This window comes from Phalangium opilio, unplaced genomic scaffold, assembly GCF_054372755.1.
Source record: "Phalangium opilio isolate 3A_F unplaced genomic scaffold, DU_Popi_V2 ptg000077l_1, whole genome shotgun sequence".
NCBI classification, from domain to species: domain Eukaryota; kingdom Metazoa; phylum Arthropoda; class Arachnida; order Opiliones; family Phalangiidae; genus Phalangium; species Phalangium opilio.
Genome location: NW_028324185.1, coordinates 2325753 through 2397841, shown reverse-complemented (window position 1 = coordinate 2397841; position 72089 = coordinate 2325753). Strand labels below are relative to the sequence as shown.

The following is a 72089-nucleotide window of genomic DNA, read 5'->3' as shown; positions in this document are numbered from 1 at the left end:
CCCCTTACATACCCCAGCAATAATCCGACTTACAGATAAATTGAGTCAAACTGGTAATTATGAGCTAAATAAATTGCCTAAAGGTGTCTGCGGACTGTCTAGTGCTAATGCGTGACTAAAATGCCAAATATTTTCATTGCCGATATACAGATAACTGCAATATAGCTGTTAAAAATCTCAGTATGGCCCAAATTGGAGGTTATATTTTAAGAGTCGCTGACGAAAATACCGAATGTTACGACTGTTTGGATAAGTTAATTCAAGTCTCTTCAAATTCGCCTCTGTAAACACTGATAAAATAATAGGACAATGGGGGACTTAAATACCCGTCAAGATTTTTAATATGAGTGCTAAGTTTGGTAGTTGACTTCATACTGAAATCTTTCTATCTTTTCCTTCGAAAAAATGTACTTGAATTGTACACAGAAGTATTACTACTTATTTCAAGAAACCGCTACACTGTTCATGCAACTCTTCTCTTCCCGAAATTTTGCTCAAAAAAATTTATTAAGCCACTTTTGACTAACCATGCCATTCAGACAACTGATGCAAATGAAAAGCCCAAAATATTAAATAAGAAACCATTATCTAGGAACGTTTTAAAAGTGAAAGTGGTATGTAGACTAAAGGAGAAGAGTGTGATATTTTTCATTGTGATCATTATACCGTTTTGTTGAAAAAAAGTATATTGTTCCTATTTTGGTAAAGAAGTTCCTGTTTGTGAAAAAAACAAATAAAAGATGATAATTCTAGTCAATGAAATGATTTTATAATTTTTGTCATTTATGTTAATTTCTAGGGTAAAAAAATGTGTCTTAACATCATTTAGTCGTATTTCCTCTAAATTTTAAAAATTATGCTACACACAGGAAAAAATTGCCATAAAAAAACAGCAACGTACTGGCAGCAGCAGATGCCATTACATTGCTGTTAATATGACAGTTTCGGTTAACTGTTTTTAAAACTGTTCATCACGCTGTCAATATAACTGCATGGTTTACTGTTTTAAACGGTATAGATTACTACTTACCTCACAGTAGACTATGCTTTAAAAGCAGTTGGGTGTAATGTTAATGTAACGGTAGAATATGTTTTTAAACAGTTCAGCTGACTTTTACTTAAACATTAAAACGAATTTTTAAAACGATTTAACGAATTGTTTTTGAAATTGTATCAGTTTTTAAAACCGTTCGGCTTGCTGTTAATGCAACAGTATGCAGAACGGGAGAACCGTTCGGTTTACTGTAAATTTAACAGTTTGCACACTTTTAAAAACGGATGGCTTACTGTTAGTGTAACAGTAATAAACTTTTTAAAACTGTTCGCCTCACTGTAAATTAAACATTCAACAAACTTTTTAAAAACCCTTCAGCTTACTGTTAATTCGACAATATTCACCCTTGTAGAATCAAATGAGCTTACTGTTAATGTGTCAATAATCAACCTTGTAAAATCAAATGAGCTTACTGTTAATTTGACAATATTAACCCTTGTAAAACCAGATGGGCTTACTGTTAATCCGACAATATTCACCCTTGTAAAATCAAATGAGCTTACTGTTAATTTGACAATATTGACTCTTTAAAACTGTACAGCTAACTGTCCGTTCAACAACATTCACACTTTATAAAATTCCTGTTAACTAAACGTGTTCCTCGAGGTGTAGCTTTAAGGGGCTGTTATACCACGGAACTAAACACAAACAATCTACAACGCTTAGTGCGAACACTAAATGCCTGCGCTAAAAAGACTTTAGCCGTTGCTCAAAGTCAGGGGAAAAATTCCAATGATAAATCCCCTTTAATGTAAATAATGTACACTTTAAAGTGAAAGGATAATATCAGACTATTTTATATAAGACTATATTTATTCACAATAAGAAAAATGCATATATACTTGCAAGGAAACATTTTTATTAACAATTTGAATCGTGCATTTAAAAGCCTTTAGTCAGCTTCGCGATTACAATACTTCATTTTTTTAAACATATTATTGTTTCTCGTCTGGTTTAGTAGTGAAAAAAAGAAGCTTATAAGATAATTTACTATGAAGTTAGAAATTGATAATTACCAGAATTTTGAAAAATGAAAAATCAAAGATGTCCTCGACAAGAATTCTACGGCAGAAAACATATTATAATTTTAGCATAATAATTCATCATAGTAAAATACACACCAATCTTTTGACCACTCATAGTTTGAAATTTTATTTATGAGTGACAGAACCTTAGGATGTATTGATGGGGTTTTTTTTTAATCCATTTCCCCCTTGTTTTGCATTCACTTTTGTTGCGTATCTGAAGTTTTCAAACCATGTTAGAAAAGGACATTAGTAGAAATATTGGTTTTAGCATAATTAACATAATATCAATAAGAATGACGAGGAATGTATAGATTTCCGCTACTTGGAATCTTTCACAGGCCATAGATCCATATTAATCAAAAATGTCTTGATTAGAATCAAGACCTAAAAAGTATCGATAAGACTGAGGTTATCACTTGTCTGAATGATCAGATATTAATTTTTCTTTTTAATTGAAACTTAAATGCATGCTTAAGAAAAAACAACGTTCCATTACCGTTTTCCGTTGAAATAAATTATTTTACTGGTAATCAATTTCAAAAATTTACTTATCTCGGCTTTTCGACCACAATTCCATTCCCCGAAAACATTTTATCATTACATTAATTACTTTTGGGAGAGTACGTGTATGGTTTTGCGTTTTAAAAGGTTCCTAAAGACGTTACATCCCCATTCGTGACCGGCACGCTTCGCAGTGGAACATTTTAATTATTCTAAAACCAATGGCGCCAAATTCAATAGGGACAGTTAGATTTTTACTCGCGGTTTTGCAAAATGATGTAATATCAAGTGTACTTTAGTCAACCGTCGTATTGTTCTTTCTCATAGTTCAGGGCATGATCAGTGTTACTGCCCAATTTCTCTCTCTAGTTTCTAACAATGGTTAGAGACTATTTCATATGGCACGGACAACGTTATATACATTTGTAAATTTTAAGTAGCACAAAAGGAAAAAAATCCAATTTTTTTATATTTTGGTTTGAAATAAATAAACTCATGATAGTAGTTATAACGAACAAAAAGTCAAGGGAATGGCACCGGTAATGAGCAGCAGAAAGAGAGGAAAGTTTGCTTCAAGTTAGCAGAGGGACATGGTAGTGAAAATGGTAATCTTGAATTTTGTTCGTTCAAACCTTAATATATCATGAAAAATTCAAGTGAGGAGGCGGCACTACCTAGAAAGATTGATTTTGGCAGATAACAGCGAAAAATTATGTTCTACACACACTGGGACTATGAGAGAGTTTCAAGGCCGAGGTCGCACATGATGAAATAGTTTGCTCAGGTCCTGTTAGTCTCGAAAGGGTTATATAGTGCTTGTAACTTTTAAAAGGTTCTTGTCATGGCTAAACAGACCGCTATTACAGTTTTTTATTGTTTTATAGGTTATTTTGACACGTTATCTCCCAAAAGTAATTAATGTAATGATAAAATGTTTTCGGGTAATGGAATTGTGGTCGAAAAGCCGAGATAAGTAAATTTTTGAAATTGATTACCAGTAAAATAATTTATTTCAACGGAAAACGGTAATGGAACGTTGTTTTTTCTTAAGCATGCATTTAAGTTTCAATTAAATAGAAAAATTAATATCTGATCCTTCAGACAAGTGATAACCTCAGACTTATCGATACTTTTTAGGTCTTGATTCTAATCAAGACATTTTTGATTAATATCTGTTCCTTCAGTCTTCATTTTAATTAAGAATGTTAAGAAACAGTTTTACATTTTCAAAATCTGCACTAAGCAGAAACATATATAAAGGGGACCATAAATTTAGCTCAATCAAACATTTATTTATAATAATACTTCAAAAAAAACGTAAATCAATAAAAGTTTGTATTCTTATTGTAATTAGCATAATACAATTTTTTACAATGACCAGTTTAAAAATTGCCTGGTCCAGTTCAAAAATTAAATCGGAGGGGGGTCAGTGGTCCACGAGACTACTGAGAAAGTTCAAGGGTACCATTAAAATTCTAATATTTTAATTATCCACTTCTTTGGTTTAGCAGACGACGTGCAGGAAAGTCGCTGGCCTAATGTCTAGTTTAAAAAATCCTTATTTGGTCACGGACCAGAAAACTCACGTAAACGCGAAGCGAATGTCGAAAACTACGTATTTTCCGACTGAGGAGAGGCGAAATAGCCCGGCCTCCTTTTACGTCCCCCCTAACCGAAAGGTTAGTGGTTCGAGCCCAGCCAGGAGCGGTGTTGTGAAGTCTCTAATGTAACGTAAAAAGTCAAAGTTTTGCCAAAATACGTGACGATTATTGTTCTTCATAGCTTCCGTGGTGCAATGGTTAGCGCGTTCGGCTGTTAATCGAAAGTTTGGTGGTTCAAGCCCAGCCAGAAGCGGTGTTGTGAAGTCTCTTATGTAACGAAAAAAGTCAAAGTTTTGCCAAAATACGTGACGATTGTCGTTCTTCAAAGCTTCCGTGGTGCAATGGTTAGCGCGTACAGCTGTTAACCGAAAGGTTGGTGGTTCGAGCCCAGCCAGGAGCGGTGTTGTGAAGTCTCTGATGTGACGTAAAAATCAAAGTTCTGCCAAAATACGTGACGATAATTGTTTTCAAAGCTTTTGTGCTGCAATGGTTAGCGCGTTCGGCTGTAAACCGAAGGGTTGTTGGTTTTAGTCCACCCTGGAGCGTTGTTGTGAAGTCTTATAAATAACGTAAAAATTCAAAGTTTTTCTACAATACCTGAAGATCATTTAATTTCAAAGCTTCCGTGGCGCAATGGTTAGCGCGTTCGGCTGTTAATCGAAAGTTTGGTGGTTCGAGCCCAGCCAGAAGCGGGGTTGTGAAGTCTCTGATGTAACGTAAAAAATCAAAGTTTCGCCAAAATATGTGACGATAATTGTTTTTCAAAGCTTCCGTGGCGCAATGGTTAGCGCGTTCGGGTTTTAACCGAAAGGTTGGTGGTTCGAGCCCAGCCAGGAGCGGTGTTGCGAAGTCTCTGATGTGACGTAAAAAGTCAAAGTTTTGCCAAAATACGTGACGATAATTGTTTTCAAAGCTTTTGTGCTGCAATGGTTAGCGCGTTCGGCTGTTAATCGAAAGTTTGGTGGTTCGAGCCCAGCCAGAAGCGGTGTTGTGAAGTCTCTTATGTAACGAAAAAAGTCAAAGTTTTGCCAAAATTCGCGACGATAATTGTTTTTCAAAGCTTCCGTGGTGCAATGATTAGCGCGTTCGGCTGTAAACCGAAGGGTTGTTGGTTTTAGTCCACCCGGGAGCGTTGTTGTGAAGTCTTATAAATAACGTAAAAATTCAAAGTTTTTCCACAATACCTGAAGATCATTTAATTTCAAAGCTTCCGTGGCGCAATGGTTAGCGCGTTCGGGTTTTAACCGAAAGGTTGGTGGTTCGAGCCCAGCCAGAAGCGGTGTTGTGAAGTCTCTTATGTAACGAAAAAAGTCAAAGTTTTGCCAAAATACGTGACGATTATCGTACTTCAAAGCTTCCGTGGTGCAATGGTTAGCGCGTACAGCTGTTAACCGAAAGGTTGGTGGTTCGAGCCCAGCCAGAAGCGGGGTTGTGAAGTCTCTTATGTAACGAAAAAAGTCAAAGTTTTGCCAAAATTCGCGACGATAATTGTTTTTCAAAGCTTCCGTAGTGCAATGGTTCAAGTACCTACAAGCACCCACAAGTACCTACAAACACTCACAAGTACCCACAAGTACCTACAAACACTCACAAGTACCCACAAGTACCTACAAGTACCAAAGGCAGTGTGGGGGACCTTTTCCAACTTAACTTGTTAGCTCACACAAAGCTAGGTCCCCTTGTTTTTCAACCACCACGAGATTTGAACCTAATAGATTTAAAAGTGCTAACATCATAAACTGACTCTTTACACTGCTTAAATATCGCAGATTGGAATGGTTTTGAAAATTTAAATTTAAACATACTTAGACTTAATTATAGTCAATGAAAATTGCTTAGCGGAATGTTAGGTGTTGTACCTTTCATTTAAAACCGTTTTCAAGTCTAACAAACGTATAGTTTTTCTAAAATCGGATTAAAGCTAGATTCCCACTTGACCGAAAAAAACCGGCGGAAACCACACAGCCGACGGTAGAAATTTTAACTTACGCCGGCGTCCGGCGGTAGACCGTTCACACTACGACTGAATTTTGAGTTTGGCGGTAGATATTTTTGGGTCACGTGACAGATTTGAGTTTTTTCCTCAATATCTCTTTCACACTCTGAATTGGTATCTTTGTCCCCTTGTCGCTTAGATCGTACAAGAAGGGATATTTTCTAACCTTCACAGTAAAGTCTTCCTTATTGACATCTAATCTGTTTGCTTTCATTATTTTCATTTTTATTTCTTGGTTGCATGTTTCCGATATCGATAAGCCTTGGTTAACCACAAAAAAATGGCGGCTATCAATCTATCTCGCGTATTCGTGCGCTCTTAAAATTTATGACGTAGTCAGTGGGGTAATTTCATTGGCTGAGACACCGGCGTAACGCCGAACACGACCGAAAAAATAGAACACAACTTACGCCCGGCCGAACGGAAATTCCGTTGGGCTCGGCGTAAAGATTTTTCGGTCGAAGCCCTTTCTGCCGGGTTTCCGTCGTGTTTTCCGTCGAGTGGGAATCTAGCTTAACCGGAATGTTTTTTTCCAAAAATTTCCCATGTTATTTCTATGGGAAAAATTCCAGTTTTTCAACAAAAGGTGTGATGAATTTTATGGAAATGAAAACCACCCTTAGCAACTTTATTTTTTATAAAATTAACTAATTAATGAATCTCTTTGAAATTTTAACCACATATTGTGGGCCAGAATTGTAGTTCTGTGCAATTTTTTCAAAACAATTTATGCAATACAAAAAAAAAACTACAGCCAAACAAAAAACCCTCCTTATACATTAAGAGCAGTATGAAGTCTTATCTAAGAGAGCTACCGCTCTCTCAGAATTATAATTTAATTAGTATCCATCTGGATTATGCTCTTTCCAGGAAATGGACGTTGAGGGTGAATTTCAAATTAAATATGCTCAGTAAAGCTAAAATTAATGCTGTAGTGTAGCGCAATAGTGTTAGTTCAATTTATAGTGTAGTTTAGTTTTCGCCGAACTACCTGAATTTTTAAACTTCGCGCCTTTTCATGAATTTAGATGACAATGTAAATTTATTTAAGTGCTAAGTGTGAAATAGGCAATTTGAGATTAGACGAACTACTCGTGTAGTTATCATTTTAGTCTTTTACCCTAATTAAAAGTTATCCTTGAATTTTACCCAAAAAATGTTCTTTTCTGTTCATTCCACTTTAATTACGCCAAATTAATATGAAATTGACACTTAAATGTGGTTCCGCAGTATTGTTTTAGCTTATAAAATGAGTTTCAATAAATAATTTTCCCTAATTATCTTTTGCCGAACATTCGCGCCTTAAATGTTTTTCTATGATAATGTAAATTTATTTAAGTTTTAAATGAAAAAATCGGTTGGACGAACAACTCGTGTAATTTTATTATGAATTATTTAGTTTCATTAAAAATTATTCCTGTCTATTCGGAAAATATGGTTGTTTTGCGTTAATATCTCATTAATTATACTTAATTAAGTTGATATTAACGCTGTACCTTGGTTTATCAATTACTTTACAATATGAGTTTGATTTCTTCTAAACTTAATAGGAGTTTTTGTCTTTGCCGACGCGCTTGTATTTTTGCTTTTAAGTATACCTTTAAAATATCTACCTTCGGAAACTGAAAAATGGGCAATGAAGCTGTTTTAAGAAAAGGGTTTCCGTCCACCGCGACGTCTCCTTCGACTTATGTTTTGTATAATCAGAACAGGGTTAAACAAGACGGCCCAAGGGCTCGTAATAGTAGCCACATCGTACGAGTGAATAGCCCCTCTATACCCTACCCTAATGAGTGGATAACATAAATTAAAAGAAAATAAATATAAAAACCCCAAACATACAAATTCATAAGTATCCGACCCCACAGATAAAAATTCAAAAGTATCCGACCCCACAGATTAAGAGGTACCCCACCCCACATCACCCCGACATTTTCGAGATAAAATTTAAGGATAAAGTCTCGAGAATTCTATCAAGTCTCTATGGCAAGAAAATGAATATAAAAAACTAAAAGAAAAATAGAAAATAAATATTAAAATCTAAAATAAAAAAAATCAGAAGTGTCCGACCCCACAGATAAAAATTCAAAAGTATCCGACCCCACAGATAGAGAGGTACCCTCCCCCTATCCCCGACACTTTAGAGATAAACTTAAGAATAACAAGGGTGCCACCCAGCCAGGAGCGGTGTTGTGAAGTCTCTGATGTGACGTAAAATGTCAAAGTTTTGCCAAAATACGTGACGATTATTGTTCTTCAAAGCTTCCGTGGTGCAATGGTTAGCGCGTACAGCTGTTAACCGAAAGGTTGGTGGTTCGAGCCCAGCCAGAAGCGGGGTTGTGAAGTCTCTTATGTAACGAAAAAAGTCAAAGTTTTGCCAAAATTCGCGACGATAATTGTTTTTCAAAGCTTCCGTAGTGCAATGGTTCAAGTACCTACAAGCACCCACAAGTACCTACAAACACTCACAAGTACCCACAAGTACCTACAAACACTCACAAGTACCCACAAGTACCTACAAGTACCAAAGGCAGTGTGGGGGACCTTTTCCAACTTAACTTGTTAGCTCACACAAAGCTAGGTCCCCTTGTTTTTCAACCACCACGAGATTTGAACCTAATAGATTTAAAAGTGCTAACATCATAAACTGACTCTTTACACTGCTTAAATATCGCAGATTGGAATGGTTTTGAAAATTTAAATTTAAACATACTTAGACTTAATTATAGTCAATGAAAATTGCTTAGCGGAATGTTAGGTGTTGTACCTTTCATTTAAAACCGTTTTCAAGTCTAACAAACGTATAGTTTTTCTAAAATCGGATTAACCGGAATGTTTTTTTCCAAAAATTTCCCATGTTATTTCTATGGGAAAAATTCCAGTTTTTCAACAAAAGGTGTGATGAATTTTATGGAAATGAAAACCACCCTTAGCAACTTTATTTTTTATAAAATTAACTAATTAATGAATCTCTTTGAAATTTTAACCACATATTGTGGGCCAGAATTGTAGTTCTGTGCAATTTTTTCAAAACAATTTATGCAATACAAAAAAAAAACTACAGCCAAACAAAAAACCCTCCTTATACATTAAGAGCAGTATGAAGTCTTATCTAAGAGAGCTACCGCTCTCTCAGAATTATAATTTAATTAGTATCCATCTGGATTATGCTCTTTCCAGGAAATGGACGTTGAGGGTGAATTTCAAATTAAATATGCTCAGTAAAGCTAAAATTAATGCTGTAGTGTAGCGCAATAGTGTTAGTTCAATTTATAGTGTAGTTTAGTTTTCGCCGAACTACCTGAATTTTTAAACTTCGCGCCTTTTCATGAATTTAGATGACAATGTAAATTTATTTAAGTGCTAAGTGTGAAATAGGCAATTTGAGATTAGACGAACTACTCGTGTAGTTATCATTTTAGTCTTTTACCCTAATTAAAAGTTATCCTTGAATTTTACCCAAAAAATGTTCTTTTCTGTTCATTCCACTTTAATTACGCCAAATTAATATGAAATTGACACTTAAATGTGGTTCCGCAGTATTGTTTTAGCTTATAAAATGAGTTTCAATAAATAATTTTCCCTAATTATCTTTTGCCGAACATTCGCGCCTTAAATGTTTTTCTATGATAATGTAAATTTATTTAAGTTTTAAATGAAAAAATCGGTTGGACGAACAACTCGTGTAATTTTATTATGAATTATTTAGTTTCATTAAAAATTATTCCTGTCTATTCGGAAAATATGGTTGTTTTGCGTTAATATCTCATTAATTATACTTAATTAAGTTGATATTAACGCTGTACCTTGGTTTATCAATTACTTTACAATATGAGTTTGATTTCTTCTAAACTTAATAGGAGTTTTTGTCTTTGCCGACGCGCTTGTATTTTTGCTTTTAAGTATACCTTTAAAATATCTACCTTCGGAAACTGAAAAATGGGCAATGAAGCTGTTTTAAGAAAAGGGTTTCCGTCCACCGCGACGTCTCCTTCGACTTATGTTTTGTATAATCAGAACAGGGTTAAACAAGACGGCCCAAGGGCTCGTAATAGTAGCCACATCGTACGAGTGAATAGCCCCTCTATACCCTACCCTAATGAGTGGATAACATAAATTAAAAGAAAATAAATATAAAAACCCCAAACATACAAATTCATAAGTATCCGACCCCACAGATAAAAATTCAAAAGTATCCGACCCCACAGATTAAGAGGTACCCCACCCCACATCACCCCGACATTTTCGAGATAAAATTTAAGGATAAAGTCTCGAGAATTCTATCAAGTCTCTATGGCAAGAAAATGAATATAAAAAACTAAAAGAAAAATAGAAAATAAATATAAAAATCTAAAATAAAAAAAATCAGAAGTGTCCGACCCCACAGATAAAAATTCAAAAGTATCCGACCCCACAGATAGAGAGGTACCCTCCCCCTATCCCCGACACTTTAGAGATAAACTTAAGAATAACAAGGGTGCCACCCAGCCAGGAGCGGTGTTGTGAAGTCTCTGATGTGACGTAAAATGTCAAAGTTTTGCCAAAATACGTGACGATTATTGTTCTTCGAAGCTTCCGTGGTGCAATGGTTAGCGCGTTCGGCTCTTAACCGAAAGGTTGGTGGTTCGAGCCCAGCCAGGAGCGGTGTTGTGAAGTCTCTGATGTGACATAAAATGTCAAAGTTTTGCCAAAATACGTGACGATTACATCAGAGACTTCACAACCCCGCTTCTGGCTGGGCTCGAACCACCAAACTTTCGATTAACAGCCGAACGCGCTAACCATTGCGCCACGGAAGCTTTGAAATTAAATGATCTTCAGGTATTGTGGAAAAACTTTGAATTTTTACGTTATTTATAAGACTTCACAACAACGCTCCAGGGTGGACTGAAACCAACAACCCTTCGGTTTACAGCCGAACGCGCTAACCATTGCAGCACAAAAGCTTTGAAAACAATTATCGTCACGTATTTTGGCAAAACTTTGATTTTTACGTCACATCAGAGACTTCACAACACCGCTCCTGGCTGGGCTCGAACCACCAACCTTTCGGTTAACAGCTGTACGCGCTAACCATTGCACCACGGAAGCTTTGAAGAACGATAATCGTCACGTATTTTGGCAAAACTTTGACTTTTTTCGTTACATAAGAGACTTCACAACACCGCTTCTGGCTGGGCTTGAACCACCAAACTTTCGATTAACAGCCGAACGCGCTAACCATTGCACCACGGAAGCTATGAAGAACAATAATCGTCACGTATTTTGGCAAAACTTTGACTTTTTTCGTTACATAAGAGACTTCACAACACCGCTTCTGGCTGGGCTTGAACCACCAAACTTTCGATTAACAGCCGAACGCGCTAACCATTGCACCACGGAAGCTTTGAAGAACGATAATCGTCACGTATTTTGGCAAAACTTTGACTTTTTACGTTACATCAGAGACTTCACAACACCGCTCCTGGCTGGGCTCGAACCACCAACCTTTCGGTTAGAGGCCGAACGCGCTAACCATTGCGCCACGGAAGGTTTGAAAAACTATTATCGTCACATATTTTGGCAAAACTTGATTTTTTACGTTACATCAGAGACTTCACAACACCGCTTCTGGCTGGGCTCGAACCACCAACCTTTCGGTTAACAGTTGTACGCGCTAACCATTCCGCCACGGAAGCTTTGTAGTTAAATTATCTTCAGGTATTGTAGAAAAACTTTGAATTTTTGCGTTATTTATAAGTCTTCACAACAACGCTCCCGGGTGGACTAAAACCAACAACCTTTCGGTTTACAGCCGAACGCGCTAACCATTGCACCACGGAAGCTTTGAAAAACAATTATCGTCGCGAATTTTCGCAAAACTTTGACTTTTTCGTTACTTAAGAGACTTCACAACACCGCTTCTGGCTGGGCTTGAACCACCAAACTTTCAATTAACAGCCGAACGCGCTAACCATTGCACCACGGAAGCTTTGAAAAACAATAATCGTCACGTATTTTGGCAAAACTTTGACATTTTACGTCACATCAGAGACTTCACAACACCGCTCCTGGCTGGGCTCGAACCACCAACCTTTCGGTTAAGAGCCGAACGCGCTAACCATTGCACCACGGAAGCTTCGAAGAACAATAATCGTCACGTATTTTGGCAAAACTTTGACATTTTACGTCACATCAGAGACTTCACAACACCGCTCCTGGCTGGGTGGCACCCTTGTTATTCTTAAGTTTATCTCTAAAGTGTCGGGGATAGGGGGAGGGTACCTCTCTATCTGTGGGGTCGGATACTTTTGAATTTTTATCTGTGGGGTCGGACACTTCTGATTTTTTTTATTTTAGATTTTAATATTTATTTTCTATTTTTCTTTTAGTTTTTTATATTCATTTTCTTGCCATAGAGACTTGATAGAATTCTCGAGACTTTATCCTTAAATTTTATCTCGAAAATGTCGGGGTGATGTGGGGTGGGGTACCTCTTAATCTGTGGGGTCGGATACTTTTGAATTTTTATCTGTGGGGTCGGATACTTATGAATTTGTATGTTTGGGGTTTTTATATTTATTTTCTTTTAATTTATGTTATCCACTCATTAGGGTAGGGTATAGAGGGGCTATTCACTCGTACGATGTGGCTACTATTACGAGCCCTTGGGCCGTCTTGTTTAACCCTGTTCTGATTATACAAAACATAAGTCGAAGGAGACGTCGCGGTGGACGGAAACCCTTTTCTTAAAACAGCTTCATTGCCCATTTTTCAGTTTCCGAAGGTAGATATTTTAAAGGTATACTTAAAAGCAAAAATACAAGCGCGTCGGCAAAGACAAAAACTCCTATTAAGTTTAGAAGAAATCAAACTCATATTGTAAAGTAATTGATAAACCAAGGTACAGCGTTAATATCAACTTAATTAAGTATAATTAATGAGATATTAACGCAAAACAACCATATTTTCCGAATAGACAGGAATAATTTTTAATGAAACTAAATAATTCATAATAAAATTACACGAGTTGTTCGTCCAACCGATTTTTTCATTTAAAACTTAAATAATTTTACATTATCATAGAAAAACATTTAAGGCGCGAATGTTCGGCAAAAGATAATTAGGGAAAATTATTTATTGAAACTCATTTTATAAGCTAAAACAATACTGCGGAACCACATTTAAGTGTCAATTTCATATTAATTTGGCGTAATTAAAGTGGAATGAACAGAAAAGAACATTTTTTGGGTAAAATTCAAGGATAACTTTTAATTAGGGTAAAAGACTAAAATGATAACTACACGAGTAGTTCGTCTAATCTCAAATTGCCTATTTCACACTTAGCACTTAAATAAATTTACATTGTCATCTAAATTCATGAAAAGGCGCGAAGTTTAAAAATGCAGGTAGTTCGGCGAAAACTAAACTACACTATAAATTGAACTAACACTATTGCGCTACACTACAGCATTAATTTTAGCTTTACTGAGCATATTTAATTTGAAATTCACCCTCAACGTCCATTTCCTGGAAAGAGCATAATCCAGATGGATACTAATTAAATTATAATTCTGAGAGAGCGGTAGCTCTCTTAGATAAGACTTCATACTGCTCTTAATGTATAAGGAGGGTTTTTTGTTTGGCTGTAGTTTTTTTTTTGTATTGCATAAATTGTTTTGAAAAAATTGCACAGAACTACAATTCTGGCCCACAATATGTGGTTAAAATTTCAAAGAGATTCATTAATTAGTTAATTTTATAAAAAATAAAGTTGCTAAGGGTGGTTTTCATTTCCATAAAATTCATCACACCTTTTGTTGAAAAACTGGAATTTTTCCCATAGAAATAACATGGGAAATTTTTGGAAAAAAACATTCCGGTTAATCCGATTTTAGAAAAACTATACGTTTGTTAGACTTGAAAACGGTTTTAAATGGAAGGTACAACACCTAACATTCCGCTAAGCAATTTTCATTGACTATAATTAAGTCTAAGAATGTTTAAATTTAAATTTTCAAAACCATTCCAATCTGCGATATTTAAGCAGTGTAAAGAGTCAGTTTATGATGTTAGCACTTTTAAATCTATTAGGTTCAAATCTCGTGGTGGTTGAAAAACAAGGGGACCTAGCTTTGTGTGAGCTAACAAGTTAAGTTGGAAAAGGTCCCCCACACTGCCTTTGGTACTTGTAGGTACTTGTGGGTACTTGTGAGTGTTTGTAGGTACTTGTGGGTGCTTGTAGGTACTTGAACCATTGCACTACGGAAGCTTTGAAAAACAATTATCGTCGCGAATTTTGGCAAAACTTTGACTTTTTTCGTTACATAAGAGACTTCACAACCCCGCTTCTGGCTGGGCTCGAACCACCAACCTTTCGGTTAACAGCTGTACGCGCTAACCATTGCACCACGGAAGCTTTGAAGTACGATAATCGTCACGTATTTTGGCAAAACTTTGACTTTTTTCGTTACATAAGAGACTTCACAACACCGCTTCTGGCTGGGCTCGAACCACCAACCTTTCGGTTAAAACCCGAACGCGCTAACCATTGCGCCACGGAAGCTTTGAAAAACAATTATCGTCACATATTTTGGCGAAACTTTGATTTTTTACGTTTAATCAGAGACTTCACAACCCCGCTTCTGGCTGGGCTCGAACCACCAACCTTTCGGTTAACAGCTGTACGCGCTAACCATTGCGCCACGGAAGCTTTGAAATTAAATGATCTTCAGGTATTGTGGAAAAACTTTGAATTTTTACGTTATTTATAAGACTTCACAACAACGCTCCCGGGTGGACTAAAACCAACAACCCTTCGGTTTACAGCCGAACGCGCTAATCATTGCACCACGGAAGCTTTGAAAAACAATTATCGTCGCGAATTTTGGCAAAACTTTGACTTTTTTCGTTACATAAGAGACTTCACAACACCGCTTCTGGCTGGGCTTGAACCACCAAACTTCCGATTAACAGCCGAACGCGCTAACCATTGCAGCACAAAAGCTTTGAAAACAATTATCGTCACGTATTTTGGCCAAACTTTGACTTTTTACGTCACATCAGAGACTTCACAACACCGCTCCTGGCTGGGCTCGAACCACCAACCTTTCGGTTAAAACCCGAACGCGCTAACCATTGCGCCACGGAAGCTTTGAAAAACAATTATCGTCACATATTTTGGCGAAACTTTGATTTTTTACGTTATATCAGAGACTTCACAACCCCGCTTCTGGCTGGGCTCGAACCACCAAACTTTCGATTAACAGCCGAACGCGCTAACCATTGCGCCACGGAAGCTTTGAAATTAAATGATCTTCAGGTATTGTAGAAAAACTTTGAATTTTTACGTTATTTATAAGACTTCACAACAACGCTCCAGGGTGGACTAAAACCAACAACCCTTCGGTTTACAGCCGAACGCGCTAACCATTGCAGCACAAAAGCTTTGAAAACAATTATCGTCACGTATTTTGGCAGAACTTTGATTTTTACGTCACATCAGAGACTTCACAACACCGCTCCTGGCTGGGCTCGAACCACCAACCTTTCGGTTAACAGCTGTACGCGCTAACCATTGCACCACGGAAGCTTTGAAGAACGACAATCGTCACGTATTTTGGCAAAACTTTGACTTTTTTCGTTACATAAGAGACTTCACAACACCGCTTCTGGCTGGGCTTGAACCACCAAACTTTCGATTAACAGCCGAACGCGCTAACCATTGCACCACGGAAGCTATGAAGAACAATAATCGTCACGTATTTTGGCAAAACTTTGACTTTTTACGTTACATCAGAGACTTCACAACACCGCTCCTGGCTGGGCTCGAACCACTAACCTTTCGGTTAGGGGGGACGTAAAAGGAGGCCGGGCTATTTCGCCTCTCCTCAGTCGGAAAATACGTAGTTTTCGACATTCGCTTCGCGTTTACGTGAGTTTTCTGGTCCGTGACCAAATAAGGATTTTTTAAACTAGACATTAGGCCAGCGACTTTCCTGCACGTCGTCTGCTAAACCAAAGAAGTGGATAATTAAAATATTAGAATTTTAATGGTACCCTTGAACTTTCTCAGTAGTCTCGTGGACCACTGACCCCCCTCCGATTTAATTTTTGAACTGGACCAGGCAATTTTTAAACTGGTCATTGTAAAAAATTGTATTATGTTAATTACAATAAGAGTACAAACTTTTATTGATTTACGTTTTTTTTGAAGTATTATTATAAATAAATGTTTGATTGAGCTAAATTTATGGTCCCCTTTATATATGTTTCTGCTTAGTGCAGATTTTGAAAATGTAAAACTGTTTCTTAACATTCTTAATTAAAATGAAGACTGAAGGAACAGATATTAATCAAAAATGTCTTGATTAGAATCAAGACCTAAAAAGTATCGATAAGTCTGAGGTTATCACTTGTCTGAAGGATCAGATATTAATTTTTCTATTTAATTGAAACTTAAATGCATGCTTAAGAAAAAACAACGTTCCATTACCGTTTTCCGTTGAAATAAATTATTTTACTGGTAATCAATTTCAAAAATTTACTTATCTCGGCTTTTCGACCACAATTCCATTACCCGAAAACATTTTATCATTACATTAATTACTTTTGGGAGATAACGTGTCAAAATAACCTATAAAACAATAAAAAACTGTAATAGCGGTCTGTTTAGCCATGACAAGAACCTTTTAAAAGTTACAAGCACTATATAACCCTTTCGAGACTAACAGGACCTGAGCAAACTATTTCATCATGTGCGACCTCGGCCTTGAAACTCTCTCATAGTCCCAGTGTGTGTAGAACATAATTTTTCGCTGTTATCTGCCAAAATCAATCTTTCTAGGTAGTGCCGCCTCCTCACTTGAATTTTTCATGATATATTAAGGTTTGAACGAACAAAATTCAAGATTACCATTTTCACTACCATGTCCCTCTGCTAACTTGAAGCAAACTTTCCTCTCTTTCTGCTGCTCATTACCGGTGCCATTCCCTTGACTTTTTGTTCGTTATAACTACTATCATGAGTTTATTTATTTCAAACCAAAATATAAAAAAATTGGATTTTTTTCCTTTTGTGCTACTTAAAATTTACAAATGTATATAACGTTGTCCGTGCCATATCAAATAGTCTCTAACCATTGTTAGAAACTAGAGAGAGAAATTGGGCAGTAACACTGATCATGCCCTGAACTATGAGAAAGAACAATACGACGGTTGACTAAAGTACACTTGATATTACATCATTTTGCAAAACCGCGAGTAAAAATCTAACTGTCCCTATTGAATTTGGCGCCATTGGTTTTAGAATAATTAAAATGTTCCACTGCGAAGCGTGCCGGTCACGAATGGGGATGTAACGTCTTTAGGAACCTTTTAAAACGCAAAACCATACACGTACTCTCCCAAAAGTAATTAATGTAATGATAAAATGTTTTCGGGGAATGGAATTGTGGTCGAAAAGCCGAGATAAGTAAATTTTTGAAATTGATTACCAGTAAAATAATTTATTTCAACGGAAAACGGTAATGGAACGTTGTTTTTTCTTAAGCATGCATTTAAGTTTCAATTAAATAGAAAAATTAATATCTGATCCTTCAGACAAGTGATAACCTCAGACTTATCGATACTTTTTAGGTCTTGATTCTAATCAAGACATTTTTGATTAATAAAAACTGTCTTTGCGACAAAGATGAGAAAAAGTAAGAGATAATTGCCGGAAGTAACAGAAATTCAAATTTTGACTTTTGTAGACATGATTATTAAACATTGAATATTTTAAAAAATTGCTTATCTTAGTTTTTTCACCAAAATACCTTTAGTAAAAGTATTTTATTGTGAAATATCTGCATAACATTACGCATATCTGGGAGCACCGCCGTGCTCCCAGCCAAGTCGAGCACTGACATCCTTTTCTCGAAGCAACTCGTGGCACTTTTAAACCCACTGTAACTTCGTGATGGTTAGAGGTAAAAGTCTGAAATTTTGCTTGCCGCGAGGACTGTCAATCCTAGCTCTAGTTTCCAAATTTCAAGTTCCTACCCTATATACTTTTCGAAATATCGCAGGTGAAATTTACCTTATTTTGTCACTCACTCACTCACTCACTCACCGATCATCAAAATTCTAAGGTACTTCTAGAGGAGATAGAAACTTAAAATTCAGGATTTAGTTTTCATTTATTTTATAAAGCACAGAAAAATTAAAACATCCCGAAATTTTTATAAAATTGTTCTTTAGTTCTTTATTTATAGGATATCGCGTACAATCTTTTAAGCATATTCTCTGCGGGTCGAAAGGGGTAATTCAGCGTAAATATGGACAAACGTTAGCGATTATATTGGCAAACGAAGTACCACGAGAGGGTCTTGTTTTAATATAACTACCGAAGTATAACGAGAGGGTCTACAAAAAGAAGTGAGATCCTATGAAAAACATTAACATGTACAAAAATGGGCCAAGCCTCGCCTCGTGCCCTTTCCGCTGTAAAACGTTCTGAGATCCCATGTAGAGCCAAGTCTGCCTTTTGATCTCATTCAATCGCCAATTGAACAATTATGTTATAAATTAAGTCCTTTTCCTAGTTAATAACCAATATTCTTTGACTCTATCATTATTATACATCTTTGTTCGTATCAAAAATATCGTGACTTGGCAAGCGCGTGTACATAAGGTTATGCATGACTCTTCTTATAAACTTGTACATATCCCCTCGACCATAAACGATTTAGTGAATATCCCTTCGATTATTTTAAAATCGGCAACGATTTAGTGAATTTCCCCTCGACTTCCTTTTAATATTACTTACCTGCGATTGCCAAGTCACGATATTTTTGATACGAACAAAGATTTATAATAATGATAGAGTCAAAGAATATTGGTTATTAACTAGGAAAAGGACTTAATTTATAACATAATTGTTCAATTGGCGATTGAATGAGATCAAAAGGCAGACTTGGCTCTACATGGGATCTCAGAACGTTTTACAGCGGAAAGGGCACGAGGCGAGGCTTGGCCCATTTTTGTACATGTTAATGTTTTTCATAGGATGCATTTTACTTTCTATTAAAAATATACAGTTAGGTTTGAGTATTCGGCTCTATAAGGAGAATAAAATATACTGAAAATCGATGATCGCTGATAAAATAAAACTAGTATTGAGACCTAACAAAATGTGTTAGTTAATTGACTATAACCCAAGGGATTGAGCATAGCACGAAGGGTCGGTCATTCGAAGAAATCATCATTCTCGAAATCGACATACATACACAAATATACACACAGACACGCCCAGTGTAATACCTCTCCATGACGTCATCGTCACTCGGAATGGTAAAGAGTGAGATAAAAAAATCTGTTTTATCAGGGTTTTTTTAAAGGCATAATGAAATGGTCAGACAGTTTTTTCATCGATTTATAATCACATAAAAATCAATAACGAAATTTAGTGAAACCTTTATAGATAAAAGCGATAAAAAAGGTCCCCCCTTTACCGAGTTGAAATGATAGGCGTTTCGTATGTTATCAAATTATTTTAGCTGCTAGGCCATTTAGAGAAGGTTGTTTAAGTTTTAACAGGAGCTAATATGGTTTTCGAAGCCGGACATAAGAAAATAGGAAATAAGATGATAGCAAGGTGCTTGTACCAACGGTACCTAAATTGACAAGTGCCCCTCGATCAGATTCACAAAATTGTTCATTTTCGAGAAATAGCGAAGGAATTGGGCGTTAGTTCAAGAAGTCAAGAAAATGCAGCAAAAATGTTTAGGGGAAGATTCATAAACGATTATAAGAGTAGTGACCCAACGGAAGAAGAAGGACTGAAAACGATTTTTATGAAATTAGTTAATTCAACAACTACCGAAGCTGACCCTTCTGAATCAACATCAAATGAAATTCAAACAAGATGGGGAGATTTATTGAAAGAAAATTATACGCCCAAGTCAGGCATGGCATCAAATACCGCATCTAGATTGTCAAATTTCAGTCCTAAGTTTGTATAAATTATTTAATTGTATTGAAAATCTGTTAAATCTATAAGTTAATTTTATTTTATTTTTCATTTAGTTGTCAGTCAACTCCCATTAAAGAACAAGATGCAAGGAACAATTGTGTAAGTTGGTTTTTTTTTAGCAGCTTAACAATGAAATTAGTAAAATTACACTGTATTTCCACCAATTAGGATGAAGAAGATTTAATGGCGGATAATTTAACCCTAACTGGTCCTGAAATCACAGTGTCAAATATGACAGGCTCTCATGTCCCATTGCCCAATCAGACTGTCTTGTCTGAATCTCTTATGTCTTTTCTTAAACAAGAAGAGGAGGCAAAAGCAACGCCATGATTTTAATTAAGAGAGGATGGTCCTAAATAGTGTTCCTGGCTTTTTGAAGTACAAAACTTGGGCCTAAATAGAAACAGCCTTTTATTAATGAAGTCTTAAGGCACCATCTCGATTAAATCCGCTACGTTTTTCAATATATTAAATAACTAAATCTAACAGAAGAGCATGTTTGCGCCATTCTTCAAAGGGTTCTAATTCTACATTAATAAAAACTGTCTTTGCAGACAAAGACTAGAAAAAGTAAGAGATAAGTTTATAAATTAATTGCCTGAAGTAACAGATATTAATTTCATGATAAAATGTTTTCGAAAATGTAATTGTTCTTGAAAAAGCGTAGATATGTAACTTTTTAAATAAATTTAGAGGGACTAGATCGATTAACAGTAAAGTCAGTTGATTGAATTAAATATTGATTAAGGATTGAGTGGATAAAAATAACTAGAAAAGAATTTCAATATCTGAAACTTCAGTCAATTGATAAACCTCACACATATCGTTTGTTTTTTCGGCCTTGGTCCAAACCAAGACGTTTTTATATAATATCTGTCACTTCAGTCTTAATGTAATTAAATTTTGAATAATTATGTTTGCTTTACCGTCATACATTAGCACTCTAAAATATAATGGTGCATTCAAACACCATATATGCTGTTTTTTCCAGTGCCAAAAAAGACATCATTTAGGGTGTACTTTAACCCCATTTCTATGATCAATTCACGCCATTTACTAATATTATTTGGAAGTATTAAGGAAATATTAGGCATTTAAGCACCATTTACAGTGGCTTTACACATCTTTGTTTTTGACAATCTGTTGAACTTCTAATATTACTTAGTTTAATGGTTTTAAAAGTAGGGAAAAAGTATGCTACCTATGTCACATTATTAAACCAAGTGAAGTGAAATAATTGTTAAATATTTATTATAAACACTACACCACAGACACGTGGTAAGTCTAAGTTTTCCAAGAGATCTAACTAATTATTATATCCAATCACGATGGTCAAAACATGTATCTACCAGGATTCGAACCTGGGACCTTCCGCGTGTGAAGCGGACGTGATAACCACCACACTACAGATACGTAATAACACTGAGTTTTCCAAGAGATCTAGCTAATTATTATGTCCAATCACGATGGTCAAAGCCGTACTTCTGTAATTAACTAAAATTAACATACTTAGACTTAATTGTTTTGATCAAACTGGCTGATAGCACACCCTGAATACTTAATTGTTAATTTAAGATAATTCCGAAAAGTATCTTCACTGTAGTTTTTAAGTTATCGGTGGGGAAAAATCACGAAAAACCCATGTTAATCTCCATAGGAAATTAGCAAAAGCGGGAGAATATTACTTTGGAAAGCAGTTCTTTTTCAAATTCTCAGCAAGCCCAAGGAATAGGTAAGTTTCCTAATAGTTAACCTAGGTTGTGCATATTTTAACAGGGTTCAAATTTTTCAAGTTGTTTGAAATTCAGCTTCAGGTGACCAAATCTATGGCCTAGGCCTGCTATTTGAGAAGAATATTGGAACACCGTTAAATATAACTGAGCCAATGGTAGAAAATGAAGAATCTTCTGAAAATAGTACAGTTTGGACTACAACTGCTACATTACCGCTGAGTGGAACAACTCCAGTTTTAGATCAACCATCAAATTTCACAAATACAGAAACTGCATCATTTTTGATAAATGAGCGCACCTCGGAATCAGAATGACTTACACTTAAATGGAAGTATATTCTCAGAAAAAACTAGCCCGAGAATTTTTAGGATATCAGATGGAAAACTTAGATGCATGTGATTGGTCCTTGGAAATGTTGCACGAATCTGAAGCCAATGTACATGGTTTAAAATGCCTAAGATTTAGAAGAAGTGGGAATAGTTTATTTGTAGTTGAATTATCGAAAAATCTTACACAAAAAATTTTTTTTTGCAATACAATAATTCCTGCCGATCAATAGGTTTTCTTGTCAAGTTCTGTAAAATTCAGCAACTCCATTAAGTGTTTCAAAGATCTGCTGGATGTGTTACTTTAAATTGATAATTGGAAAACTTGCCAAAGCATTGATGGAGAATTTTTTACGTATTTTAAAGACAAAAATCTATAGACTGCATATGTTTGCATGGTAACCCAATCAATTCGATCCTAAAATTGTGAGAAATTATTTCTTAGCCAATTTTCAACACTTTGCCGGTCTTGCCGAAAAACGAAGATTGTTTAGAGAATCGAAAACGAAAAGTAAAATTCTTTGGAAAACGTGCCAATTTTCGTAACATGCAGCCTTGCAAATATGATCTGCACTCAGGTAGAAAATGACCCATTCGCAAAACATCGCATCGATGCCTATATCAAATCCCTTTTGTCTTTTAGGGAATGGACAGTGCAGTTGACCGACGGATGTTTATCATTTTTGCAAAAGATGCAATAACCCGCTTTCTTTGTTTGTGTAAATAGTACGGATGCTGAAGAAACAGCGGCTCCGCGTCCGTTACGCGTATAGCCATACTTGTTATGTGTTTTATGACGGAAATCAGTCTTTGCTTTTACGGGGTATTTATCTCTCTCTGACCATTTGCTCCCTGAGGAGGAGGCTCCAAAGAGGTTGGTTCCCAAAATATTAGCCCTTTCTCGGCTTTCTACATCCTTTCTTAAAAAGTCTACCAGAGTTTCCGCGTTCCAATCATCGTCCGAAACGCGTGTACGACTGTACCCTAAACGAATTTCTTCCGGAATGCTTTGCAAAATCGAGGGGGCTAAACACGTGTTTTTGGAGGCCGCGTCAATACCCAACCCTTTTAAACTCCTTAAATTTACTTCACAAATTTCTAAAAGTTGGCGTAAGGCCTTTATATCTCTAGTTGATTTGACAGGTGTTAAGTTAATCAAATTGTTCATGTGAGTTAGCATTATTAAATCTGACTTGCCAAATCTGTTTTTTAAGTCTTTAACTATTTCATCATAAGCTTCATCTGAAGCGTTATTGTTTGTAATAGCACCCTTTTCTTCACCTTCTAGCTATGAAACTAAATAATTAAATTTCTCTATCTTTGGGATGGTTTCATCATCATCCACAGCAGCCTTAAATCTGCTCCAGAAAGAGTTGAATTGAGTTATGTCCCCTCCATATTTTGGCATGTCCAAGCGGGGCAATTTGGTATTTGTTCTTCTCGTGGCATTGGTAAAAAAGACAAATGATATTTTTCAAATCTAATGAGATAACGCCCACCTAGTTGAAAATTGCCCTTTTTTATATGCGGGAGCCATTCTTAATGAGAATTTCGATGCTAGTAGGTTGTCAAATAAACTACCGGTATATTGTTGTTGTTGGAAATTGGATATTAAGTCAAATTAAGTGGTTGTAAAGAGCCAGCAGGTTTTTGCCGCTTCTTTTGTGAGTATTTAATTTTTGTATGTAAAATGGAGGAAGATAAAGTTAAGAGTAAGGATGAAATGCGGAAGCGCAAAGCGCGGGAAAGGATGAGGGCAAAAAGGTCGACCTTTTTATTGGATACTTAAGGTTATATAATCTTCTCGACACGGAGAGGTAATATTTTGGTTTTCCCAACTTGTTATTCTTTTGACAACACTTTCAACCAAGATTTAGTCATTTAATAACACTTTCAACCTAGATTTAGTTATTTAACAAAACTTTCAGCCAAGATTAGTCATTTAACCACGCTTTTAACCTAGATTTAGTCATTTAACAACACTTTCAGCCAAGACGTAGTCATTTAACCACGCTTTTCACCAAGATTTAGTCCTTTAACAACACTTTCAGCCAAGATGTAGTCATTTAACCACGCTTTTAACCAAGATTTAGTCCTTTAACAACACGTTCGACAACGTTTTACAATTTTAGCAACTCTGTTTATTTGTTTTAAAGTAGTTTCAACTCTTCGCGTATTTTACGGTTTTTTTAATTTTTCTCAGCGTTGTTTATGCCTGGTCATCTTTTCCTAATTTTTTTATCGGCCAAAATTATTGTCAACCTTAACAGTGTCTTTCTACGTGTGTTTTCTAGGTTTTTAAGTTTTTACGTCGCAAATTCGCAATATAACACAGTATTACGGAATCCACATTGACGTCATCCATCTCACTTGGTTCAAACTTGGTGTAATACGATTGACAACTTCATCCCAATCCGGATTACTTTCTAGGTAGTGTAAACTCAACATGATTCCTCGACGTGTCAACTCCCTCTCTCAAAACTACGCTCTACTTTAAAAAAACCCAAGCTACCCCATCTTAAACCATAGTAATAGGTATGATTCTCTTAATACCTTGCCCATCGGCGGGCTACCACCTGATTTCCAAGCGTGATATGTGCCATAGATCAAGGATGTTTAACCTCTCGGTCGAGAAGTTAAATAGAAGTGGGAAGTCCAGCTGAACGATGGCGTACACGGCTTCGTCGCCAAGGTGGTTCGAAACGAGGGGTCGGATATGTACTATTTCATGTACCATTTCTTTTGAGTTATCAGTATAATCCGAACTAGTGAGTGACCACCCAGTGATTACACCTGAATTCTATAGAAATTCATTAGACTATTACACCGGAAACCCTACGCCACAGTTTAACGCCAGCGTTATGAATTGTGATGGGTTTAAGTAAATAAACAGGGTGTTATAATTGGTGTGATAAATAGTACTAATATAATTGCAATTTTAGAATAATTGCCTTCATAAGGAATTTGTTGTTAACAAGCATACTTGTAGAGGGTGTTGGTGACATCACCGCCGAACAGCTGCACCCCATGTATGAGTTTTTAATTATATAAATAGTATAGGGAATTGTATATTTATTTACATCTGTATTTAGCCCGGAGAGGAATGAGGATGATTTTAGATACACCCCGACTGGAGCCTACATAAACCCTAACTGAGACGGCTTTAGGTACTTTATTAATTAGTTTTCAACATAATTATGCATTGTCATTTAATAATTTGTTCGATTATTTCATTGTTTTAAGTGTCTTGGCTGCGATCTACGCGATATTCATTAGGAGGAGGGACGCCCGGACAATCAACCCCGGCGATGCCGAGATGGTCCCTCAATTGCTGAAATTTGACCGGACGGTCCTAAACCACATAAATCGTTTCATTTTAAGAGAAACTTTAGGAAATTTAGAGGATGCATACGTGTATAATTAAAAACATTTTATAGTTGTTATTTAATTCGACTTATTCGTCTCTTAAATGACTTTGTACAATTTCCCTGTGATTATAAATCCACTCGTAAAATAATATCCATTTAGATAGCGCTTAAATACTTCTTATCATTACGTACAGTTTTATGATTAAACATGCATGTAATCATCGGACCGTCATCATCGATTTCCTTAACTTTGGGACATCCTACTCCATTTAAGTCTATAACTTCCCGATTAATACGGTTCAACCAAAAGTGAGATTGTGATGATGGTTTAACTTGGGGTCCTGGTTATTTAAACTATTCAATAAGATCATCGTCCTAGCTTTGACTGTACATTAATGGTGTTTACGCCGTGGGATTTTTCGGGAAGATTATTGTCGACAATCTACAACTTTGACTGTGCATTTTACGTCATGGCCTTAAACAACGTTAACCTGGGTTTTACGGGGTATTTTTAATTTTCTGGAATGATCTAGAATATTCGGTAGAGCTGGGTTTTTTGGGGATTCTTTATTTTTCCCCAACGTTATCTGGAGATTCATACCCCCTTAACCATTTGATTAATACCGGAGAAATTAATGGTTCAAATTTTAATATAATTAACATATTAAAATACTGTTTATTTCTTAAATCATAATTCATCCTATCTTCATACTCCAATGTATGTACTTCTACATCCGAGAATCGAACACGCTTCATTGACCTGTCAATCAAAAACACCCCTTGCAGGTGCGGGGATGAGAGGGGTGAGTCAATCAAAAAAACGCCCACTAGTAGGTCTGAGAGAGGGGTGAGTCAATCAAAAAGGCATAAGTTTTCTCACCCGCCATCTTGCAATCCTCAATCCTCAATCATCATATCCTTAATCCTCATATCCTCAATCCTCAATCCTCCCTGCCTTCCACTGTACTCTTTTGGGATCGGCATTTATGTACTACTGATGTCAACAAGGCGTCCTAACGTGGCCAGAGCGGGCAGCCGGCAAGGGGAGAGGAACCGGGGAAGGTAACTTGACGTCACGCGCAAAGACCCTATAGTTCTTCGTATAAAATCTGCTTAGATAAGTTGAGAAAATGGCTACACAATGATTCCAATTAGCCGTATGTATTGTTTCGACCTCTATGAACACCCAAAAAAACCAACCCTAGAGACTCCCCAAAAATCGTAAAGCCGTACGATATAGTTTTCAAAGATTACCAGCTAGAAAAGCCAGCTTTGAAGACATTTTTCTTTTCTTTCGAAAGATGATTTTAGGTCCTATAGGAAGAGATGCGAATCCTATCCTATTTTCCCCTCAAACTTAAACCTCTCGTAGTGAGCGAGTTTTTGTATAAGACAAAGTCCCAAAGAGCAGAAGAGGAAAAGTTTATATTTAGATTTCCTCACCACCACCATCCATTCCACATGATCCCCCTTCCTTCAGTTCTGGCTGGGGCAAACTGTAAACCTTGGAGGCGCGGAGTAGTAAGATTCATCCCTCTAAAACTACAGACTCCAAGCGGTTTTTAGTCTGCGAGCTTAGGCCTAAAAGTTTTGCACCCTTCGTAAGTTTTTTTTCTTCTTTTTCAGAATCAGAACGTCCTCAAAATAACCAAAAAAAACCTTCCAGAAATTGTGGAAAAACCTCTGGCAAGAATTTCTCCAGTAGATAGCTAGCCCTCTTGAAAAAAAGAAGCCTTTAAGCCTAAGCTCCAAATTATTTTAAAAAGTTTAAATAATCGCGCGTCGCTTGTGGATTTAACCCTTTGAATTAATTCGATTAAATTAAATTAAATATGGCATCGGAAGAACGCGTAACTGTCAAACTCTTGGGCGGCAGTCCATGGGGTTTTCGTTTAACCGGTGGTGCTGGATCTGGACAACCTTTGGTCGTCAGCAAGGTAACTTTCAAAGTATTATCTTATCTATCTCGTAATTGCGAGAGCTAGCTAACTCTTTTTGGACTAATGCCCGGGAAAATGTTAGATTTGTATAATAGATTGGCCCAGCCAAATTTGTTAACATTTTATATATGTATTGCGCCTTATCCAGCTATACACGAATGGTTTATTCTCTACCATGAATATTTATCAACAAACTTTGTGTATACCCCTAAAACATAATATAATTTGCGTGACTGGCAAAGTTACATACGCTGCGTTTTGTTTTCGAATGATTCATGGTGTCTTTGCACTGGTTTTAAGCTACGATTCCATGTTATTGGTAGTATTTTAAAAATTCTTCAGGGTACTACTACTACAACTACTACCACCGAGTTTTAAAAAGTTGAAAGGCGGGTGAAATTGTGCCAATGTAAGCGTAATTCTTAATTTTCAAAAGATGGTGGCGCAAATACAGACTTTAAGGAGACTCGAGTCTTGCGTAATGTAGTTTTAAATCATACGCGACAGAGATGTCTCGAGTATAATTAGTTAGAATGAGGTTAATATTCAATTGATGATCTATTTTAATGTTTTTACCTCTCCGTGTGACGTAGTCCAGGAGAGGTTCTGTAACGGCCGTGTCTGTCTGTGTGTCTGTCTGTCCGTTGTTACACCCACGTGACCGCGTTCGCAGTTGTCGTATCGGAGCAAACGTGTTCCCAAAGTCCGGACCGCATTGACAGTTCACAGAAATTTGGAAAATTGTATTTCTCTCCGTTTTCGACTCTATACTTGAGTTCTCACACCACCATCTTCTATTCTTTGTCAATCCCACATTGACACGAGTCTGCACTTACACTGGCTTCTAACACCACCATCCACTGGTCTTCCGTCTATTCCACATAGACACCAATCTGTATCATTGGCTTCTAACACCACCATCCACTGGTCTTCCGTATATTCCACATAGACACCAATCTGTATCATTGGCTTCTAACACCACCATCCACTGGTCTTCCGTCTATTCCACATAGACACCAATCTGTATCATTGGCTTCTAACATCACCATCCACTGGTCTTCCGTCTATTCCACATAGACACCAATCTGTATCATTGGCTTCTAACATCACCATCCACTGGTCTTCCGTATATTCCACATAGACACCAATCTGTATCATTGGCTTCTAACACCACCATCCACTGGTCTTCCGTATATTCCACATAGACATCAATCTTCTACTCCATTATCATCGTTTGGTTTTAGGATATACGCGGCGATCAGCTAGGGTTACGAGAAACTTCTAGCCTCCCTAAGGTGGGATCGCCACCAAAGGTTTTCGCAATTGCGCTTTTTCCTTACTATCATAATGGAAACGAATCGTATTGAAAGCGTTAGAATAGGCTAATAATAGACATGCGTAATAATAGGCTAATAATAATCATGAGTGATAACAACTGATAAATTTATAAAAACGCTTTTTGTTATCTAAAGTATGACGTCATGATTTTAAAAACGTCGAGAGACAATTGTAAGATTAAAATCATTCCTGTTGGTGATCTCGATATGTAAACTCAAGTTAATAAACTATTTTAATTTAACTTTAAAAACTTCATTATGTTACTCGGCGCACTACTGACTTAGCTTTAAAATAGAGCTAACATAATTCAGAAGTGGGGTGTTGTCCAATGGACCGAACTTAGACACTCAAACGACAAAAAAAACTCGGAATGTTTTATTTTTTGCGCGATATGGTCGAAAGTTACGAGAACGTGTTCCGAAGTCGAGGTAATTGAAAGCGGTTCGTGAAGGAACAGTTAACCACTGACAGTGACGAGGCTACGAATTCTGCCTCAAGGTTCGGCAAGCGACTAAAGGAAAAGGGTGAGAGAAAGGTCTACTCGACAAATTCAAGATCAAAGATCGCGAGGGCAAAGGCGGCAGCGAAGTATCCAACTACCACACGTTTACTTGGGAAAGGATTGAAGCCGACTTTTTCCAACGGAAAATCACGAGAAATTGAAGGAGTGTCGGTTGACTTAGAAGATAACGAAGTTAGTGGCCATACATTCATCGAGAGCGATTCACGCGAAGAATACGTACACCCAAATTTTGTCGACGGCGCCCTCCACGAAGGAAGGTACGATAATATCGGGATAAGGGACTTGGGACGAGAGTTTAACGAACAAGTCAGAGACCACGGGAGCGACTGCTTCGACGTTACGGAAACTTACAGAGAATCACCTTACGATAATTTCGACGTAAATCGTAAAGGTCCCAACGAAGATTCGCGGCGGACAATGACCGATACGAATCAAAACACGCAGGGAACGGCGGTGGCGGCCCCCCTTACGGGACTTGAGGATGCAATTAAGAATGTGGTTGCTACAGCGGTACAGCAAGCACTTTCTGCAATGACACAAGTTCAAGTACAGTTTCAACAACAGCTTATCACTGCTCAAAACAACCAAGCGAATCAGGTGAATAACCAACCACCGGCGGCTACTCCTACAGAACACCATCACTGGGGCGATACAGGAAAGTTAATACCAGACTTCGACCCTTCTACGTCTCCACACCAGACAGTTGATCTATGGATTAAGAAGGTTGATGAGACCGCGGCGGCCTATAATTGGTCAGACAGAGTTATTGTTAGCCACGCAGTATCCAAACTCAAGGGAACGGCTCGCATCTGGTATGAAGGACTATCAAGCGTCAATCATTCTTGGGATGAGTGGAAGGTGTTGTTGGTGGAATGGTTTCCCGTAGTAAAAGGAACTCAGAGACTTCATTGCGAAATGGAAGCGCGCGTTAAACAACGCAACGAATCGGTAGAAGCATATTGCCACGATAAAATGACGAAGGCTCGTTTGGCTGGAATTTTGGACTCGGCAATGATAGACTACTTGATAACTAATCTACGCGACGAGCAACTTATAATGTCATTAAGTACTCGAGACTACGCGTCACCCCAAGAGTTCTTGAAATACGTCAAGTTAATGGAAGAACGACTGGGCTTATTGAAAGAAAGTCAACCCAGTGGCGTCGCTAGGATTTTTTCACACATAGGCTGAAAAATTGGAGGCCCCCCAGGGGCGTCCAATTTTATATCCCCTTTGAAAACAGTTCAGGCCCGGACTTTAATTTTTTCCTCTCCGAGTGACGATGACGTCACGGAGAGGTATTACACCGGACGTGTCTGTGTGTCCGTGTGTCTGTCTGTCACCGCGTTCGCAGTTGGTAAATCGGAGCAAAGGTGTTTGCAATTTCCGCACACATTGATAATATTGTTGCTCTTAAACCACTACAACGCAGTAGTTCTCGATCTATAACACATAGACGCCACACTCTTCTTCCTGGCTTCTATACACCACCACCTTCTGTTCTTTCGTGCATTCCACATGCATATTTATTTAAATATTAAAGATAATCTTGTTTCTCTACTCAAAATTAATACGGAAAGAGTTAAAAAGCAGTCTATGTTTTTGTCTGTGTCCATTGTTACACTAGTGCGTCGCGTTAGCAGTTAGCCTTGTGTTGATGTGTTAAGAAATCATACAGAACCTTAATATTCCCTTTTTCCATAATATAAAGTGAATATGTGGAAGTATTTTTCGTAATCATGATGCATTTAGTACTTTTGTAGCTTTAAAGCTCTGTTTCATTTTGATATTCCAAAGATTTTTTTAATATTGTTATTTGAAATGGCTGTTTATATATTACTTAAGCTATACTACATCTGTATATAGAATAATCCTTGGTTTAGTGATTTCATGAAGAAAACTAAGACGTAGACTCCGGCGGGTATATTAAGTATCATCCGCAATAGGCTTAGTGAAACAAAGAGTAAATAATTGAGGCCTGAGGTGAAGTAAACTTTGGGCTTTGATTTTCGTGTCTGAAATGAAGAGACATCAACGGTTCAGAGTGAGCCGAAAGTTAAATACATTCTTAAATAATCAGGCTAAGATTTTATAATGGAAGAAAAGATCATGGTGGCAATTTAATTAGTAAAAAGGCTAATGGTAAACGGGTAGTAGGTACAGACTTATTATTCTCTTTATGGTGCGCATTGACTATTAGTGCGTCTAGCTACAATTGAGCTCTGGTGTTATTTAACGTTAACGTTAACATTCATGTTGGCAAACTAAGAATATTGTTGAGGTGAGACGAGACGATAGTGTTTACACTGCAAACCAGTTGTGAATGTAGCTATCAGAATATAGGGTAAACAGCTGAAACGTAGACTTCATTTAATGTTCTTTCCCCCATTGACTCATTTCCATGTGTCCAAGATTTATCCTTATTGGATGTAAAATGTCGTCTGCTTTACTGTACATTCGCTATGTTTGGAATACTGCTTCAATATTTCGCACATTTTTACTTCAAAAAAGTGAAATAATTCCATATCTAGGTTAATAAGTTTGTAGTAGTAGACCTCTTGACTCGGAGAGGTAATATTTTGGTTTTCCCAAGTTGTTTTATACTGTATAAAATCCCATTTTTTTGTAAAACCTAAAAATACCTTTGTGAAGCAAGAGAGTTGGGGTCCAGGGATTTACCAGTGATGCACGTGTGAGATAAACATCTTTGACGTCATGGATAAAATGGGTGTCACTTGGTAAACCCATGGGCCACGCTCTCTAGATATAAAAAACCCTTTGTACGGTCCCAGGACCGAGAGATTGTAAAATGCTTTTGAAAAATAAACCAGAATGCTTACACGAGTCAACAAGGATAGTCGCTCTCGAGTTTTCTCAACCCTCTCCCAAATGGAGAAAAAACACTTAGAAAAAAATTAAAATAATTAAACAAAGAATTATTAAGCGTATTTTTTCAGTCAGTACGTTTATTAAATAATTAAGTCTCTCCCAAGAGCAAAAAAGAATACCCTAGAAATCCCAACCAAAAGTATAAGGATTTTCTATATGGTGCATTGCAAACCCGGGAAAAACACTCGGTTTTTAAAAAACAAAGGACTAAAATTGGACAAAATCCAAAAACGCGTTAACAAGCCCAAAAGGATTGAAACGCGAGCGCGTACCCAAAAGGATTGAAACGCGAGCGCGTACCCAAAAGGATTAATTTAAACGCGTGAAACAAAAGTGCAAGTGAACTCGTTTACGGACCCAAATGGACCCAAAACGGTAAAGTTACAAATTTAAAAATTAAACAATAAACAATTATGGCGGTAAATCAAACGCCAGAAGAAATCGCGAAAGCCTTAGCTGACGCGACGGAATTAAAGAAACCAAGAGCATCGCGCAAGACTGTTCGCGCTAACACAACAACGGCTATATATCAGCTTCAAAAATTAATTAAAGCCACGGTAATTAATTCTGACGATATTGAGGATCAATTAGCTATCCTGGAATTAACATAATCGGCTCTGGAACATTTAAACGCCGTAATTTATTCGCTCGCGGACGGTTGTGATGAAACGGAACTCGCCAGTGAATTGGACTCAGTCGAAAAATACAGAACTGAAATCAAACTCATCAAAAACCAAGTGACGAGGGCCTTAAAAAAGGCGGGAATTGTTCTCGACGACCAACTATCCATTGCATCATCGTCAACGGCTGCCAATCCAGCGTCCTCAGCCACTCAACAGGATTTAATCACCTTACTACAAGCGACTCAAGAAGCCAGGCTGGCACCCTTGACTGTCGAAAAGTTCTACGGGGACCCCACGGAATGGACAGGATTTTGGAGCAACTTCGAAAGCGTCGTCGACTCCAAGACCAACATGAAAAAGGTACAGAAATTCAGCTACTTTAAGTCCTATTTTGGAGGCAAAGTATTAAGATAAATATCGGGAATGAAACCTTCAGATCAAAGCTATGATGAAGCCGTAAGAATATTAAAAAACCAATTCGGTAGAGACGAACTGGTCTCGCATAGCCACATGAAGGTTTTATTCTCTTTAAAACCTGTAGAAAGCTCTAAGAATTTGGTCGCTTTAGAAAATTTATATAATATCGCGGACACGCATGTTAGAAGTTTGAAATCGGTAGGAATTCATAAATCAGAAAACGGGTTATACTTATGTCCAAAATTATTAAGTTGTATACCCAAAGATATGAGGTTAGAATTTACAAAAGAAAAGGGTGTCGCGGCCTAATGGGACGCGGAAGCGATGCTTGAATTTTTGGGGACAGAGGTTGAATCTAGGCAAACATGTCGCTTTTTGGGTAGTATGTATGGCGACTCTGTGAAGCCAACTGTGCATGAAAATGCAAAACCAAAACAAAAATACGAAAATAAGCCAAATAGGGCTAGCGCGTCAGTGCTTACGTCACAAATTAAAAGTAATTCCTCAGGTAACGCCTCAAGAAACAGAGGCCCGTATTGTATATTTTGCAAAGAGCAAACGCATCACACGTCACACTGCACCAACTTCGGGTTGGAGGAAAAAATAAAGCCCATTAAAGATAACGAGCGATGTGAAATTTGTTTTTAGATTCGGGCACCCAACAAAAGATTGCACTTCGCCCTACAAAACGTGCAAAATCTGTAACAATTTAAATCATAACGCGGCCTTGTGCGAGAAAAACAACGCGAATAAGAAAAATAATTGCAAGCAAGACGTAGAAAAACAAGTTGTGAACAGCAATTCGGTCACGTGTGAAAGATCGGTTTTACTTCAAACAGCCCAAGCGGTGGCTGGAAATCCGTCAACCCACCGGGAAATGCGAGTTCGCTGTCTTCTCTACAATGGAAGCCAAGGTAGCTTCGTCAGTGAAGAAATATCCAAAATATTGTGAAGCTTACTCTTAAAAACGCGAAGCTTGAAGGAGAAAAAATCGAGATCGCCGCTGTCGAAGTACCGTATATCTGCGAAGGTGAAGCCACACGAAATTCGAGCACGGTCCAGAAAATAGAATGCCAAGAAAAGAAAAAAGGTTATCAATTAGCAGACGAAATTAGTGGCCAAACGCCAGAAATGATAAAAATTGGAATCCTAATCGGCGGAGACGTATATTGGGAATTCGCTACAGGAAAAATTGAGCGTTTTACCGAAAGATTAGTCGCCGTGGAAACGACCCTCGGTTGGACTATTCAAGGTCCCGTAAAGTTGGGCAACATCGCCGTCGGAACTTACGCGGTCTGCGTCTATAATTCAGTTTAACCGAAAAACACATCTCCAAAGTCGTTGAGTCCTTCTGGAATCTCGAAGGAATGGGAATCACAGAAAAACCAAGTGATCCTACCAACTTGGAAATATTAGAAACCTTCCAGGAAGATATCAAGCAGGAAAACGGACGCTACGTGGTTAAATTTCCGTTAATAAGAAAGAAAGAAGCCCTTCCCGACAACTTAGCTATAGCTACCAAAGGAATGGAGAGATTGGCGCGAAAATTCGAAAAACAACCCGAACTTTACGCGGATTATATAGCTATAATCGACGACCAAATCAAACGAGGCGTCGCGGAAGTAGTTTTGGACCCTGGAAACAAGAAGCCTGGAACGTATTATGTACCCCACCAGCCGGTCGTACGCTTGGAAAGTTTGACTACAAAATTAAGAGTCGTTTTCGACGCATCAAGCCACGCCCATGGAGCACCCTCGCTCAACGACTGTCTCAGCAGCGGTCCAAACTTAAACCCCGATATGCTGCAGTTACTCTTAAAATTCAGAGTGAAGAAAATTGCCATAGTTGCCGATATCACCACAGCGTTCTTACAAGTTTCATTGGACTCGGATGATAGAGACTCGGTCCGTTTCTTGTGGATCAGAGAAGATGGAAAATTAAATCTAAAGGAATTTCAAGTTATGCGCATGGCAAGGGTACCATTCCGCGTCCCGTCAAGCCCGTACCATTTGGCAGCCACCGTGAAAGCCCATATTAAAAAATACCAGGAAACGGAACCAAAAGCCTTCGAAATTCAGAATGAAAGCTTGTACGTCGATGACCTCGCGGGAGGAGAGGACGACTTCCAAAGCACGTATGAAATATCAAAATCTGCGTAAAAAATTATGGCGGGCGCAAAAATGGAGTTGCGGAAGTGGCAAACGAATTCCGACAGTTTAAGAGAAATATGGAAGAATGAAACTGAGGATCCAAACACGAAAATCGAATTCAGCGGAGAATCGGAATCAAAGGTTCAAAAAATACTGGGCTACGTCTGGGACCCAAAGTCCGATGCGCTATCAGTTGACGTAGAAAAATTAGTCAAGATGTCGCCGGAAAACAAAATTACATAAAGAACTCTCCTCAGCACTGTCGCTGAGATTTTTGATCCCATCGGTATTCTCGCGCCACATACCATACGGGCAAAAATAATCTTTCAAGGTCTATGGGAATAAAAATTAAAATGAGACGAAGAGCTCCCTGAAAACCTAAGAGAAAATTTCATGAGCTGGCACAAGGAAATGAAATATTTGATGGAAGTCAAGATCCCTCGATGCTACTTCCAACCGGAAAATGAAACCATAAAACAAGAAATTCACTGTTTTACGGACTCCAGCAAAAAGGCATACGCGGCCATCGTTTATCTGCGGTTCGTGACGTCAGACAATCAAATTCACGTCAGTTTCGTCAAGGCAAAGAGTAGAGTAGCTCCTCTAAAGGACGAAAGGCTCGAAATTCCAAAATTGGAGCTCATGGGCTGCTTGCTAGGAGCACGTTTAGCCAAAAACGTGGCAAAGATATTTGAAAACCAGGAAATTCCCATAAAAATGTGGTCGGATTCAGAAGCATGCTTGGCTTGGATAAGAAGCCCAGCCAAGATCTGGAAACCTTTCGTTCAAAACAGGGCAGCGGAGATACAAGGGTTAGTGGATCCACAAAATTGGTCCCACTGCCCTGGAAAACAAAATCCGGGCGAATTGCCAACTCGTGGTATCAAAGGAAAGGATTTAAAAGAAAATACTCTTTGGTGGCACGGACCCTCTTGGCTTACGGAAGACGAGTCCAAGTGGCCCGTAGAAAACAAGAAAGGCGCGGAAATAGAAGGCGTGGAGAAAGAAAGGAGAAAAGTCGTAATGACAGTCGTAGTTAGACAAAAAACAGGAATTTTGGAAATCATAGACTAGACAAAATTATCAGAATTATAGCCTATATGTACCGATTCAAATAAGGAAAGAAAAACGCCGGCCTAATAACAGCGGATGAAATTTCAAGAGCGGAAATCAAATTAATCAAGGATGTCCGAATGTCGTCTTATGAATAAGAAATAAAAGCGCTTCAAGAAAAGAAACTGCTAACCAAAACGTCAAATATCTTGTCACTCAATCCAAAATTAAACGACCAAGGGTTATTGTGTCTCGGCGGGAGAATAGAAGAGGCTGAATTCAGGTATGCCATAAAACACCCGGTTATTCTCCACAAAAAAGAAAGATTGGCTCACCTGCTCATGTTACGAAGCCATGAGCAAGTAAATCACGAAGGCATCCAGGCCACTGTGACGCAATCACGTGAAAAATATTGGATAATTGCTGGAAAGCAATTATTAAAACATGTAGTAACAAGCTGTTACAAATGTAAAAAGTTCAACGCTAAGCCTTGCGACACGGATATGGGATTTTTACCTAAGGATAGGATAAAGGAAGTACCCCCCTTTTCGATAATTGGCATTGACTTTTGCGGTCCGTTGATGGTTAAACTCGGGGGAAAAATAGAAAAATCGTACATCCTGTTTATTTACGTGCAGTGTAACGCGCGCGGTACACCTTGAGCTCGTACCGTCACAAAGTACCCAATAAAACCCGCAGTTTTTTTTAATTCGAATCCTGGTCTTATGCCCCCTTTTTACGTCAGTTCCTAATAAAGATTGGGCGTCCGTGTTTTTCTTTTTTTTAACAGGGACACAGGCAAATTCCATCTTAATTTTACTGATGTTTTTAAGATTCGAAAAATAAAAACCAGGTCAAGAGACAAAAACATTTTTATCATAGTTTATTCAGCTAACATATGCTATTGTATAGACTATTTTGGGGGAGAAAATTACTGAACGAAAACCTCGCCAGAAATCAAGGAAAGCTTTTCACCGCTCCGAGTGACGATGACGTCACGGCGAGGTATTATACTGGACGTATCTGTGTGTGTCTGTCACCGCGTTCGCAGTTGGCAAATCGGAGCAAACGTATATATGCAATATCCGGACCGCGTTCGCAGTTCACAGAAAGCAACGTTGGCTTCTCCACCATTATCATCGTTAGGGTTGAAATGTACGCGACGATCGGCTACGGTTACGAGAAGCATCCAGCCTCACAATGGCAGGGCCTCCACCGAAAGCTCACGCAATTGCGGGTTTTCTTATCGTTTAGGCCATAGTGAATCAATCGCCTTATATACCCTAAATTTCCGAAAATATTTAAAGAGGCATACGCTTGAATTCAAACGTCAACAACAGCTATGTTTTGAATTATTTTAGGAAAAACGTTTCTTAAATTACTGACGATTAAAATAATTAATATCAATCATATTTATTTAATTTTTTAAGAAAAGCCTCTTAATGGCGTCTCGACACGGAGAGGTTTATTTTGGTTTCCCAACTTGTTTTTTACTCAACCCTCGTGTTTCATACTTAAAGAACACTAAAGGGAAGGCTTTCACCGCAGTAATATCTCGTATATTTTATACCAGGTTGAGGGTAAGACGGAATCACGCATTATAGGCTGCAGGGTGACAGACAGACTAGTTCACTTTAGTCATAGAAACTTAATGGTAGATCATAAGTTTATGGTTCTACCGTTATTTATTCTAGGAGAGCGATAGCTCTCTAAGATAAGACCTCATACTGCTCTTAATGTATAAGGAGAGTTTTTTGTTTGGATGCAATTTTTTTTGTATTGTATTAACTGTTTTGAAAAACATCCACAGAACTACAATTCGGGTCCTCAATATGTGGTTAAAATTTCATAAAGATCCATCCATTAGTTTATTTTATAAAAAATAAAGTTGCTAAGGGTGGTTTTCATTTGCATAAAATTAATCAGCCCTTTTGACGAAAAACTTGAAATTTCCCATAGAAATAACATGGGATTTTTTTTGAAAACAACGATTTTGTCCAGGCACTTTTAGATTTAAATATACGTTTGTTAGACTTAAAAACGGTTTTAAATGAAAGGTAAAACATTTTACTAGGCGCTAAGCGATTTTCATGGATAAAAATTAAGTCTAAGTATTCATTTTGACAATATTTACGGCATATCTTGATTTGCGATATTATACTAGGCATACACCGATTTACTGAAAAATGACAGCGCGATCAAAACCAGCCTTTATTAGGGTTTAGTTGCCTTATTATAACTCCAGCATTTCTTCCTAAAGCATTATGGATGAAATGGTCCATTGAAGGTGAATTAATCTTGAAAAGTTGAATGAATCCACGCGCTGTCGAGTGTCGATAAGACGGTTAAAACCTCATTTATTTACTTTTGGTAGAGATAGGTGGATAATAAGGTTTGATTTCACTTTCTTTCGTTTCAAAAACTTAATAATAGTTAAATATAATACACTTTATATGTGTGATTTATCAGGTAATTTGTAAATTAGTTTATTTCGGTAAGCCTTGGTCAAAACAAAACTAGGGAGTTGGAACCCAAGTTTAAAAATCGAGTTTGCTGGTAACTAAGGTAACAGTACCGCTAAATAATAGTAATTTAAGATACTGTCAGCCCCAACCCCGCGGACGGGTATCAAAGAGAAAGACAGACAGCCAGAGAAAAACCAACATCCAGAGCGCGACTCGTATAAAGCGGGACGGGTATCGAAGAGAAGACAGACAGAGAGAGAAAAACCAACAGCCAGAGTGCGACTCGCCCAGAGCGGGGCCTGGGTATAAAAGGACCTGCTCGCCTCTAGAAAGGGGACTTTTCGAAGGGACTCTTAGTGGGAAACATTTAGGCTGAAAAAGCCAAGCCTACTAAGAGACCTAGCCGACTGGGAAGCATTAAGCTGAAAAGCTTGCCCTAGAACGCTAGAACCTCCCCGGAGAAGAGTAGCCTTACTCGGCCCGTATTTCCGAACTACCCGCGCTCACGGTCTCCGTAATTTCCACGCGTTATTTAGTTCACTGTACATTATTATTATTACTGTATTTATTAAACTCAATCGAATAAACCATTATCGTTCTATTACAATATCGCCTTGTCAATTCCTACTCCTGACAACTGGTGGAGGCGCCGGGCAACGATCGTACCGTGCTCTGTACACTCTTATGAGTAGCCACCCCCGTTCTAAATCACCGCGCTCGGAATACTCCTCAGACGATACCGAAATCTATTCGGCGCCTGAATCTCCGGAAAAACTTCAGTTACCGACTCTACCCGAAAAACGTTCCGAGCTTCCACCGCGAACATCCCGTCGGATTCTCCATCTCGCTCCGGAGGTCGCCGCCCTAGAGCACCCGATCCGACGCCGGCCATCGCCTTCTACTAAAGCCGTACCCGCCACCATGGCCTCTGCCGCCGATATCGCAGCCGCTGTTGTCGCGGCACTCAGCGCCCTAACGCTACAAAGGGACGTACCAAAATACGACCCGGAAACACAGGATGTAAACGATTTCATCACCATATTCGAACAGAAGACGACGGGAAAAACTGACGCCGACCGCATTGCCTTGCTTCCGTCTGTCTTCCTGGGAAGATTGGGATCGGTTTTTACCCTTCCTCGTATTCGCGTACAACACCTCTCTTCACGCTACCACCGGATACTCCCCCTTCTTTTTGCTCCATGGATACGAAGCTGACTTGCGCGTGGATGCTGCGCTACAGCTTCCGTCGTCAACGTTAAAAACCCAATTCGGCTTCGAGAACATTTTGTATGCAGAACGCGCTCGTTCATTAGCAGCCGAACGCCACGCCATAGCTCAGAGTAAAGATAAAGCCCGCTTTGACCTCCGACGCCGGGAAGCAACCTACCAGGAGGGCGACCTCGTCTACCTGAAAACACCTCGCCGGGTACCGGGTTTATCAGAGAAGCTTCTCCACCAATACGCGGGCCCCTTCCAAATTATTCGCCAAACAGCTGAGAATAACTTTGAAATTCGCTCCTCTGCAGGGGGTAGAAGCGATATAGTCTCCGTCGAAAGGTTAAAACCCTTCACCCATCGGAAAGATTTTCTCAAGGCCGAACGACGTGTCCAGTTCCAGGAAAAACCGACCATCTGGCCATATTTTCCCGATGATGCTCCAGAAACTCGTTCTACTGTGAGCGAAAGTCACGCTAATACCTCTATTCAACCCTCCCCTGCAGCTGCAGTCCCCCCGGGGGGCCTTCAACGGTCAACCCGCGCTCGTACTAGCCCCGATAGATATTCCCCTGGAGTTAAGAAACCGTTAAACAACATCATTTCGTTTCTTATCTCTTTAAAGACGAGATCTAACTTCAGTGCTCTACTTCCCGACCCTCGGGACCAATTTATTTTAGAATGAAACCCTCGGCTAAATTACGTCGTGCCCGTTTTCAACAACATGTTCAACACCTGGAGACTATCGCCCCTCTTAACCCTCGTGTTATTCGACGCATGGAGAAAAGACAACGCCGGGCCGACCGTCGACTCCAGCGCCAAACACCAGCGGATGACCTTACCAAGCCTTACACTCCAGCTCCGTACATCGTAGGCGATGCCCCGGATCCGGACTTCTTCGACGACGCAATTCACCGCCTCTCACCGTCGGACGCCCTCGTCACGCCGCGTACCCCGACTCCCAACAACGTAAGTGATATTTCGGATCCTGATTTCATCACGGACTTCATCGACCGCGACGATGCCACCTTTCTCCCCGACGAAGTCGGTCGCCGAGTCGGCTCTTTTTCTAACAGGGAGCTGTCAGCCCCAACCCCGCGGACGGGTATCAAAGAGAAAGACAGACAGCCAGAGAAAAACCAACAGCCAGAGCGCGACTCGTATAAAGCGGGACGGGTATCGAAGAGAAGACAGACAGAGAGAGAAAAACCAACAGCCAGAGTGCGACTCGCCCAGAGCGGGGCCAGGGTATAAAAGGACCTGCTCGCCTCTAGAAAGGGGACTTTTCGAAGGGACTCTTAGTGGGAAACATTTAGGCTGAAAAAGCCAAGCCTACTAAGAGACCTAGCCGACTGGGAAGCATTAAGCTGAAAAGCTTGCCCTAGAACGCTAGAACCTCCCCGGAGAAGAGTAGCCTTACTCGGCCCGTATTTCCGAACTACCCGCGCTCACGGTCTCCGTAATTTCCACGCGTTATTTAGTTCACTATACATTATTATTATTACTGTATTTATTAAACTCAATCGAATAAACCATTATCGTTCTATTACAATATCGCCTTGTCAATTCCTACTCCTGACAACTGGTGGAGGCGCCGGGCAACGATCGTACCGTGCTCTGTACACTCTTATGAGTAGCCACCCCCGTTCTAAATCACCGCGCTCGGAATACTCCTCAGACGATACCGAAATCTATTCGGCGCCTGAATCTCCGGAAAAACTTCAGTTACCGACTCTACCCGAAAAACGTTCCGAGCTTCCACCGCGAACATCCCGTCGGATTCTCCATCTCGCTCCGGAGGTCGCCGCCCTAGAGCACCCGATCCGACGCCGGCCATCGCCTTCTACTAAAGCCGTACCCGCCACCATGGCCTCTGCCGCCGATATCGCAGCCGCTGTTGTCGCGGCACTCAGCGCCCTAACGCTACAAAGGGACGTACCAAAATACGACCCGGAAACACAGGATGTAAACGATTTCATCACCATATTCGAACAGAAGACAACGGGAAAAACTGACGCCGACCGCATTGCCTTGCTTCCGTCTGTCTTCCTGGGAAAGTCGCTCGCTTGGTATGCCACCCAAGTCCGGATAACGACTGCGACACCCCGTAACACATGGCAAGAATGGAAAGCTGCCCTATTAAGCGAATTCGGTCGCTCCCACCAAGCCATATTTATCGAATTACTGGCTCATCGACAACTTCCGGAGACCGATCCGGTCACCTACTACCGAGACACAATGACTCTTTGCTCACTGGCCAACCCAAACATGGCTCAGTCGGAGAAAGTGAACTTTCTTCTCCGCGGACTAATACCGGAACTCCGTGATAAACTGATCCTGATGTGTCCTAGTAGCCCCCAGGACTTCCTAACTAAACTACATCTTCTCGGCTCCGTTCAAATGACGACACCATCTCCTCTCGGCACCTCGGAGGGAAAAATTCTAGAGCTCCTGACCCACATCGCCACCAAAACAACACCTGCCGTAACAGTACACGCGCCTGCCCTTTACCAAACCACCGCCAGCGGAGAACTCGACACATTGCGACAGGAAATAAAGGACTTGCGTCGCGAAATGGACTCTCTGCGGTCCACATCACGACGCCGGGACCCTAGCCCATCGGGCTTATCATGCTACAAGTGTGGGCGCAAGGACAATTACGCCTCCTACTGTCGAGAGACCACTCAGGCGGACCGATACACCGCGGGAAACAGCGGCGATAACTATTATTCCTCAAGAAATCTCTGCACCCCGCCAAATCGGTCTGGCTCGTACTCGGCCGAAATCCGAAATCGATCCCCGTTCCGGCCACCGCCTCATTACGCCTCCAGAAACCGAAGTCCCTCGCCATTCGCTCCGAACCGCACGTCCTCCGACTGGCGCCGAGGTCGCAGCCCATCACCTCACCCTAATGGAACTTCGGGAAACGAGGCCCGACGGTCGTAAAAGGAGGTACCTCGCCGTCCAAGTCTATCTACCCGCTCCTCCTAAACCCTTCCAACAAGCTAGTTTCGTTACCCGGCACCATAAACAATAAACAATTAAACCTCATCCTCGACTCCGGCAGCACTAAAAATATAATCAACCCTACCGTCGTCCAAGAATTAAACCTACCCGTCCGGCCTGCCGACTCAACTAAACTTCGTGTAGCAGACGGCACTCTACTCACACCCTTAGGGGTCACCACCTTCAACATCAACATCGGTCAGACCCTTTATCAGGTCGACGCCCTTATAATAGCCAACTTTGACTACGAGCTCCTCCTTGGGCTCGAGTTCTGCGATGACAACGAGGTTGAGATTAGTTTTAAAAATCGCTCTGTCACCATCGGCGGCGCGACCTTCCCCCTACCGGACACCCTCTTCGAACATTCCAATTTGGTACGAAACGTAGCGGACATTACCATCCCTCCATCCTCCGAACTCGCCCTCGAAGTTATAGCCTCGCAAACAACAGGTTCCGTCCTGATCGAACCTCTCCCGTCAACTTACCAACGATTCGGGCTACTTGTGTGTAAAACGCTGACAACCTTCGAAAACGAGAAAGCTCTAGTTCGGGTAGCTAACCCCCACAATCGACCAATAATTCTCCCGCGTAACGCTAAACTGGCTCGGGCCCACGAGGTTATAGAACTAAACGTCATAAATACGGATAGTGCACAACCGGAAACCAACCTCCCGAATGACTTAGATCTGGGGGCCCAGCTCTCTGCCACCGACAAGGAACGACTACTCGCCCTCTTGCAACAACATGCAGACGTCTTTTCTCAATTCGAAGGCGACCTGGGGCGAACGTCTCTCATCCGACATCAAATACACACTGGCGACAACGCCCCCGTCCGTTCTCACCCGTACCGAAAATCGCTAAAGGAAAGAGAAGTCCTCCAAAAGGAAGTACAGAAGCTACTCGATAATGGAACCATTCGTGAATCGTGTAGCCCGTGGGCTGCCCCAGTCCTCTTGATCAAGAAACGAGATGGCACCTGGCGTTTCTGCGTTGACTGGCGAAAATTGAACGCCATCACAAAAAAGGACGTCCACCCTCTGCCGCGGATCGACGACACCCTTGACCGACTGGCTGGATCTACTTTATTCTCCACCTTAGACTTAGCCTCCGGGTACTTTCAAGTAGAACTGGAGGAATCCATTAAGGGCCAAGACGACCAAGGTAAAGTTCGAATCTTTTTCAAACGATGGCGCTGTAGTAAACGGGGGTTGAGACCTTTCGAGCCCCCTTTGCAGCAGGAGCTATAGGGGAAATATAGAAGCTTTCCTACTACAAACGATCCCAATGCCAGAAGTAAACTTTCTCTATACTAGGATCTAACGCTATTCAATGCGAATGGCTTTATAAGTGGTGAAGCCTTGTATATACTGAATATTAGTTGAGACAAGAATGAGTCAAATTAAAGTTGCCCATTTTAAAGTAGGCGACATGGTAACTTGTCGTCCGAAATGGGTGTTAAAGTGGGTCCATATGCTTTCCATTTTATAGCCTTTTTTAACTGACATAAGAAAGGGGAGTCTTAGAGTCGGGCCCGTTGACAAAAGAACTAGATTTCTTATCTTTGCCGATGAAAGTAAAGAGGTATGAAAGCTCCAGCTACACGCGGCGCCCAAGGCGGTCTAAAAATTTCAAAATAGTAATTGAACTTAGGGATGATTCGAGCCCTTTTCAAAAACCAATACAATAGGAAATGAGGGGCGTTTCGCGCGTGTAAACAACGGAGCGACCGAGTGGTTGAAAAGTTTCCTGAAATCAGAAATTATACCAAAAGAGCTGAGAAACCACTAAAAACGGTAGTATGGGTTTTGAATAAAGTTTGAAATAATGTCCGACCCCGACTTTCTCACTGTCCTAGCTTTTTTATGTGTTTTTCTCACCCCCCTACCCAGAATTTTATTTTTGGAAGCTTTGAAAGCTTTTTTTGGAAGCCAGTATTTAGAGTTTCTGTCTCTGACCTACATATCGGACGTGCAATTATCCTTAGTTTTCTTGATAATTTTGAATATTTAAATCGCTTCGATTTGATTTGAAAATGGGTAGGAATTCCAAACCACATCCGTCTAAAGTGCGCTCTCGTAAAAAAAGGTATCGAAAAGTTCAGGTGAAAGCGGTAGATACATCTCTAAATATAGCATCGAGTGAAGACCGCAATATCTCGTCAATAAATGAGTCGCGTCTAGAAGATTCGGATGTGGCTATATCAGTTGAAGATTTTGGGCAATCAGACTCCGGTTTCTTGTCTTTTCGAGAAAGCCTACCCACTTCTAGCCCTCCAAGTAAACATTCGTCCCCAAAAATTAGCGCTAATATCTCTGCGGAGGATAAAAGAGATAATGCATCAAGAATACCACCACCACTCGACAATGTGGATTTTTCAATAATAGAGGCTGGATTCTCGGTTGATGAAAATCTACCCAATTTGGTAGTAGAATATGGACCTCCACATCCGAGCCAAGACTCGAATGCCCAAAAGCTCGAAGGAAGAAGGGTGGTTGACATTAGGCATTTTATCAATCAAGTACGAAGTTTGGAGCGTCATAAGTGCCCAAGAAATACGAGCGGTTCATTTAAATTTAGCCACGAAAAAATTCAAGGTTTTTATTCGACGTATACTTTCGAATGCCCTTATTGTCACCAAACTCAGGTCATCACTACCGACCCCGTTCCTCTAAATTTGCAAGATTCCAGGAAAAATTTAACTATTAACGATGCAGCAGTATGGGGTACAGTGAGCATCGGAGGTGGTCACGCCAATTTAGATGAACTTTTTTCTGTCATCGGAGTTCCTGTTATGTCCAAGAGAACATTTAGCAAATCGGAAGAAAAACTTGGAGAGGTAAGAAATTCCAAAATTAGAGTGGGGGGGGCGAGGTGGTTAGGGAAACGACTCTAGTTGCCCTTTAAAGTGAAATAAATTTCGTGTAAATTTAATTACCAATTTTAAACTAAGTTTAATTTCTACTTATTTTAGAAGTGGGAAAGCATACGAAGAGATTATATCTGCAGGAAAAGAAGAAAAACGATTGGCGGAAGAGGCTGGGGATGTTCACCAGGGCGTTCCGTTTATAACGGTTATAATTGATGGTGGCTGGTCCCACAGGAGTCATGGTCACCGGTATTCGGCAAACTCGGGGGTGGCTATTATCATAGGGAAAAGATCGAAGAAAATTCTCTTCATCGGAGTGAGAAATAAATATTGCGCCATGTGCGATTTTTATGAGAGGAGGGATCAGGTTCCAAAAGTCCACAAGTGCTTGAAGAACTGGAATGGGCCGTCCGCGAGTATGGAAGCTGCCATTCTTGTAGACGGTTTCAAACATAGTGAAACTATGCACGGGATCCAATACCGGGAGTTTATTGGTGACGGTGATTCCTCCGTATACAAGAACATTTTGGAAAGCGTTTCCTACGGACCGCAAGTTTCCAAAATCGAATGTACCAATCACGCGGTGAAAAATCTAACTAAACAGTTATACAAGCATTCTGCGACATCTGCTGAATATAAAAGAGTTTTAAATACGGGCAGAATAAGGCAAATGACCAAAGGGGCCAAAGGTGCGATATATCACGCCGCTAAAAACAAAGGCACTGTGCAGGATTTAGTCACAGATTTAAAGAACATTCCAAAACACGTTTTTGGAAATCATGCGCATTGCAGAACGTATTTTTGCAAAAGAATCCAGGGAATTGACAAATCTCATACCATTCCCAGAGATTTGTTCTTCAAAATTATGTCCGCCATAAATAATTTAGCCGCGAAAGCTCATCGCTTGATTAAAAATGACACAAGTAACGCGGCGGAAAATTACATGTCTCTAGTAGCTAAATTCACTGGCGGAAAGCAAATAAATCGTGGCAAAAAAGCTTCTTTTCAGCGAAGGTGTTACGCGGCGGGTCTTTGCCAGCATTTGGGTAGATCGTGGTACCACCGAACCTGGAAAAAGATTACAACAATAAGTCCAAATAAGTTTCTGAAGAAGCACATCGCTAAGAAACAAAAGGAATCGGCAAGCTATAGGAAATTTGTTGAGAAGGCCAAAAACGGGGAAAAAAGGTATAAACCCAAAAATGACATTTCCCGAGATTTAGAGGCTGGTCAAGCGGACTACGGATCCAGTTGCCAACAACCGGACATGAATTTGGAAGAGTACGAATCGCGAAAATCGGAGACTATCCAAAATCTTACAGTCAACCACGAAATTCAAATGGAGGTTGAAAGCGAGACTCGCGGCCAAGCATCGAATGACCGATGGATGCGAGAGAGAAGAAATCGCCTGACCGCTTCCAACTTTGGCGAATTTTGCAAACGAAAGAAAACCACGGGATGCAAGACATTGGTCAAGCGACTGCTCTATATCCCTCCCGTGAATACTCCGGCGATGCAATACGGCAAAACAAATGAAGAGGTCGCAATCGCGGATTACCAAAGGATGGCAGGAACCACAGTTACAAAATGCGGTATCTTTGTTAGCCTGGAACACTTTTATCTCGCCGCTTCTCCTGACGGTCTAATTGACGAAGATGGCTTGATAGAAGTGAAATGCCCGAAGAGTATAGAAAGTATGACTCCTTTAGAAGCAACGGAACGCGTAAAAAATTTTTACTGCACACAAAAAAATAACAGCATCTTCCTCAAAACTACGCACAAGTACTATTACCAAGTACAAGGGCAGCTCAATATCGCCGAAAAAAAATTTTCCGACTTCATAGTATGGAGCCCCAAGGGCATTGAGTGGCAACGAATACATAGGGACACAAGGTTTTGGAGAGAAAACATGCTTCCGTTCCTGGAACGGTTTTACTTCCATTGTTTGCTTCCAGAAATCATCGACCCACGTGTGCCTCGTAATATGGAAATTCGCGAACCATCTTATATTACACACGCGATTGAGGAAAAGAAGCAGCAAGATGAAGTAAACGCTGAGAAAAAGAGGAAACGCGAAGAAGTTTTCGAACAACGGAAGCGGTCTCGTACCAACTCGGATAAGGGTTCGAGCCCTACTACAAAATATAACCAACCAGATATCGCACAACCAGAATTTCGTTTAGGTAGAAGAGCTCGTCAAAAGTAGACGAAATACTAATTGAGTAATTGTCTCAATAATTTTTGATCCTGATCACGATGTATAAAACTGATCAAACAACAGCCCTTTTAAGGGCTACCCACTTTTTGAATTGAAGGTAATCTCAAAATGTATTGAAAAACAAACAAAACGAATAACACACGTTCTAACTCAGGCTATTCTTACATAACAATCCCTAGGTGAAATTAAAGTACTATAAGAGAAAATTGTAGGCATACCATAGCCTGAATCGATTTGATTTACAGAACGTTCAGGAATAAACTCCTCTATTTATCTATTTATTTTGTAGATCTTAGAGATCTATAGAATAGCTCATGCAGAAAATTCAAACAGATTCAGAGTACAGTTCAAAAATAGGCATCTTCCGAGTTTCATTTTTGTTTGTCTCTTCAAATGGACGGGTTCCAATGTGAGTTAGGAGGGAAAGGGGGGTTGAACAGCTACTTGTAACACATTCCGTGAAATAGCTAGACTCAATACGAGAACTTAGTTTACCTTTTTCAGGGTATTTTTCTCTCAAATGTCTTTTTTTTATTGAAGCAGTCTTCTTCGCGTCAGAGTCCAACGGAATTGACTCAATAGGTACTAAGTCGCCCTTTCAATAGTTTATCATCTATACTCCAACTTTCACTCTTCTGTTTCATTATCCATAGTTACACTGCAGTATACTCACACCCTTGAACTAATTTTCGTCCTTCCTTTGGCCCCCCAGGCCAAAAATAACTTTCCTTTGTAAATATGCTTGCTCGCCCTCGTATGACCAGGGCACAAGGGTATTTAAGACAGCCCCCCCCCTTAACCAGACCCCTCCATAGTAGTTTTTGTAGGGATCTTCACCCTATTTTTCCAAATTTTATAAAAAAAAAGCGTCTAAGCTGCCATCTATTGGTTTCACACTTTTAGCGGCCCAAAGCTGTTTTATTTATATAACTAATTATGTTTGAGACTTACGACTTCCAATTTTATTTTAGGTTCTCGGTCTAATTATGCTCTACCAACCTAAAAAATAACTTTATGTCTAATTATATTTTTCGATGAGATACATAGGAAAACTTGATATTTAGTTTTTAATTAATATCAAATTATCTTCCGATTTGAGTTTTTTGAAATTATATTTAGGTACCAAAGAAAGGTATTTACTATTAGGAAAAACCAAGATTGAAGGCTTAAACGGGAAACTTCCTGTGCTGGACAGGAAATACAAAAACCATATTTTCAATTAGAAGTTTTATGGTTTTTATTAGATAATTAATTAAGTTTTGGAGTAATTAATTTGAAAATTATTTTAGGTACTATATATAGTTTTAGTATTTGTAATGCAAAAAAAATTTTAGACCTGACGACGTTTCTCTAGGAGCTACACAGGAAAAACATAACAAAAAACATGCTTTGCCAATTAATCAATAATTAACTACACAATTAACCGAATTAAACGAAAACAATATCAGGTTATGAAGAAAGGTCCAAAATTTAGGATAAAAAGAAGTCAGGCTGCAAATTTCAAATTCAGTAGGCGCCAGATCGGAATTAAACAGCCCCTTTCTCCATGCACTTTGCCCTTAAAGAAAAAACTGCCTTCGTTACTCCGGACGGGCAGTATGAATTTAATGTCCTGGGCATGGGACTGTGTAATGCCCCTGCAACATTTCAACGGTTAATGTACAAGACGCTAGGCAGCCTCATGTGGCAGGTCACCATGGCGTACCTGGACGACATCATCATATTCTCCCAGTCCTTTGACTCGCATCTAAACCACCTAGACCAAGTATTAACCTGCTTACGAAAAGCGAACTTGAAAATCAAGCCGAGCAAATGTTCTTTCGCTCAACCGCGCATCCGCTACTTGGGACACGTCATCGACGGAAATGGGATCATGCCTGACCCCCCCAAACCTAGACGCCGTAGCCAAATTCAATACACCTAAAACCGTCAAACAAGTGCACCAATTCTTGGGTCTCGCGGGGCACTACCGCCGATTCATTCAGGATTTTGCCGGTGTTGCCAGACCATTAACCGAGCTGACTAAAAAGGACAACCCCTTCGTCTGGAGTCTCGCAGCCGACCAAGCCTTTCGCTATCTCCGCGACTGCCTCGTCTCCACGCCCATCGTCCGACACCCTCAATGGAACGAGCCATTTGAGATACACACCGACGCGTCAGCCTTTGGAATTGGTGCAATTCTCAAACAACGAATTAACAACCAAGAACGGGTTATAGCATACGCCAGCCGATTATTGAATGCAGCCGAAAGAAATTACAGCCCCACCGAACGGGAATGCCTCGCCATTGTCTTTGGAACCAACAAATTTCGCCCTTACGTTTATGGGCGCCCACTCACCATCGTCACTGACCATCACGGGCTATGCTGGCTAACCTCAGTCAAGAACCCAAACGGTCGATTGGCCCGGTGGTCACTGACTCTTCAAGAATTCAGTCCCACCATCCGATTCAAAAGCGGCCGCAAACATCTGGACGCTGATGCCCTTTCACGAAGCCCATATGAACCGGCTCCGGCCATCCATGACTCTCTCCTAGCACCGGTAGAAAAGGACCCCTTGGATCTAACGCAATATGACAATCCACAATTGCAACGCGACGATAAGTTCATGGGTCCCATTATCCACCTTCTGGAAACTAAACCGTTGACGGCACCCAGACAACTCGTCCGAACGGCACGCTGCTTCGAGCTCAACAACGGCTGCCTGTTTCGCCGCATGCGCACCGAAGACGGCCTAAAGTCCGTTTTGGTAGCCCCAAAAGAAATCCGGAACGCTGTTCTCTTTGCCTTACACGATGTCGTCACTGCTGGACATTTAGGTCTTAACCGTACCTGGCAGCGCATCCGCAACCGATTCTTTTGGCCTAGAATGTTGGCCCACGTCACTAACTACGTGCAGTCCTGCCACCAGTGCCAGCAACAAAAAATCTATCCTGGGAAACCCGCCGGTCTTCTGCAACCCATACCACCCACTCTAAAGCCGTTCGAACGAGTAGCGATGGATAAACTCGGACCATTCCCCCCAGTCTCATGACGGTAACGTCCACATAATCATCTGCACCGACTACTGTACACGCATGGTAGTCGCTAAGGGCCATTCCTCGGGGAACCGCTGACGAAATTGCTCGGTTCTTTACACAAGACGTCATGCTAAAGTACGGTGCTCCCAAAGAGTTACTCACAGATAGGGGTACAGAGAATGTAAACCATCTCATGGATGAAATAAACAAACTCTATACCGTCCATCACAAACGCACCACCGCGTATCATCCTCGAACGAATGGGCTCGTGGAAAGATTTAATAAAACTCTGGCGGATATGATGTCCCAGTACGTGAATAACAATCATAAAGATTGGGATCGGTTTTTGCCCTTCCTCGTATTCGCGTACAACACCTCTCTTCACGCTACCACCGGATACTCCCCCTTCTTTTTGCTCCATGGATACGAAGCTGACTTGCGCGTGGATGCTGCGCTACAGCTTCCGTCGTCAACGTTAAAAACCCAATTCGGCTTCGAGAACATTTTGTATGCAGAACGCGCTCGTTCATTAGCAGCCGAACGCCACGCCATAGCTCAGAGTAAAGATAAAGCCCGCTTTGACCTCCGACGCCGGGAAGCAACCTACCAGGAGGGCGACCTCGTCTACCTGAAAACACCTCGCCGGGTACCGGGTTTATCAGAGAAGCTTCTCCACCAATACGCGGGCCCCTTCCAAATTATTCGCCAAACAGCTGAGAATAACTTTGAAATTCGCTCCTCTGCAGGGGGTAGAAGCGATATAGTCTCCGTCGAAAGGTTAAAACCCTTCACCCATCGGAAAGATTTTCTCAAGGCCGAACGACGTGTCCAGTTCCAGGAAAAACCGACCATCTGGCCATATTTTCCCGATGATGCTCCAGAAACTCGTTCTACTGTGAGCGAAAGTCACGCTAATACCTCTATTCAACCCTCCCCTGCAGCTGCAGTCCCCCCGGGGGGCCTTCGACGGTCAACCCGCGCTCGTACTAGCCCCGATAGATATTCCCCTGGAGTTTAGAAACCGATAAACAACATCATTTCGTTTCTTATCTCTTTAAAGACGAGATCTAACTTCAGTGCTCTACTTCCCGACCCTCGGGACCAATTTTTTTTAGAATGAAACCCTCGGCTAAATTACGTCGTGCCCGTTTTCAACAACATGTTCAACACCTGGAGACTATCGCCCCTCTTAACCCTCGTGTTATTCGACGCATGGAGAAAAGACAACGCCGGGCCGACCGTCGACTCCAGCGCCAAACACCAGCGGATGACCTTACCAAGCCTTACACTCCAGCTCCGTACATCGTAGGCGATGCCCCGGATCCGGACTTCTTCGACGACGCAATTCACCGCCTCTCACCGTCGGACGCCCTCGTCACGCCGCGTACCCCGACTCCCAACAACGTAAGTGATATTTTGGATCCTGATTTCATCACGGACTTCATCTACCGCGACGATGCCACCTTTCTCCCCGACGAAGTCGGTCGCCGAGTCGGCTCTTTTTCTAACAGGGAGCTGTCAGCCCCAACCCCGCGGACGGGTATCAAAGAGAAAGACAGACAGCCAGAGAAAAACCAACAGCCAGAGCGCGACTCGTATAAAGCGGGACGGGTATCGAAGAGAAGACAGACAGAGAGAGAAAAACCAACAGCCAGAGTGCGACTCGCCCAGAGCGGGGCCAGGGTATAAAAGGACCGGCTCGCCTCTAGAAAGGGGACTTTTCGAAGGGACTCTTAGTGGGAAACATTTAGGCTGAAAAAGCCAAGCCTACTAAGAGACCTAGCCGACTGGGAAGCATTAAGCTGAAAAGCTTGCCCTAGAACGCTAGAACCTCCCCGGAGAAGAGTAGCCTTACTCGGCCCGTATTTCCGAACTACCCGCGCTCAGGGTCTCCGTAATTTCCACGCGTTATTTAGTTCACTGTACATTATTATTATTACTGTATTTATTAAACTCAATCGAATAAACCATTATCGTTCTATTACAATATCGCCTTGTCAATTCCTACTCCTGACAATACTGTATCTAATATAGTCAAATCAAGGGAGAATAGCAATAGAGAATAACACAGTCACTTAAATATATATAGTGTTAACAATGTAGTTGTGTTCTTTAGTACACATGTGCTTTTATCTGTTACTTTTATTTTGATATCTCCATTGTATTAATTAGAAATTGGCATTTCTATCCAAATGAATAAAATCTTAAATCAGGTAATGCTTTAAAAAAGACCATGTTTACTACAGCAGATATCCACATTCCTCCCCAACATAACATTTCTGTGTAAACTGATAGCTATTAAACGCAAGAAATAACACTGTCGTCAACGGTGATTTGCCAAGTAAAGTATTAACAGTAGGCCTATACCTTTTTTTCTTAAATTAATAGTCCACAATTATTTTAATTTAATTCATAGGACTACAATTGATGACCCACTTTTAACATGTTTTACAAATGATGGCTATTGATAGTTGAAGCTGCAGTCAGTACAATTTTTAGTTTTAGTACCAACGTTACCCACAAAAGCAATGTATAATCGTCAGCCTTTTTCAGCAGTACCAGTACCTCAGAAATCCCTTTTATTACATATAGAGTTAGTAGATTATTATAATGGAAAGGTGTTGGAGGAAACAAAATAAATACAAATTCATAAGAGATAATCTTAAAGGAGGAACAATGAAAGTTGAAGAAACAAAATTCCACGAAAACATTTCTGGTGATAAAATTTTTACAAAAATTAACTATAAAAAATAAAAGTTAAATGTCAAGTGCTTTGGGTTTCATAAAAGGGTCATATAGATTCTCAGACAGGTATAGTATTTTCTCAAAGATGTCAGATTTCTACAAGTTACTATTGTTTTCTTGTATTTATGCAGATTTTTTAATTTTTGTGACAAATTTCCTGATTTTTCTGTCAGACCGAATTTTTCTTTCCCCCAATAACAGGGCTCTCACCAAAATCTCAAAAATAAATAGGGCAAAAAGGGACTTTTCACAATAAAATAGGGTAAAATAGGGACCTTAATTTTAAAGGTAGAAACCAAAAAGGGACCACTGGTAAGACAAAATGATTACCTTAATATATTTATATGAAAATACCACAATCCCTCTAGTTCAAAACCTATTTATTAATTGCATCGACTAGTTTTTAAATTTAAGAAGTGCATGGGGTTACTGATCCTCGGGACCAGTTCATTAATTGATTCTTAAATATAGATTCTTCAAGAAATTCTATAAAAAATTGAAGAAATTATCCTGAAATTTTCATAGAATTTAAATGTTTAATAATTTTTTGTAATTTTTCAAGGATTAATTGTTATAAATAAAGTTCACAGAAAAACTATTCACAACATATTATTTTATTATTGCTATAACATTTGAAAAGTTTTTTTTTATTTTTAACTTTACATTTTTAGATATTTTATTACATTTTTTATGTATTTTACACATTTTTATATATTTTAAAACATTTTTTATATATTTTAATACATTTTCTATATATTTTAATACATTTTTTATATATTTTAATACATTTTTTATATTTTAATACATTTTTTATATTTTAATACATTTTTTATATTTTAATACATTTTTTATATTTTAATACATTTTTTATATTTTAATACATTTTTTATATTTTAATACATTTTTTATATTTTAATACATTTTTTTATATTTTAATACATTTTTTATATTTTAATACATTTTTTATATTTTAATACATTTTTTATATTTTAATACATTTTTTATATTTTAATACATTTTTTATATTTTAATACATTTTTTATATATTTTAATACCTAATTGCTTTTTATTTTTAATTTTTCCCCCCACCCCCCAACGGAATAAAACATTTTAAATGAAGTTTTTTTTTTTAAATTTTTTTTAACAATTAACGCTTGTCTCCCCTTCTACCGCTATTTCATTTTCCACCAAAACTGTTCCACCTGCAGACGGAACAGTTTCATTTGCTGCCACTTCTTCCATGGCTGGAGTCGCTTCATCCATGGCCGGAGCCGCTTCATCCATGGCCAAAGCCCTAACAGTTAAATTGGCCACATCTGTGGCCAAAGTTGCTTCATCGATTTCTTTTTGTTTAATTCCATCTTAAAAATACACGATGTTCCAAAAGGGATGCTAGGACAGATAATTAAAAAAAATGTTTCACCTTTCATTTCTGGGCAATCCTTTATAAAATGCCCAGTTTTCGGCATTTGTAGCAGGTGCGCTTGCCACCGCGCCCATAAGGTTTTTTGTCACCTTGACGACCCCCTCTACCTCTGCGACCACCTCTTCCCCGGCGACTTCCGTTATCATAATTTATGTTTAATGTTAAGCCAGTCACGGCACCATTAAAAGTCATACCAGACATTTTCTACCAAAAAATTCACAAATTTAATATTTTAACATTAATTATTTTGCTCACAGTACATTTTTGAACTAGCTTATATTATTAAACATTCAAATTTTTAAAAATAAGTCTATTTTATAATAAAATCTATAAAAAATTTAACAATTTTTGCATACAACTTACTTTAGATGAGGTTAGTTCAAGTTTTCTGACCGTTATGAAATTTTAAAAAAAAAGGACGCCAAGAATTCGTCAGTAGCGCCGGCTAGGTTACGTCATTAGCGCCGGCTAGGTTAGCGGTGGACTCTAGAACTTTCGTAACCGACCAATCAAAATTGTTTTTTCTGCTTTGCATAAATTTTTTTTTGCTCCTTTATTTATGACGAGCTAAGGCCTAAGTGACCTTTCAGCTCCAACTTTAAACAGAAACTTTGGACAGAAACGCACGTATAACTAAATTGTTTATTTAATTTGTTCATGATATCGGATTAGATAGTGTTAACAACGTTTTCTGTACGATTTTCAAAATTTTAAAAAGGAAACAGTAATTTTTTGTGGCTTTTTAAAAACTTAAAAATATTTATTCCTTAAGCCTTGGTGTACGTTTGTTTATGGGTGGTGTGTACGTCTGTTACTGTTAGGTTAGTGTTATAGTCACTCACGGTGTTTAGAACATGGGAAAAGGTACTTGCATTATAGAAAATTGCCGAAATAATGATTCATCGCTCACTTATCACGCATTACCTAAAGATAAGGATCTGAAACGGAAATGGTTTCATGCCATAACTGTGGCATTAGGAACCAAACCAGCTGATTCTAAAGTCTCACTTCTATGCTCAAAACATTTTTTGAAAACTGATTATTTACCAACTGGGGCTTTACGTCGCAAACACCTTAAACAATTTGCGGTTCCTTCTATTTTTGAAAACACGAAAATGTCCGATGCATTAAAGTTAGCTGACGCCAGTCAAACTCAAAGAAAATGTGCCTTTTCACATAGAATTATCAAAGAACAATTAAATTTTTCGGAAGAAATGCAACCATTACGTGTTTATCAAAGAAAGTATGACATTGCATCAAACTGTAATTTGAAAGATCCACTATTATCTGTTGTTGATAAGCAGCCCCAAGGTGAACCCAGTTTTGGTGAAATATCTCCAAAATTGTTCCATAATTCAAATACACTAAATGAAGTTGAACTTATGAGAAAAGAAATTGACCTGATAACAGTTAAAATTAAAAAAAAATTTACATTTGAGAGACTTATAAATGACAATAACAGTATCAAATATTTTTCTGGCTTTCCTTCTTTCAAAATGGTTTGGGCATATTATCAACTTTTGCTACCAGAGTGTACTAAACTAAATTATGATCGACAAGATTCTTCTCAAGTGACTAATAGTACAGATGAAGTTTTTGATAAAGTTGTGCAATTTGCGGGACCAGGAAAACTGAATCCAATGGAAGAATTTTTCATGACGCTTGTACGACTCAGGCGAGGAACTGAGGAACAATATTTAGCCTACTTATACAATTTATCACAAGACTATGTGTCTATAATCCTAAATACATGGATTTTGTTTCTTTTTGAGTACATCCCAAATTTGCCAAGATGCCAAACATCAAAATTAGCTAATGCCCTGGAAATTAAGAAAATGAAACAAAAGCACCCTGGCTTGAGACTAATTATTGATAGTGCAGAATTTGAACTGGAAAAGCTGTCAGGACCAGAAGCCCAAGTAAATTATAAACAGGCTAATACAATGAAAGCTCTTATTGGAATGGCGCCCTACGGACACATAACTTTCTGTTCTAACCTCTATGCGGGAGATATTTCTGAAAAGAACCTGTTTTTACAGTGTGGTGTTTTAGAAACACTAGATAAAGGCGACGCTATAATGTCTAACTGTAATTTTGATGTTGCAAAAGAACTAGCATGCAGAAATGTTAAACTTGTTATTCCTGACTTTCTAAAACAACAGGGTATTGGGAAGGTCAAAGAATTCCAAATTTTAAAGGGACATATACCCAGGGCTTTGTCACCTATGCTAGAGAAAATTTACATTCTTTGTTGTTATTTGTCTAACCTAATTTAGTAACAAAGCTAAGAAATGCTTACAATAATGTATTTTTTTTGGTAAAATAAGTGTACTTTTTCCCTTATATATATATATATATATATAATTCTGTTCTTTGTGCTGCTCATTTCACGTCACATTTTTTAAGCATACGAAATTAAAAATAAGAACACTCAAAACAAAAATAGGTTTTTTTCTCCATAAGGCAGATTTTTGGGTGTCTGGTAAACTTCAGGGAATGTTAAATTTTACCCCACCAATTTGTTTTTCTAAAATACGCTAGATGGCGAACGTGGCGCCTCGCTCGGCGCGTATAGGGATAGTTCTGGTGAGCATATGCAATAACGTCATGAACTTGACCTGTGAGGATTTTTTCAATGGAGATTTTGACAGACTCAGCGGGTATTGGCAAGGGCTTAAAATTGGGACTCGGTACCCTTTCAGGTCCTGGAAACCTTTTAGATGTATATCTATTTTTCTTACAGTCTCTAGTATAAATGAAAAGTGTGTAGCTTCTTTATCATATTATTCTTTATTTTCTTAGGTCAACCCAAATCAGTTTATTTCTTACAAATTTTTGCTGGGCAGAGTGATGCACATTAAAATTGTTCTTTCCTTTGAAACTTCAATTTTGGCTTGATAAATTCTAAATATATATTTTTATGCCCATTTCATGTAGTTTCTTGAGAATGCTAAGTCTTTTTCCATTTCATGGTTGTGTACAAATTAATACTATCTATCACATCATTACATTGAAAAGCATTGTTTAGGACTAACCTAACATTTTCCGGTAGAATTTGTTCATCCCTAGCTGATGACTGATTATAGTCACTCTGTGATAAAACATCACTTGTGTAAATATTAAGAGCAACTTTGATTCTACCTTTCTTGTGTAAAGCAATTAAGAGCAGAATTTAGGGCGCTAGCTATCAATTTCAATGTAAAATTACATAGCTCTTCAATTGTCAATTCTCTGTGTATGATTGACACCTCTTTTACATGGCACATTTGTTCAAATGGAATTGGAACATACATTTCTTTGGCAAAATTTCCATCAACTTTATTTTTTTGCATTGTTCAGTCACTTTAGTACAACTTAAATCACCTAGTCCTGAGATATTATTCCAATACAGTGTTTACATTTTTTCAAAAATCTAGATTTCTGGGACCATGATATTTTGAAACTTACAGATACATTCAACAAATATGTCAGCTCGTGTGGATCTTCTTTTAGGTCACTTATTTTCAAATACAATGTTTGTTTTTTTCAAACGTTTTCTGCCCTTTTATTGACTTTACAATATTCTGCTTACATTTAAAGACTTGGTCACCTTTCACTTAACATCTCTTTCTGTCACTTTCTTTCTACAAACGCTGCATACTATAAAATTTCACAGAATTACAAATGTTGAATAAACGTTTCTTTACCAACTTCAAAATCCATGATTTAAATGTAATTTTGTAGGTTAAAAACTTATAAAGAACCTTATATGACTGCTGCCAACTTTAACTGTGATACAGCCGCCATCTTGATTTTTAATAGGGCCTGCCCCCTCGCACTTTGCCCTCTTTAAAGTTCACTTTTCACAATTTCGAACTTTTCCCTCTTTAAAGTTCACTTTTAGGCGGCAACTTTCCGATGCAGGCTTAAGGTTCGTATTATCTTCTTAAAAAACCTGTATATTCTTATTTATATTACTTCAAATTATATATTTAGAAGTATTTTAAGGGTTAATAGGTTTTATTTAAACTAACTTCTTACAAAGTTTCTGCTTAATTATATTTTTTCTTTCCAGTTTTCTTTTTGTTCATATTAATGATAAGCCTATTTTTTATTACTTTCATTTTTTATTTTTTACATCATCGAAATCTGAGTGTTTTGCAAAGGGTTCTTTGTGTACTTTTGAATTCAAACGATTCTTTGTGTACCTTTGCAAATTCAAAGGGTTCTTTGTGTACCTTTGCAAATTCAAAGGGTTCTTTGTGTACCTTTGCAAATTCAAAGGATTCTTTGTGTACTTTTGCAATTTCAAAGGGTTCTTTGTGTACCTTTGCAAGTATCTTTTTAAATTAAAAGGGTTGTTTGCATACCTTTATAAAATCAAAGGGTTATTTGCATAACTTTACAAAGTCAAAGGGTTCTTTGTGCATAATTTTATTAGATTTTTTTTGTAGATCCAAATTTCAAATCTTTGTGTCACATACATATTTGACTCGAGTCATATATTGTAATATAGTTATTTTTGACTATTTCAAATGGTTTCCCGAGAAGTAGCTAATCGAAAATTAGCCACTCAAAGAAAAAGAAGAGAGCGCTAGCTAAGTTGAAATTAAAATTTGAAACGAAAGTTTTGCGAAAAAAGGAAGCTAAGCGAGTTAAAAATAAGGAATATTATTTGAAAAACAAAGATAATTTGCAGAAAAGAAATGCAAATAACTATGTTTTGCGTAAATCTGCGCCTCTTACAGCAAAAGGTTGTAAAAGGGCTATGGCACCAGGTGGCAGCACTAATGTGGGTTTTTGCTCTAAAAAAATAAAACCCAAACATATACCAACTAAACAAGATAAATTTGGTTTTGCGAAAAAGCTCCTCAATGCGGGGATTTTCAAAACCAAAAACAAAAAAATTATAGCTGAAAGCTATAAAAGGTTTCTAGTTAAACGTCTAACAGAAAGACTGACGGCATCGAAATCTTTTGACGGTGAGACTAAAAATAGACGCACAAAGTCTATCTCTCACAAGCTAAAATGCCAAGTGCTAGCTGGTAGAATATTGCATTTGAAAAGGCAATTGTATTCCGCTTACCACGCCCATCTAACGGGTATTGTTAGTGAATTTAAGGATTTTGTCGAGAAAATCAAAGAAATTGGGTCCATTGATAGTGACAATTTGGCAGACGTTGTGGGTGGAAAAAGGCTTCACAGTAGCCTGAAAGAGGCCTATTTCCATGAAACTACCTATTGTTTGATTGGAAATAATGGAAAAATATTGAAAAATGGCGATGATTCACATTACAGCAAAATTTTTCAATTGGATTCTGATGGTCGTGTACGAAAAGTTCTGAGAGACCGTGTTACCAGTTCGACAAAAGAATTGTTTGTTGATGAAATGGGAAATTTCGTTGACATAAAAAACAATAACGAGACTAGTAACGTTGAACGAGTTTTACAAGTTAATGAGTCGGGAGTTGTTACGAATTTTTTTAACATGGTTGAAACTGAAGAGAAGAATCCAAAAGCAAATTTTGTGATCAATGAAGGTGGGTTTATTGAAAACCGAAACAAAACTGTATATTGGGAATGCAGTGATATTTGTAATGTTCGAACTCGAGCCATTGCAAAAGTACTAGCTTTCGTAAACACAGTTGCCAATGCGAATGAAAAATCTTTGACTAAAATTTTTGAGTCTGATTTGGACCTTTGCGAATTAAGAAAAGAATTTTGCAAAAAATCAAACGTGTTTATACCACCAGATGGAGCCGAAGTAATGGTGAGAATAGTTCCGTTCCTAGGACACACCTCTTACTGCGCTGATAGCGAAGAGTGTCAAAGTCATTTGCGTTCTTTCGCTGAATTGGCTCCTCATTATTCGGGAATTAGAACTATTCTGAATAAGATGTATCAAGTCAAAGCTTTGCTCAACGCGTTAACTAAAATTTCAACTGAAATTGAATGTGGTGATTACGATTCTCTGACGAATGTCATCGTGCAATCGAGAAAAATCCTAGCCACACGTGCGAAAAATTTAAATAACGAACAAAACAATGCTCCCACAGGAAGCGTTAACGCTCCTCGGCCCACTCTCGATGAAAGTGAGATCTTGAGTCTTTACGAGAATCAATTCGCTCGGGCAATGCTAAACACCAACGAGTTTCACGACACACCTTGCGACTGCTGTTTTACATTACTGAAAAAAAACTGATTTAAGAGCTGTAGAAAAACAAGTAAACAGTGCTTTTTTTGATAACGAGGCCTATCTGATTTTAAGAGCTGGCTGGATAATGAATAATTCGGACGCTAGAGAAGCAGACATGCTTCTATGTCGTTACTGCGCTACGGATTTGGGAAAGGGTAAAGTTCCCATTAGATGTTTTCTGAACAACTTGGCGGTTGACACTCCTCCGCCAGACGTCACCAATTTAAACATGTTCGAGAAAGTTTTAATTCAGCTTGTGAAGCCCTTCCACACAAACGTGAAGTTTGGTACGGTTAAAGCTTTAAAGGGAAGAGTAATTTATCTTCCAATACCAGTGGAAAAAAATTTGAAAATGATTCCCAAGACGTTGCCTAAAAACCACGAACTGCATATCTTGGTGAATGGTGTTCCCACTACGGACAAAAAGGTTTGGCAGCAGGTGGTTTGCCTCGAAAAAGTGTTGAAAGCGTTCAGTGTGCTGGAAAAAATTAATCCTTTTTACAAACACATTGATATTACGGCAATGAACGAGGATTATATTTGTGGGACGCAAAATATTGATGGCGGGGAAAATTCATTGATTCCCAATGAATTACTGAGCGTAGCAGATCCAATTGCGCTGATCAACGATGGCTGTGATGCGGTGCCACGTGGTTCCGCTGCGCTTCCAGTGGATTGCAATCATGACATGCAAGTTGACCAAAACGCTTCAAATATGAGCGTTGAGAGTGAAAATCAGTTGATCCATGCAACAGATGACTACGCAATTATAACACAACCCGAGTCTTTGTTGCGAAAACTTTCTGAAGGCGAAGCCAATGAAATGTACGATCATTACTCTATTCATCCGGTGAACGTCCAACCGTCGAAGGATTTATTGGGTGCTTACCAAATGAAGCGCGTCGAGGCCGAGCCGGTTAGCACTTGGGACAAAAAACTGGAATACATGAGCTTCGTTCATTTGTTCCCTCGGGGTCGCTTTGGCAAGCACGATGATAGACCATTTGGGAAAATAACGGAAACCGAGTATCGTTTATCCCGTATTTTGAACAAAAGTCTAATTTTTAGACTAGCGCCTATCTCTTCCACTCTTATCAAGAATGCGAAATGAAAGCGATTTCTAGCAGTTTGAACTACGTTCTTCGTGTTAGAAAACCCATGCCAATTGGTGTTGAAAATTTGCTCAATCGAGTTGAATCTGGCGATAAAGAACTTGAGAGTAATTTAGCTACTTTCTTGGGTCATATTCGAGGAACGAAGGACTACTGGTATAAAGTTCTTAGGGACGTTTTAGCGATGATTCGGGAATTTGGTCCTCCCACCTGGCTTTTAACTTTTAATCCGGCCGAGTACGATGATATGGAACTGCACCATCACTTGAGAAAAGTGAATTCAGACGTTCCAGGAGTAGAGTCGATGACGGTGGCTGAATTGTTGAATTTAGACCCACTTAGCGTCAATTTGCACTTTCACAACAAAGTGCGGTCGCTGTTAAACAACTTTGTCTTGTGCAAGCAAAATCCAGTTCTTGGCATGATAGAACATAATTTTTGGAGGTTTGAATACCAATCTCGGGGTTTACCTCACTATCATATGCTTTTGTGGGCCAAGGACGCTCCAAAGATTGAAACTTCTTCGACCGAGACTATTTTGGATTACGTGCAAAAACACGTCACGTGTTCGATGCCAAGAGCATCGGTAAGTCCGGAACTGCAACGGCTGGTAAAAAAATTCCAAACTCACAAATGCACCTCCAGTTGTTATAAGAAGGTGAAAAATTCTAAAAAAGGATTGAAAGTGTGTCGTTACGGTTTCCCTCGAAACGTAACAAACATTGCCACTATGAATTCTGTTAGATCAGTTACTCGTCACCGTAAAATGAAAAAGGTGCAGAAACGACTGTACGACTTGCCGAGAAAACAGCACGAAGTTTTAATCAATGATTACAATCCCACGCTTCTTTTGGCTTCCAAAGCCAACATGGATTTGCAATTTGTCGCTGACAAATCGGAAATAGTGGCAAACTATGTCACGGCTTACGTGACAAAGGGAGACCGGGCTGACATGGACAAAACTTTTGCCGAGTTAGGCAACGAAAGTTTGTCCAAAAAATTATTTGCCTATAGATTGAAATCTTTGACGTGCAAGCAAATAGGAATTTACGAAGCTCTCGATATGATGCTGGGCCAAGACCTTTACAACAAGTCCGACTGCACTAAATTTATTAACACTAACTTAAAAGAAAACCGATCGAGAGTTTTGAAAGGTTACAAGGAACTCGCGCTTTTGAGGGAAACTGACCCCGAAAGCACGGACACTTGCCAAAAAGGGTTCGTCGACGACAAATATCCGAATCGTCCTGACAGCTTGGAAAATCTTAGTTTGCGGGAATTTGGTCAGTTTTACGATTATGCGATGCGTTCTGAGGGTTTCGAGAAAAATGCGAATGTAATCCAGTTGAAAAACAATCTGGGTTTCATGAGAAAGAGAATTAAGCCCTACATTGACGACCCGATAGAGGAGAAAGAAAGTTATTGTCACGCTCTACTGATCCTCTTCAAACCGTGGCGTGACGAAAATGAGCTATTAGGCGAGTTTGAAACCTACGCGGATGCTTTCGAAAACTCGCTTTCGGTGTTAAAAGATATGAGAGAATATCACGAGAAACTCTCGGTTTCCAAAGAAGTTGAAAAGAAACGGAAGGCTTCTAAAAAGGCGACTGAGCCAGAAACCATAGTTTCTGAGGCCGAAAGTGAAGACGATGAAAATGCGCTACAAGGGAAAGAAATTGTTATCGAAACTGAACACGCGATGGCTGATGTGGAAGCTGCCATGGAAGTCAATTTCGAGACTGATGATGACAATGTGGCGTCACTAAACTCGGATCAAAGGCGAATATATGATCTCATCATGGATCACTTATCCCAAGAGGAAGAAAAATCTGGAAACAAGTGCCTTTTTGTGTCGGGACCTGGTGGCACTGGCAAATCGTTTCTTATTGACACTCTCGCCAACGCCGTAAGGCGACGCTTTCAAAATCCTGCTAGCGTGGCAATTGCCGCGCCAACGGGTTTGGCAGCGTTGAATGTTAATGGCGTAACATTACACAGATTACTAATGTTGCCGGTAGATCATAGGCGTATTTCCGAATACCATTCCCTAAGTTCTGACAATATGAGCATTATGAAAGAAACTTTGGGAAATTTAAAACTGTTAATTATTGATGAAATTTCCATGGTCTCGTCGGTGTTACTGACTCCAGAAATTTATAACTACACGAAAAGAGGGACTCTATCGCTTAGAATAGGGACCGTCTCTGCTGGAAAGATTTTACGTAAAGGGGGATTAAAACTTCCGTTCCCCTTTCCGAGTTTATTTTTCCCGCTTTCTTCGCTCTTAAACGCTTCAAAAAGTGGGAGGTTCTCCTTGGTGGCTGATTGGAGCGTTTTTAAATATGTCAGCCAATAGCCATATGGATGAACACGTGACTAACAAATCGTCTGCTACTCTAGCCTCTTCTTTAACCTAGGGTTAGTCGTGGACTCGTGGGTTCTAATTACGTTATTCAGCCTTGTTAAAATTGGTTAATCAACTTAATCATGGAAGGACTCGGAGTATCAATTTTAAATAAAGTCTCGGTAGGAATACAGTGCAATACAAATGCTAAAATTATCAGAGATAAAGGTTTTCAAACAATAAGAGAAAGAAACCCCATAACTAAACGAGCTAACAAAAACACCCAGACTATGGCTGAAAAAATTAAACCTGGCCTTATTATTAAAAACAAATCTAAAGATGCTTCTGTTCTGTGAAGACCATCATCAAGTGGTAAGGTATAAATCTAGTTTTAAAATAAACACATGTTTATGTCTAGTTACGAAATTCAGATTTCACCTCACAAACCCCAAATCTGAGCATAAATAATTCAACTCAGACCAACGACTTGGTAACAAATTCGATAGAAAAGGGTATATTTGCCTATATGGGTATCAGAGCAACTTTTCTGCAAGATATTGTGGACCAATGTCACACCCTTGATCTGAACCTGAAGGTAAATCTATTTGGATTTAATCATAAATTCCCTGTTTAATCCAATTTATTACATTTACAATATAAATGTACTTAATATTTTTAGTGTTTCCTTAATACTCGCCGAGAAAGAACCATTTCAATATCAAATGGGCTAAATGTGGGACTTCTGCCAGAAGATATAGATCCGATTCAGTTGATTATTACTGAAACAGGGAAATGCACCATAATCATCCCTTTTCGACCTGTTGAAGCGAAGCAGTTCTTAAATATTGAAAATGAAACTATTAACACGGTTGATGTGGAGGCTGCACTAAACCTTGTGAAAGGCTACAAACTTAAATTTTGCCCTGGCATAAAGTGTAATGCTGATTTAGCTTCTGGACCAAACTATAAAATATTTTTGGAACCATTTCCTAGAGTCCAGTCAACCCAGTGCGAAGTTTTTTACACTTCTAACAATAAATCTGAAGTTGGGCAGTGCACACACTGTTTTAGGAGTTCCAAAGTTCTGTCCAACAAGAAAAAACGTAAACTGGAAGAGGATCCGATTAGAAACACCAAGAGAACCAAAGTTAAAAGCAAATACCCTATAAGTAAATTAACTCCAAAAAGCCTTAAATCAAGATTAGAGAGTATTGAAAAAGCCGAAGATTTTTGAATAAGAGGGTTGCAAAGCTTGAGGCTCAGCTTGAACATAAAGATATGTTGCTAAACTCTGAACAATTTGACTCCATTCTTAACGTTTTAAATTCGGATTTTAAAAATGATGTCCAAAAGGCTATCGAATCGGGAGAAAATTCTGAATTATTAAAATTGGCATGGCAACGAGATAGTGAAAAGAAACAAAATGATGACAAAAAAGCTTTCTTTAAGGATCAAAGGAACTGCGAAGAAAGCCACAATGGAAATCGTTGGAGTCCAATAACTATTAGAATAGCTCTAGCGGTATTTTCTAGAAGCCCAGCAGCTTACAAGGCATTGAAGACTTTCAAAATTTTCAAATTACCGAGCGCTAGCACTTTGAAAAAAAGGTCCCAAGTTTATGATAACACGCCTGGCGTTAATCATAAATACCTCTGCGAACAACAACAGAAGTACGAAGATTTTAAGCGCTTGAAAGAAGTTAAAGGTTTACCAATTCCAAAAGCCGATGGAGTGCTAATCTTCGATGAAGTGAAGGTTATTGAAAAATTAATTTGGAATTCCAAAAATCATCAATTTATTGGCTTTGCTATGGAAGAAAAAGAATTTCCCCTTTTAAATGATATTTCCAACGATATGTATGAACCAAAACCAACCCAATACGTTCTTCAGTTTCTCTGGCGTGATCTAACATCTAACTTTGATTTAATTGGTCCATATTTCACCTTTGGTTCTCCTGTTAAGCACGATAAACTGCTGCCCTGTATTCTTGAAACTTTACGTTCTTTAAACGCTTACAATTTTGGAACGTCAATTCTAATGTGCGATGGTGCGAGCTTCAACCTGGCTGTTATTAAAAAGACCATGGATGGCGCAAAAAAGGCTTTTTCTTACACGATTGAAGACGCTGAAAATAATTACGAGGTTAATCCTAGTTTTGATAACCCTTTCTGGCCAGGGCGAAAACTCTATTGGATGATCTGTCCTTCTCATGAATTAAAAAGTCTCATTAATTCTCTGCACTCTACTCACAGTTTAAGAACTAAAAACTTCCAAAGGAACGGAGTCAAATTTGGTTGGCAGAATTTAAAAGATATGTATGAAAGGGAAGTAGCTCGACAAAAAAACGGTCTTTTGCGGTATGTCCCAAAAATGCATACGAGTTATATAATAAGAGATGCCTGGACGAAATTGAACGTCAAACCAGCCAAAATAATGCAGCAGCCACAGGTTCTATCAGAAATATACGCGCATTCTCATAACACCAACGAATTTCTACCTGATCGCAAGAGTTCATACGAATGCTACCTCTACTTAAGAGCCTGCAGCCAGTTATTTGAGAATGGGTTTTTATCTAAAGACCGAATTTTCTCAATGGCTGATAAAGAATTGATGTCACTAAAAGAAGGCTATACATACTTTGCTGATTGGCTCACTGAAAGTTTAAAAAAAGACCCAGAAATAAATCTACAAACTCCTAAACAAGACGCCTTCCTTGCTTGGCAAACCTGGGACTTACTGCGAATTACAGTCTTTGGCTTCCTTAAGTTTTCAGAAGACTTTCTTAACAGATATCCAGACAATTTTATATCACCATCGCGAATAAATGGAAGTGCCGTTGAGTCGCTCTTTTCGCAACTTAAATATGCTAGTGGTAGTAAGCTCACGGGTATAAATTACAGCTCTACGCAAAAAGCAGTAAGAATAGTAAAAAACGTTCACAGTGGGAATTTTTCCAATACCGAGTATCGGGATGACAACCTGGGCCTGGAAGACATTAAACTATAAAACTGCATTAACATTTTCACATTAAATACAATTAGGATAATTGATTTAAAAATAATCATTGCCCATTGCCACATTTGAGTAAAACTTTAATAGGAACTGTCATTTCTTAATTTTTGAAAGCATTAAATAATTAAATATTTTTAAAACAATTTTTTCGATTTTAAATGTATCACAGATATTTTTTTTGGACTATTTTGATCACAAGTTAAACCATTAGTTTTAAGCGAAACGCGTTCTTGTACCTCATATAAATGACTAGGTTGACTTTTGTTACATTTTGGTTTAGTTTTCGATATTGATGGGTTGCCAGTTTGGTTTTCAGTCTTCTTATTTACAGCAACCTTTGGGGTTTTCTTTTCAGTCTTCTTATTTACAGCAACCTTTGGGTTTTCCTTTTCAGCCTTCTTATTTACCGCAACCTTTGGGTTTTTCTTTCCAGCCTTCTTATCTACAGCAACTTTCGGGGTTTTCTTTTCAGCCTTCTTTGAAACTTCCGTTTTATTAATTTTTGGAGCTTTCCTTTGATTTAACTTTGGGGCTTTCGTGGTACATTCTTGATTATCTAATTTTTCGGGTGATTTTCTTTTCCTTTTACCAATTTTAACTTTTTCCTCTTTTTTTGCCCCTTTGGTTTCTTTAGAGTCTTTTTTGACAGTTTTAGTTTTGGCATAAAGCTTCTTCAGTTGACTATATAAATTGTCTCGGAGATTGTGGCCCCCTTTGCTAATACTTCCACTGCAAACACTGATGAATTCCTGAATTCTTGCATGCGTCAATTTTCTCAGCCAGATCTTATAAAAGAAGGTTAAACTCTCTCGGTCAAATTGAGTCAACAAGTCAGGAATGCACTCTACTCCTTCCCAGAATAATCTTTAAATTTTTTGGTTTTCTTTAACTTCAGATACACACACCTTTTATAAAAATAAAAATAAAATTAACTAGCTGCTTGTAATCAATAGTCTAAGTATTTAGTTAATCTACCTTGATCATGTCTTTCCCGTGTTCACTTAAAGCGTCAGAGTTTGCAAATAAACGAACAGTGTTATTTACTTCCTTTACAAAATCTCTCAAACTCTCTTTGGGAAAAAACATTCCACCTCTATCTTGTTGTTTCAATTCGATTGGTGGTTGCTGTTCTTTCTCTTCATCGTCTAGTGAAATTTTGAAACACAGTCTATAGACATTCTGATATAGAATTTTAGTTTTCATATTGTAGTGATCTGAACTCCTTAGTCGTTTAGACACCCTCCACATCTCCCCCAAAGTTCCTCCGCCAAGTCTCAAAATTCCACATAAACTTTCTTGCAAGAAGTTTGAAGGTCTAACTTTAATTTCTTCATTCTTTTCAAAAACTTTTGTCTCTTCTTTGGTATATTTATCATCATCACAGCTCTCCAAATCGACGGTTTCATTATCACAGTTTTCAACAATATTTTTATCACAACGGGAAAATCTAATAAGATTTGATACCTTTCCATGCTCTACCATAAAGAAAAGATCTTAAAACAATAAATACCTGTATACACTACACAATTAAAAGTTGAATAACTCTTGCACATCTTTACTGTTCATTTCATCAAATTCAAAATTAAATTCTTCCCTTAATGTATTTGCTATTTTTAGGAACTGAAGTACTTCTGCTTTATCATTGGCATAAGTATAAATATTTCGAAGAAAATACTCAAAACTTTGAGACTCAATAATTTTGTTATGAATTGACATTCGCTTGTCACTTAAAGCCATTTGAAGCTCTTTTTTTGATTCTTCTTTAATGTGCTCAATAAGATCTTTCACATTGATATCCATTTCGAATGAAATTTCTTCAAAACTTGGGCTAGGAACTCATTACCAAATAACAAATATCAACAACAACATGCTTTCTAGGCCTTCGCGAAGTTCGCGTGATTGAAGAAGCAGACGACGGGACGAAATAGGTCACGCCCTCGAATAGTTTTAGTTCTGATCGTCAGGTAGCGACACTAAAATTTGTTCCCTCTTTCGCGTTTAGCCGCCACTAGGTGGAGAGAAGTCACCTAGAATGGGGGAGCTTTCTACGTGAGAGGTACTATGCCAAGCGCATAGTCCTTCACTTCCTATAGTGATAAATTTCTGTTGATAGTTACCTAGTACGAGACTCATGGACCAAACAAAACGTTCCCCCATCCAAAGTCATGCAACAAGAGGATGTTTTGTGCAAACTTTTTGGATACGCCAATGGATCGGTTGGTTCTACAGAAAGTAAACAAAGTGCCTTTGAAGCCTATAAATATCTCCGAGCTTGTAATCAAGTCTTTGAAAATGGATTTTATCACATAAGAGGATTAGTTGTGAAGATTCTCGTGTAATGAAATCAGTCAGAAAGTGTTGTAATTACTTTGAGAAATGGGCTGTAGAAATATTAACAGAAATCCAGAAATCAATTTAAACAACCCAAGACAAGAAGCTTTTCTTTGTTGGCAAACTTGGGACTTGTTAAGAGTGTCAGTTTTTGGTTTAAAAGGATTTGTGAAAGATTTTTTTAAACTTTACCCAAAGAACTTTCTTTCGCCTATTCGAATCAACGGGAGCTCAGTCGAAAGTCTGTTTTCTCAATTAAAATATTCCTCTAATGGAAAATTGTCATCATTAAACTATCAAACTTTGTGCAAAGCTATTTTTACATTAGTGAATGTGCATGGAAGCCATCGCGGCAATAGGCAGTGCAGGGATCAACCACTATGTATTCGAGAATCTAAAATTTAATCTAAGACACCTGGCAATTATAAATATGAAAATTCTGATTTAATTAATGTAAATTTTTCTTCAATGCACAGCACTTCTAAAATAATTGAACTAATATCTTTATAAAATGACATTTTTCATATTTCAACAGTAAATTTGTTTTATTTGATTCAAGGGACTAGTTACAATAAATTTAAAATTTTAATACTGATTTTGTTATTAGGAATGGGTCGCCCTTTTTTTGGTTGGCATATATCACAATCTTATTAACATTCAAATAATTTTAATTTTTTTTTCATTTCAATATCACGTTTCACTAGTTTTGGAATAGTAAATTCTTGCCCATTTTGGTGGTTTTATGCTACTCTTTTTTGGAGACTCCCCTAACACATAACACTCACTACCTTGTGAACTTCTATCTACTTCTGAACCTAAAAACTGACTAGATGTGGAGATGTTTTGATGTAAAAGGCCATGAATTTCTTTGGATTTTTTGGTACGAGCTCTTGTTTTACAGCCTTGGGGCGACTTAAGAGAGTTTTTAGTATCACATTTCTGACTAATTACATCCGTTTTCGGTTTTCTACGTGTATTTATTTTTGTACTTTTGGTTTGGGACAATTTCCCATCTGATTTTTCTTTAGCTGCCTTTCTTGGCTTTCTTTCTTCCTTTATTGGTGGAAAACATACCGTGTTAATAGTTTTAATGGAATCAGTCTGTTTAGCACCGTTATTTGAGGTTCTTTTTTTCTTCATGGATTGCAACATTTGAAGTTTTGATTGAGATTCGCAAGCAACTGATTTTCCTTGTTTCTCTTTGGTTTTTCTTGCTTGTTTAATTTTTGGTTTGCGTTCTTGTTTTCCCCGTTCTTTTAGAGCAAAAAGCTAATCCCTCAAAGTTTGTCCGCCTTTTTTGTTTTTGCGGTTACTGGAAACGAACTCCTGAATTCTTGCATGTACCATTTCACGACTCCATTCTTGGTAAAAATGCTCCAAAATAAATAAAGACTTTTATATAAAACATATTGTCACTTGCACTATGTTTTCGCACAACTAAAATGAGATAACAATATTAGTACCAATATTACAAACAAGTAAAGATATGCATTATGTAAACGAAGTGTACAAAATTTTATTTAATACTTGGTTGTAAATGGCATGCCAGAACATTTTACGGTGTAGCAGGTACCAGGCGAAGCTTGTCAAACATTTACGTGTTATTTTTTTGTACGGATAATT

The 72089-nt window shown here is 38.7% G+C and overlaps 3 protein-coding genes, 1 long non-coding RNA gene and 4 other non-coding genes across 8 annotated transcripts; 5 read left to right on the top strand and 3 right to left on the bottom strand.

The window, feature by feature from the left end:
• Positions 1–10751: 10751 nt before the first annotated feature.
• Positions 10752–10824, top strand: TRNAK-CUU (transfer RNA lysine (anticodon CUU)). The gene has a single exon. It is a non-coding gene; the product is annotated as a tRNA-Lys (tRNA).
• A 1108-nt stretch (positions 10825–11932) lies between these two features.
• Positions 11933–12005, bottom strand: TRNAY-GUA (transfer RNA tyrosine (anticodon GUA)). The gene has a single exon. It is a non-coding gene; the product is annotated as a tRNA-Tyr (tRNA).
• A 220-nt stretch (positions 12006–12225) lies between these two features.
• TRNAK-CUU (transfer RNA lysine (anticodon CUU)) lies at positions 12226–12298 on the bottom strand. Its single transcript has one exon. It is a non-coding gene; the product is annotated as a tRNA-Lys (tRNA).
• A 6546-nt stretch (positions 12299–18844) lies between these two features.
• Positions 18845–20055, top strand: LOC149656738 (uncharacterized). The gene is made up of 2 exons (XR_016369959.1): positions 18845–19810; positions 19873–20055. It is a non-coding gene; the product is annotated as an uncharacterized LOC149656738 (long non-coding RNA).
• Positions 20056–21513: 1458 nt separating this feature from the next.
• Positions 21514–21586, bottom strand: TRNAV-CAC (transfer RNA valine (anticodon CAC)). The gene has a single exon. It is a non-coding gene; the product is annotated as a tRNA-Val (tRNA).
• An 11117-nt stretch (positions 21587–32703) lies between these two features.
• LOC149656736 (uncharacterized) lies at positions 32704–35489 on the top strand. The gene is made up of 6 exons (XM_089844613.1): positions 32704–32782; positions 32987–33273; positions 33350–33369; positions 33979–34252; positions 34306–34592; positions 34643–35489. The coding sequence occupies exons 1-6, from the start codon at positions 32704–32706 to the stop codon at positions 35487–35489; spliced, it is 1794 nt and encodes a 597-aa protein (XP_089700739.1).
• A 10041-nt stretch (positions 35490–45530) lies between these two features.
• On the top strand, positions 45531–48291 carry LOC149656735 (uncharacterized; the record flags this gene model as incomplete). Its single annotated transcript, XM_089844612.1, has 2 exons — positions 45531–46093; positions 46194–48291. Coding segments are annotated over 2 exons (2661 nt in total), but the record flags the coding sequence as incomplete, so codon positions are not given.
• An 8055-nt stretch (positions 48292–56346) lies between these two features.
• On the top strand, positions 56347–57768 carry LOC149656734 (uncharacterized). Its single transcript, XM_089844611.1, has one exon. The coding sequence runs from the start codon at positions 56347–56349 to the stop codon at positions 57766–57768; it is 1422 nt and encodes a 473-aa protein (XP_089700737.1).
• The last annotated feature ends 14321 nt before the right edge of the window (positions 57769–72089 follow it).

Bases quoted from the DNA above. Each gene is read 5' to 3' on its own strand.
- LOC149656736 (XM_089844613.1), top strand. From the start codon at position 32,704: ATGGCGGTAAATCAAACGCCAGAAGAAATCGCGAAAGCCTTAGCTGAC. The intron at 34,253-34,305 runs GTCAGTGAAGAA...AAAAACGCGAAG, and splicing joins ATGGAAGCCAAGGTAGCTTC to CTTGAAGGAGAAAAAATCGA. The intron at 34,593-34,642 runs GTTGGGCAACAT...TCTATAATTCAG, and splicing joins ACTATTCAAGGTCCCGTAAA to TTTAACCGAAAAACACATCT.
- LOC149656734 (XM_089844611.1), top strand. From the start codon at position 56,347: ATGGGAAAAGGTACTTGCATTATAGAAAATTGCCGAAATAATGATTCA.